Source organism: Melospiza georgiana, chromosome 2, assembly GCF_028018845.1.
Source record: "Melospiza georgiana isolate bMelGeo1 chromosome 2, bMelGeo1.pri, whole genome shotgun sequence".
Lineage (NCBI taxonomy): Eukaryota > Metazoa > Chordata > Aves > Passeriformes > Passerellidae > Melospiza > Melospiza georgiana.
In genome coordinates, this window is record NC_080431.1 from 15,230,242 (window position 1) to 15,302,330 (window position 72,089).

At 40.5% G+C, this 72,089-nt stretch overlaps 2 protein-coding genes across 7 annotated transcripts in view; one reads left to right on the plus strand and one right to left on the minus strand.

Annotated features, from left to right (window-relative positions):
* Positions 1–7,730, minus strand: part of THAP12 (THAP domain containing 12) — a 15,052-nt gene extending 7,322 nt beyond the window's left edge. Inside the window, exon 1 of the mRNA XM_058018825.1 lies at positions 7,599–7,730. Coding sequence (XP_057874808.1) covers positions 7,599–7,687 — 89 coding nt within the window. The 5' untranslated portion in view covers positions 7,688–7,730. The remainder of the gene's footprint in view (positions 1–7,598) is intronic.
* Positions 7,731–15,803: 8,073 nt separating this feature from the next.
* Positions 15,804–57,605, plus strand: EMSY (EMSY transcriptional repressor, BRCA2 interacting). Of its 6 annotated transcripts, none has more exons than XM_058045461.1 (21): positions 15,804–16,099; positions 17,062–17,170; positions 20,523–20,622; positions 21,265–21,339; positions 23,562–23,737; positions 24,951–25,103; positions 29,648–29,778; positions 34,352–34,619; positions 36,666–36,929; positions 39,056–39,205; positions 40,942–41,115; positions 43,254–43,390; positions 44,902–45,075; positions 45,978–46,176; positions 47,465–47,629; positions 47,886–48,044; positions 49,724–49,783; positions 50,848–50,999; positions 52,497–53,060; positions 54,045–54,413; positions 55,989–57,605. In XM_058045461.1, exons 2-21 carry the CDS (start codon positions 17,101–17,103, stop codon positions 56,181–56,183), a joined length of 3,735 nt encoding a protein of 1,244 aa, XP_057901444.1. In that variant the 5' UTR covers positions 15,804–16,099; positions 17,062–17,100; the 3' UTR covers positions 56,184–57,605. The 6 variants fall into 6 exon arrangements, with proteins under 6 accessions (XP_057901444.1, XP_057901445.1, XP_057901449.1 ...); XM_058045462.1 differs by having other exon boundaries at positions 47,889–48,044; XM_058045466.1 differs by lacking the exon at positions 54,045–54,413.
* The last annotated feature ends 14,484 nt before the right edge of the window (positions 57,606–72,089 follow it).

Sequence of the window (72,089 nt, forward strand, 5' to 3'; positions counted from 1 at the left end):
CAATCACCCCAAAAAGAGAACGGGGAGCTTTCTTCACTTAATCAAATTATATAAACAATCTCTTAAAGTGGGAGACCTGTAGCATGTAAATTACATTGCCTCTGGCTCTCAGACTTTCTCAGTGGGTGTTGACTACTAAACAACTCATTAAATGTGATCACAGAGGCTGATCAGCCTCCTCTATAGTTAGTGGGGAAGGTTTCAGTGCAGAGAAAGAGCCTGACCCCATGGTCTTACCTGCTTCTCTCAGTGATTCAGGGATGCTGACAAACACAGAGAGAGCAGAGCCAGAGCTCCTTACATCATGTTAATTCCCCTGAATCACCGTCTGGCAATCACAGGAACACAAACTGGGGGCAGGAATGGTGCATTCAGAACTGGCACACAGTTGTCAAGGCAGGCAAACATCAACCTGAATTCTTTGGCCAACCAAAGAACCTCAGTAGGTACTTAGTAAGTACTACCTAGTACTTAGTAATAGTCAAGGATCAGATCAATGAGTGACAACAAGAGATACCACCAGCTCTTCAGAGGGGGCTTACTCAAAAATGATTTTACAGATTTCATTAACCACCCAATACTCCTTTCCTGATGCCTTAAACTTTAGCTTTCATATTATCCAGATTTTGTACTGCATTAGTATATAACTGAACTTCATATAAATTGTTAGCAAGTCCTCCTCACAGTTTAGTTAGACAAAACAAGCTTTTCCAGCCTGAGAACCAAGGACACCATTGCAGCTTCAGGCCCAAAAAGTACAAACAACAGCAAATTGAGGAGAGCAATCTGGGAGGATGGGACTTCATAACCTGAAGCTGTAATTGGACAAGTAACCCTAATATGGAAATGGACCAAAACTTACAAAAGTGTGAAAATGTGTGAACTGTTGTCCAACATGGGTGTAGCCTCAGCCAGGCTCTTGTACTGCCCAAGGTGTATCCTTTGAAGGCCTTTTTAACAAATACCTGCTTTATTCCTTTTTCACTGTCTAGCCTCTGTTCTAGGTGGCCTCTCAAGGCATCATTTCCTTACAAAGTTCTTCAACAGTTGCACGAAAACTGGCTGTGGCTGCTGCCTTTTGTGCTGAAGTAAACACTGCCTGTGATGCCAAATTATTTTGCCTGTTTTCTTTTATATATTCTCTGTATTCTTACACATATATTTGTAACTTTGTAGCCTATTGTTCTATTTGTGGCTAGTTTTCCCCAGTACTTTACCCTACCTTTTTCCAAGCAGAAAAAACCCACATTCCAAGGCCCCCTAGCCTACTCCAAGCCTATCTTGGCTCTCTCTGGGAACCAAGGCCAGAAATCAGCTCTTCAAGACACATTTTCACAAACATTTAGTTCCCATCAAAGGAGGAAGGGGGGGAGGGCACAGGCAGGATTCAGAGAAGGTTGGACCAAGGGAAATGGCATCACCTCTTATGTCTCTAATTGGTGATTTTTTTTCAATTATGCTGATTTGCTAAACTTTTAAAACTGTATTCACCCCATGGAGGGTGGGCATTTTGTGGACATTTTTCCATGTCTGCCCCTGGAGGCCTCCAATGAAGACCAGCCTTTGTGTTACCTCCTGTACTAATATTATCTCAGGAGTATGTTGTTTTATTTCTAGGTCCTTTAAGGCATCACCTGAGCACATGAGCCCTTGGTGTTCAGAGCCCCATTTGAGGATCCTAACTACACAATCCTAGAGCAGTTTGGGTTGGAAAGGACCTTACAGCCCATCTTGTTCCAGGCCCTGCCATAGGCAGGGACACCTTCCACTAGAGCTGGCTGCTCCAAGCCCCATCCAGCCTGGCCTTGAGCACTCCCAGGGGTGGGACAGCCACATCTTCTCTGGGCAACCTGTGCCAGGGCCTCACCAACCTCACAGGGAGGAATTTCTTCCCAATACCTGATCTAAATTTCCCCTATTTCATATCATGGATCAGACATGGGCACCAAGCTTCTCAACCCCCTGGAGCAGCATATCAGCAACCAGAGTTCTATAAATTTAGGAAGCTCTAATGGCAAAGGCTGAAATGTTGACATTCTCTCAGGGAGCTACAGGACTAGAAGGAGATGACAGTTTATATGACTGAACTCAAACCTAAAAACTCCATCTGAGTCTGAATTCAGCCCTTCAGCCTCACTGTGAGTTTGGTTCCAAACAGAACACTCTCTGAGGAATGGAATAACAAAGAAAAACAAAGTCAGACCCCTGAGATGACCCACATAGCTCTGCATGGTATTATCCAAGAAGCAACTAGAAAGATCTCTGAATAAAATTATGTATTAACTTTTATCAAATCTTTCAGTATTCAACTATTTCTGCATGAGAAGACAGGCTTATGGAGCTTGTGAAGTCCTTATGCAAAATCTACATCCACAAGACTGCCCTGAGTCTTCCTACTCATCTCAACTGGGTGCTGTAGCAGCAGGGAATAATCCCTATGTTAAAAGCAATAGCAGAAACAGCAATTACCATGAAAAGGAGCAAACTTAAGTCCAAGTAACCCAACAAGCACATATACATGAAATGGACATGATTCTTAAACATGCTTCACAAGTATCATCCCCACGGAGAGCATATCGTTGTGAATAAATTATTTTAAATACACAGATTAGTTTGAGATTTTTTTTTTAATCCAGAACTTTATTTCCCATTCCCTTCCCAGTGAGCTGCACCATGATGTGCTCAGGTAGTGTTTCACTTCAGCCACCTACAGGGAGAGATATGCATGATCAGTCTCTAGAGAACTTGGATCTAATCCCATTCTCCAATGGATCCTCATACCCGAATGGCAAATGACACATAGGCTACACAGGAATGAGAAACCTGGAGTGCATAAAGCAGAACCTCTACAACCCTTGGTGAATGCCCAAGAGGCTGAGTTACCTTGCATTAGGAAGAGAGATGTAATTGGTGGAGATGTAATTAATGAGTGACTATACTAATTCTAAATAAGCTTTTGGAGAGCATCATACATCTACACTACTGAAGGAACCACAGTTCTTTACTTCAGCAGAAAAGAATGTATCTAATGGAACTGAAACACAAGTGCTGCTGGAAGCTACCAGGCTTACAAGAGAAATAACTTTAGTACACTGTCCAGCTCATACCAAAGGCTCCTATGAAACAAAGAAATAATAAAACTGCTTAAACTTTTAGTCAGGTAGATTTTAAAAGGCCTGGCGTTTAGGAGCAGTACTATGGGATAGCAAGATATTGGAAATAACTCTCACCAGCCTCTACAGTGGTCATCAACAGCAACAGTGTTTGGCAGAGAATTATATCCAGGACCAGCCTCTTAGAAAATAAATGGTTTAGACAATGTCACACAAAATAATAAATAAAACAAAATACAGCTACATGACATACATTAACTAAGGTATTTTCAGTAAATCCAAATTGGAAGTTAAATAGGAAGGACCATATACTGCCATATACTATTTGCTGTAAGTTTTAGGTAAGGAAACTGGATACACCATTCCCACATCAAACGAGTAGTGTATGACCAACCAGTTGATTGTGATTTTTTATTGGTAATAATTAAAGTATTTGTGCTCTGGAATCTATAATGTTGCACTCTATTCTATGGTATGTTGCACTCTACCCTACGGTAATGCTGTTGGCTTTGTTATATTTGTACTTGGAATAATGCTGTACATAAGGGCAGCACTCACAGAATGGGTGCAGAGACTGTAGGGATATAAAAGCCCAGGGATTTCTTGGTTCAGGGACAATCCCCACAGGCATCAGCTCAAGCTGTTACCACATTATGATTAAAGTGCTGAAAGGAACCAGACATCTGAGACTGCTAGAGAAAACCCAGAATGCAGGGTTGAGGCTGGAGCCACCTGGCCTGAATGGGGGCTTTGCTCATGGCAAGTAAAGTCTAGGGCTGTGCAAAGGGACTCCAGGGTGGCTCCTGAATGGTCAGGCAGGAAAGTTTCCTGCACACCTCTTTGGCATTGCTCATTTGCTTTTCAGAAGGTTTTCTTCAGTCACAAACTTTACATTTTCAGAGATCTGCTGACATCTCATGGAAGCTGAAATGGCCTTTTACTGAGTTGCAGCTAGAGTATCTATTACCTAACTACTGGTGAACTGCAGCAGAACAGCATCTCTTTGCTTAAGTATTTTGTTCTAAACAAACACTCATAGCTCAGCTCACTCATAGCTGTAACCTGAGCCACCATGATGAACAGAGTCACAATCACAGACGAGAGTTAAACAAACATACCTTACTGTGAGCATCACTGCCTAGACTGCATAAAACTGTAAACATTATGGAGGTAGCTGAGGCTGCTTACACTAGTTTGATATGAAAAGACAACATGCCACCCATCAAATACTGGTGGCTCTTCTCCAAAGGCTGATCTCTGAACCCTTTATCTTCTCAAGAAACCAAAATGAAAGCAGGTAGTCTTAACCACTGACTTCCTAACACCTGAAAGATCAGACTTGGAATGTCTAACTGGAACTGCTTAGCACTCAACTGGGAAAACATTAAAGGCAATTAGCCAGCTGTTATGGAAACACTGAAAACAGCAAGGGAGTAGAAACAATTTACCCAGACTACGCATTTACCATCAATGATTTTTAAAAATTAAAATTTATTTTAAGATGTATTACAACAACTTTACTTTTAGCTTTCCCATTGCAACCTGCCAAGTGCAAATAACATTTTGGGACAATGCACTTCGCTCACCATCCCAGTCTGACCTACAAAAGTGGGAGCAAGCACTACAAGGAACATATTTTCATTTCCATCTGCAGACTGCTGTAGACCAGCCCACAGAATAAAACACCCTCAAGTCTGTAAACCAAAAGGATGCACAGATTTATCAATCTCTAAATGCTCTTGGTAAAATAGAATATATATTCAACTTTGGACAGAAAGTTGCAAAATATTAAGGGGTGAACTTCTAGAGAACCTAGAACATCATCTTTGTCACTGACTGTGTTTTTAAGAGTACAAAGATGCTATAAACAGTTTATTGTTGGAGAATTTTGCTCAGACATGGCTTGCAGGAAAAAAGGCCATGAAAATATACAGCTAATGGAAAAGTAAAAGGCAGCTGTAAGCAGCTAATTCTCAAGCCTGTTTCCCAGGCACGTTTCTGTAAACAGCAAGAGTTCTCAAGCCTGTCTTCAATAACAAGTAAATACCTTGTCCTTGGATAAGGTATGGGAAAGCAAAAGTGACAAACATGGAGGCCTTGAGAGCCATTCATATCAGGGTGAGAAAACAAATCTTGGTTTCAATAACAAACCACAGGTATTGAAAACAAAAGGAGGGGTTAATGTGTAATCTGTGGCCAATGATGAGCTCGGGTTTTGTAATATGTATAAGCTTAATTAACACCACTATGAAAGTGTGTAAGTGGGATCAATAAATCAGAGTTCGATGCTGATCAAAGGATGGGTCGTCTCCCTTCGCTTTCCACAGTTTATGTAGAGTTTCTCCTTCCTCCTGCCCATCTTGTGAGACCCCATCTGAAATACTGTGTACAGTATACAATATAAAGACAGACATGGAAATGTTGGACCAAGTCCACAAAGCTGGCAAGAGGACTGGAGCATCTCCCATATGGAGACAGGATGAGGAAGTCAGGGCCGTTCAGCCTGGTTGTTTGGAGACCTCAGAGCATCTTCCAGTGTCTGAAGGGGCCTTACAGAGAAGGAGGAGAGGAGCTCTGCATCAGGAACTGTAGTGACAGGACATGGAGAAATGCCTTCAAACTGTAACAGGGGAAATTTAGGTTAGATACATGAATGAAATTTTCTACAGGGAGGGTTTGGAGGCCCTGGCATAGGTTGCCAAGAGAAGCTGAGGCTGTCCCATTCCTGGAAGTGTTCCAAGGGTTGGCTGGGAGAAAGGTGGTCTAATGGAAGGTGGACCTGCCCATGGCCTGGAATGAGATGAGCTTTAAGGTTCCTTCCAACCCAAACCATCCTAGAGTTTATAAAATAGAGCTTTAAAAAAATTAATCTTTAAATTTAATCATTTGGTAGCACACCTTTAACTACCTCTCCACATTGCCACCATGGGAAACACTCATTCAAAATGTCCTTCCATTAAAAAAAATTGTAAACTGCAGAGGGTATTTTCTTCATACAGCAAACTGTCATCTACTGAGGAGCTCTGTACAGCCTGATGTGACTCACATTTTACAGCATGGACCTCTTACAAATTAAGACTGAAGCTGAGGCATTGCCAATTTTCCTAAATTCCAAACAAACTGCAGACATTCCTTTGTGTGAGATCCTAAGGGTCTCACAGGACAGATGGTAGAAAGAGACAACAGTTAGAGCAAATAATGAAAATGAAAGAATAAGAGTACATAAGCAAGCAATTTTATTTCAGTTCTTATTAAAGCAAAATCATATAGAATATGGATTGTATTACATATCTTGCATGTACTAGACATCAAGAGGTCTGGACAACCTTTACAGCAAGGCCTTGCATTCACCCAGGAGAATTTCATAACATATCAAAAATCACAACTTTGGAGAGCAGCTACTACCTATATAAGCTTTTTGTATCTTCATTTGAAATTGCTTGGAGGGTCTGTTTCCTTAGGAAATACTACATATGCATAATTCCCACGGGGTTTCGATTTTTCCAAAAATCAGGCCAAGCATCTTCAAAGAAGGAAGTAAATATCATGTACAAATCATGAAAAGGCCAGCTTTAACTACCGACTGTTCAAAAAGAGGTAACTGGTATTGCTCTACGCCTATGTCCCCTTCAGTATTGTGAGTATCATGTTAAATCAAGTGATTTGAAGAGGGTCATCTCGATTTAAGGGTGAACCTTTACATGGGGGTTTCTATGTCTGAGTACATTATTTATTTTTCATGGCATTTTCCAGTGTCTCCCACTTACACACTTTTTGCTCTACCAATACACCACCTCTGCTTTTCCCCCACTGGGAATTTCTGCCATCACCTCTGCTGTCGGTCATGACGCTTTGCCACCATGCCAGCAATCCTGTGACAGTTCCTCCCGTCGCAGGAGTGTCCCATTTGCCACGCACACACCTCATCGCCAAACACACCGAGCAGGACTGATGGACCTTTCACTGCTTGAGCCAGCGCTCAGGGAGGGCTCCCCTACCTGAGCCCATGGCTCCGGCACCCCTCAGGCTGCCCCACATGTCTCAGCCGTACACCCCATTGCACACCCCACACACAGCCCCACCCCGGTCCGGGCCAGGGGCCCTCCTCCCTCCGCTTCCCGGAGCGGCGCCGCCGCCGTGCCCGGCACTCCCCCGAGGGGCGGCAGCCTCAGCCGCCGCGGCCCCGGCGCAGGCGCAGCCGCCCGCCCGCCTCCCGCCGCCACCGCCCGGAGGGTCCCCCGGCCCCGCCCCGCCGCAGCGAGCGCGGCCTCCGCAGGCACCATCGGCCGTCCGGGCGCCCGCCGGCCCCGCGGGTAAGGAGGCAGGCGCGGTCAGGGAGGCGCAGGAGAGGCAGAGCGGGCAGGGGGAAGGCAGCCGGCTCTCCGCACGGTGTCTCCTCAGACTGGCAGCGCTGTGCGCCGGCGGGGCCTGAGGGGGAGAGCCGGGCGCGCCTCCCCCAGCCCGCCCCTCCCGCGGTGGTCTCACCTGGCCGGATCGCGGGGGAAGCGGAAGAAGGCCAGGTCGGACTGGGTGCTCTTGCGGGTGCAGTTGGGCGCCGCGCAGAAGTTCGGCATGGTTCCCCCGGCCGGCGCCGCTGCCCCTTTAAATCGGCGGGCCGGCGGGAGGGGGGCGGGGGGGGGAGGGTGCGTGTGTGGGGTGGAGGAGGAGGAGGTGGCGGCGGCCGGAGGGGAGGCAGGGCGGGAAGCGGCTCCACAGTGCTGTGAGCGGCCGGGAGGATTCAGCGCCGCGCTCCGCCGGGCCGGGGCCACCTCCTTCCCACACTGCACCGCGCGCGCGCCCGCGGCGGGCACGGCCCTGCGCGTGCGCGCGAGGAGCGGGCACGGCGGGGGCGCGCATGCGCCGGGTGTCGGGCTCTGTGTGTGAATGGCGCCGTGCGTTAGCGGCTTGTGCGTGTCCGTCACACCGTGCGTGTGTTAAACCCAGCGTGTTAACGGCGCGTGCCCGTCATACACCGTGCGTGTGTTAAACCAAGTGTGTTAACGGCGCGTGCCCGTCATACACCGTGCGTGTGTTGACGGCGTGTGTGTCTTTCACACACCGTGCGTAGGTTAAGGGCGCGTGTGTCCGTCACACCGTGCGCGTGTTAATGGCGTGTGTCCATCACACACACTGTGCGTGTGTTAAACCAGGGGTGTCCGTCACACCGTGCGTGTGTTAACGGCACGTGTCCATCACACAACGTGCATGTTAACCGCATGTGTCTCTTACACCCTGCGTGTGTTAACCGTGCGTGTGTCCATCACACCAGGCGTGTGTTAACCGCGTGTTCATCACACTGTGCCTGTGTCCATCACACAACATGCGTATGTTAACGATGTGTGTCCGTCATGCTGTGCGTGTGTTAACCGCGTGTCCATCACACTGTGCATGTGTCACATGCCATGCGTGTGTTAACGGCATGTGTCCATCATGCTGTGCGTGTGTTAAACCAAGCGTGTCCATCACGCTGTGCATGTGTCACATGCCATGCGTGTGTTAACGGCATGTGTCCATCATGCTGTGCGTGTGTTAAACCAAGCGTGTCCGTCACACCATGTGTGTTAACCACGTGTGTCCCTTACACCGTGCATGTGTTAACGGCATGTGACCTTCACGCACCATGCGTGTGTTAACGGCGTGCGTCTGTCACACACCGGGCATGTGTCCATCCCACCATGCATGTGTTAACAGCGTGTGTCCCTTACACCATGCATGTGTTAACCACGTGTGTCTGTCACACACCATGCGTGTGTCCGTCACACCATGCATGTTCCCTTACACCGTGCATGTGTTCATCCCACCGTGTGTGGGTCCATCATGCTATGCATGTGTCCATCTCACCGTGTGTATGTATTACAGTGTGTGCATATTTGTCATACCATGTGTGTGTGTGTTACAGCGTGTGCATATTTGTTACACCATGTGTGCCACCCCGTATGTGTGGCTGTGTGGCACTGTGTAGGCATTATGCTATGTGTGTGTTTCACCGCATGTGTTACACACTCTGTGTGTGTGTTTGTGTTACACCGTGTGCATACTTGTGACACCGGGTGTGTAACGCCACATGTGTGTTGCAGCATGTGTGTGTGTTGCACTATACGTGTGATGCCGTGTGCTCATGTGTGACACCAAGTGTGCCCTGCACATGCTACAGCATGCGTGTGTTGCACCGTGGCCACTCTGAACCCAGTGTAGGAGGGGGATCATAACATTTTTTGTACAGACAAGCTCTTTTCTCTCCTCCACAGCTCTTTCTTCTCCAGTCCAGCTTATTCATGTCAGCCTGGTCTCCCTGCTCTCTCCTGCCACATCATCTCTTTTTCTTCATTCATGTATTTGCAGCCTACATAGCTCTCTTGTCTAACCCCCACTCTCCAAGCACAGTACCTCCCATTCCCCCATTAACTCCACGACTGGTTTCTCCCCTCTCTTTGCTCACAGCTCCTGGTCACCAGCCACAGGTCTCCAGCCAGCCAGCCAGCCAACCTCATTGTTACAGTTCTGATCATTTGGGGCTAAGTTTTCCTTAGTTTCCCTCCCTGAGGAAACTCACAGAGGGGTGAATGGAGCAGGGCAGGGCTGCTTCCCATCTGTATATGTGCTACACTGTGTCTGCTTTAAAGCCAGGCATAGGGTGGACATCAAGGTGGTAATGATGTTCTCTTGTCTTATTTTCTTCTGTTTGGTTCTAGGAGGATGTTGTTACTCTGCAGCCTGATGGATGGTGCCACACAGAATCACTGAATCAATTAGGTTGGAAAAGACTTCTGCAATCCCTGAGTCCAGCCTGTGATGGATCAGAACCTTGTCAACTGGACCAGAGCACATCCAGGCTTTCCTTCAACATCTCCAGGGATGGTGACTCTGCCACCTCCCTTGGCAGACCCTTCCAATATCTAATCACCCTTTCTGTGAAAAAAATTTCCTCCTGATGTACAACCTAAACCTTCCCTGGCACAGCTTAAGGCCCTGTCTTCTCATCCTGTCGCTGGTTGCCTGGAAGAAGAGGCTAAAACTCCTTTCAGGTAGTTAAAAGAAGTAATGGTAAAAGCCACAAGCTTTTCAGGTAATGAAATAATTATATAGAGGTTGTACTGTTCAGAAGACATTATTAGGTAAAAAAATAAATAAAGCTTAGAAAAAAAAACAGGGTACAGAAAACTGGATGGTAGGAAGTGGGTAAGGGCTCCCTCACCAAATATGTCCTGTTTAAAAGTAGGTAGAGCACCTGTGAAATTACAAATCCTGATGGCAAGTGATGATTGGTTCAGGTGTAATACTACTGTTGTTTTAAGAATTCAGCTGTGATACATCCTTTATGTATCTTCACATTAAAAGTCCTACTGTTCTGGGGGTGTGCTGGGCTCTGGGAACCGCAATCCGAAGACATAAAATGGTCAAAAGTATAAGTTTTCCAAGGAAAAATAACAAAAAAACCCTCCTTATTTGATTCCTTTTGAGCTTCAAATATTTTAAGCTTCCTTTGTTTACTATGAGCAGGATTAAAGGTGTCTTTTACATGAGGAAGTCTTGTCATCAAGTGCTCCTGACCAATCATAATAACATCTGTTTACTTGGCATTAATTGTTTGCCTGAATTCTACCTTGGGTATGTAGCTGAAGTAGTTTTGAGTGGTCATTTAAGTTAATGCTAAAGATAACTGCTGCACCCCATTGGTTTGACTTTACTTGGCAGCCACCAACATTCATGGACAGTGAACTGTATAAATGAGTTAATCAGATAAGTAAATTTTTTTAAAATAAACTCAGGTTAGATTTAGTCCAGATAGCTGCCATCTGATCTGTGGTGCAGGTTGCATAAATGTTCATGCTGATACAAGGAAATTTAAAAAAAAAAAGAGAGCAGGATCATTTTCAATTGTAGCAATAGTATAGGAGCACAATTACATAATGTTAGCATGAATTTTAAAACACTGAAAATCTGTTTCAGTAGGAAAAAAATTACTTCTTCTCATATAACTAATAAGAAAATTGTATGTTCTGCCCAATATTGAAAGACCTTTTCTCCTCCAAATTGCTTCACGAAACAGAAGTACTGGCATGCTAAACTCCTTTCTGGGGCTCTGAGCAAGTCAAATTAGAATGGCAGTATTAAAATTAAATTAGCCATATTTCTGAGCTGCCACTTCTGACCAAAGTCTCCATGATATTGGTTGTATCATTTGAAGCACTATAAAAGTGTGGTATGGCTGTTAAGTTCTAGATATGTGTATATTTGCATAGGAACTATCCTAATGAAATTTAATGAACACAAGGACTTGTTTATAAAGTGGACTTACTGAGGTTTGCTGGATAGTGGTTTTTATGTGGAGACTTATTCTTAAGTGCCTTCTACATAATGGGAAGAAAATAGACTTAATAGACTTTATAGTTTTCAAAACCAAGTAGTAATACTAGAAGCACTTTCTTTAAAAATAAAAATTAGTTTACATTACTACTTACTTAGAAATTTCAAAAATTATCTTCTGTTTAGAGTGCAGAAATCCCTGAAACAGTTTTTCCTGTACAGTAGCCTCTGAAGTGTACATATATATTTTAAATAATCCTCTTGATTATTCAAGTCTTATTCACAGTGTGTTTCCAAGTGTGCCTAAGGAACATTTAACAGGGATTATATACTGTATTAGTGTTGAACATATAAGCTGTATTCTAATAAACTATTCTTAAAGGAATTTTGTGTGTTAGTGTTGCTTTTCTCTGTGTTTTCAAAGGTTAGTTGTATCTTAAATACAGGATTTCCTTTCACATAATAGCGAGTATAAAACAACTTTTTCTGTTTGCTTCTGGAAGTGGACTGTATGTCTCTTTCCCAAGGTAAAAGTTGATATCCCTTAATTTTCTGAGAGTACTGTTAGTGTGACAGTGTACTCTTGCAGGTTTCCTGCTATGAAAAATTTATTTGCAAGAGAATATTTAAATGCTGAAATTCTTCCATGATTCTTTTTACTGCTACATTTCTTTTCCAAGCCTTATAGCCCTGTTGTTGGGATAACCCGAGTGTAAGACTTAAGTGGACCTCAGGTTAATCCTGCAGAGCTAGTTTTGTAGATTTGTATCCAGAAGTATCTATTTACAATGACTCTGTGAACCCCAAGATACTTCTGTCCACAGGGTTCACAGAATCACGAGGTTGGAAGAGACCTTCAAGATCATGGAGTCCAACCCAGCCCCAACACCTCAACTAAACCACGGCACTGAGTGCCACATCCAACCTTTTTATAAACACATCCAGGGATGGTGACTCCACCATCTCCCCAGGTAGGCCATTCCAGTACTTTATCACTCTTTCTGTAAAACACTTTTTCCTAATATCTAATCTATATTTCCCTTGGTACAGCTTGAGACTGTCCTCTCATTCTGTCAGTTGCTGCCTGGAGAGAGAAACCAGCCCCACCTGACTGCACCCACCTTTCAGGAAGTTGTAGAGAGCAATAAGGTCACCCCTGAGTCTCCTTTTCTCCAGGCTAAACACCCCCAGCTCCCTCAGTGGTTCCTCACAGGGTTTGTGTTCCCAACCCCTCTCCAGCAAGTAATTAATTTGTTGGTGAGTTGATTTGAACTTTAAAGCAATAGACGCTCTGTGGATGGGTTAAAAGTGCAACTTGAAAGAGAAAGTGCAAGCTTCCCTAAAATACAGTGCAAATTGGCTCCCAGTGTGACTGAATTCTGTTAATTGCTGATCTGGGATAGATGTTCTTTGAGTGGCATAGGCTTGTTAGAGATACCCAGCGTTTGTATAACACATATGTGGCCGTAGATAAGGACTCAAGTGGCTCAGTGGAGCAATAACTTCAATAACTTTGCTTCATTCCTTAGTCTCCTGTTCTGAGCAAGCAAGTTTATATGTTCTTTGCCAATACAGCAAGCCACAAAGAGGACTGAGGTTTTTTCATCTGCATCCCTAGATTGCTGAGGGTACCAGGTTTAATTCCTGCTTTGATATGTCACAAAATGTCACAAGTGATTTGTTTTCATTAGCTGGGCTTGTGTTGAGTTTTTGCCTCGATGTAGCAAAGTGTTTAAATAGATGCTTTACTCGATACACAGTGGCATTTTGAAGCATTTTAATACTTGCTGAATTAAGATACTTTCAGCTCAGAGGCTCTTAGGATTTTTAAAACAAAAAGCATTTGATGAAGAGAATATGCTTACTATAGGGGGGAATATCTATTGGTTGGCAACACAAAGCTATCTTTACTAAAAGTAGTTGAAATATCTTTGTGATTTTAAGTACAAATAGTCCTGGCTGACAATCTGTCTGACAAGGCTGTGAATAAAAATCTCCTCTGTAAGCTGCCAGCACCTAGATATTGTTGAGGCTTCTGCTTTTCTCTTAGCCAGGAGGAAAAATGTGGTGGGAAAGTGTTTGAGGAGGAAGAGAGATCAGCAGTGGTCTGAGGGAAGAAGAATGATATTAGATTAGGATGCTCATGTCAGGAACATGTATCGAGTCACTGAATAACCTGTTAGGATAAGTGGAAACTCCACTGGGAAACGAAAAATGGCCAAGAAATAATTTAACTTATATTAGAATCTAGTCTAGTTCTCTCTTATGCAATACACGGAAGATACATTAAACTATCCTTAAATTCTCTACAATGTGAAATTATCTACCACGTTACATTCATGTTAGTATCAAACGCATACTGGATTTTTTGTACTTCTTTCTCAGTTGCTGGCAGACTGAAACAAATACATTTTTTCCCTTGATTTTCCAATTATACTTTTAGAATTACTAGCATAAGTCTCTTGGAAGCTGGAAATTCAGTGTTTACCTGATAAAAGCAGCAGCTGTAGTAGCTGTGCCTGGTTCCCTTGTAGTACCAAGCTGAAGCACCTCTCTCCTACCCATGAGAAGCAGTTCTGAAGGAAAGGGATTATTGCAGAGCCTGTATCAATCAGGTTGCAGTGATGCAGGGGAGATGCAGTTAATAACCCAGTGAGAACTACAGCGAGGCTGCTGCACTCATTTCCTATGGGCCCCTAAAGAGCTGAGAAACACAGCTTTGTCCTGGTGACCTGAGCTGCATACAAATCACCTCTCTGGGAAAATCAGAGCTCTTCCTTAGGCCATCTCCGAGCTTACTTCCTTCTCTCTTCCATTGTCTTTGAGGACAAGAATAAGTGTGGTGAGACAGAATATTCTGTTAGCACCCAAAAAGTGTGATTAATTAGACCAGTTATTTATGAGATTCATATTACTTAAACCAATGGGGAATCTGAAATTGTTGGGTTGTAGAGAACATAACAAAAAGTAGTAGAGATTGATGGTCATTTCTTTCCTTTTCCGAAAGGAGGAACGGATTTTGTTAAATGTATATAATTGAGCAAATTCTTAACAAGAATACTCAGCAGCATCCTTTTATAAAATTAATCATGGAATCCTGGAGTGATTTTGGTTGGAAGGGGCCTAAAAGATGTCCTGGTTACAGCTCCTTGCCATGGGCAGGGACACCTCCCACTAGACCAGGTTGCTCCAAGCCCCATCCAACCTGGCCTTGAACACTTCCAGGGATGGGGCAGTCACAGATTCTCTGGGCAACCTGTGCCAGGGCCTCAACACCTACATAAAATGCCTAGCTGTTATATATCATTGTCTGTTGTTAGTTTTTAAAGTGCATTATAAAAGTGGGAAATGAAGGCACGGGAGAGAACACAACAACTTGAAGAGTGTTGCTCATCAGGTCACCATCAGATTTGATCATTTGAGTTATAAAAATTTTGATCATTTGGTTATAAAAATAGCAATATAATTAGAGTAATAAAAATTTGGACAATTTGGATTAGGACAATATGAAACAACAGAAACAAAGAGTTACGGACAGTCCGGATACCTTTTTCTGGGCAGCATAAGCCCAAAAAAGGACACCCGTTAACAGAGGATTAACCCTTAAAAACAACAGCCTGTTGTATATTCATACACCTCATACATGATGCATAAATTCCATTCAAATACAGGATTCTGTCTGGTCGGTGTCAACTTTTTCCTCTGAATCCTGATGGTGTCTTCATGGTGAGGCAGGAAGAAGTTCTTTTCTCCTGATAATGGAGCAATAAATTCTCTTTCTCTGAAAGATTTAGGTGTCCTGTGGCTGCTATCTCGCTGCGAGTCCTTTCTTTAGAAAAAAAGTATCTTACATGGCATAGTTTCTATTTTAACATTATGTTATAACCTAAAACTATATTTAACCCACTACTTAAGAAATTATTACAACATAACTTTCTAACATAATGCATATAATATTAATTTTAATATTTGCGAAAAGCCAATAATAAAATACGCATTTTTCTCAGGTAGCTGCTGTCCTCAGGAAACAGAGACACCCGGAGCGGCTGTGACGGGGCTGTAGGTGCGGAATTTATTCCCTTATTGTTCCCTGCAGGCGCTTCGCTGCAGCCCCGCGCGCCGCCTGCCTCCGTTTCAAGTTAGAAAACTGCAGATAGCCAAATGGCGTCGGGGTGATATTCTCCCCTGCCATATTTCGTTCCAGGAGTGGTGGCTGGCTGTCATTTCCTAGAGTTCTGCTGTACGCGGCTGCGTTCGAACCGCGCTAGCGCGCCCTAGCCCGGGCAGAGAACGCGCAACGTGTTTTGTCCCCTCCGGTAGCCCGTACCCGCCCGCCGAGCCGCGGCGGGACGGCGGGCGCCGCTTCCCACGCGTCAACACCGAGAGAACTATCGTTCCCAGCACGCTCCTCGTCACTGCGCATGCGCAGTGTCCATTCGAGCGTCCATCTTGGCACCAGTTTCTTCCAGCTCCTCACAGTACAAGGGAGGCAGAGACTACAATTCCTAGCGTACTTCGCGGTGCCCGCGCATGCGCAGCGCGCTCGTCCGCCATCTTGGCCCGAGTAAACGCCGTCGCCGCCGCCGCCACTAAACAAACCCGAGCCCGGCACTGGCGAGCGGCGGGGGGCAGGGTGCGGCTGCCGCGGAGTCTTCGATGTGCTGGGCACGGCCGGGCAGGTGGGTCCTGCTCCCCGCCCCACCCGGGGCCGTCCGCCTCAGGGAGAGGGGCAGCTCCGTTTCCGGGACGGCGGGGACCCGCCGCCCCCTTACGGGCCCAGGGCAGCGCCCCGGCCGATGCGGGGAAGCAGCGCCAGCCGCCGCCCGCTCCCTCCCTCTCTTTCCCCGATCCCGGCGGGAACGCAGCGCCGCTGGCTCCGGGCAGTGCCCGCGCCCAGGGCCGGGCAGGGCGGGCGGGGATGCCCGGGTGGCGGCTGCCTTCGGGCGTCCTTGCAGGAGACCCTCCCCCCTCCCGAGCCCACGCTGGAAGCCGCGGCGGCGTCGGGGCTTTTGTTCCCGGTGCCCAGCCCTCCCCAGCCCCGGCCCTTTCCCCGCTTGCCCAACTCGCCTCCGGCCGCTCTTTTCCCTTTATTATCCTCGTCGCATCGCGGAGATGCGCCCTCTCTGCCCGCCACCCACGGAATCTCGCTGCGTTGGGATGGAGGTGTTCCCGTGTTTGGCTGGATTTTTGGGGGAGGGGGCTGGTGTTGGTATGTGGAGAGCAAATTTTCACACACGGTGTTTTTGGCATCCTGTCATACAATATAGGCTGGCGCAAAACGCGTTCCCCGGGGGGAAGGGGAGCGTGCGGTTCGCTGAAAGAATTCTTTTAATAGGTACTCTGCATAAAGAGAGGGAGGAGACTTAAACATCAATTCGGAGAGCGTTTCAGGCTGAAAAAAATAGGCTTCGGAAGGAGACAGGACACTGTAAAAATGCTTGAGTGATGGGTTTGAGCTAGAGAGCATAGGAAGTCCATCACGCTCTTGTGAAACTGCCGAATTCCTTCATGCCACTACAAATGTTGGGGCGGGGATGGGAGCGAATGTGTCGGTGGAGTTGTGAGCAGGCTGAGGAGTTTACATTAATCTGTTTGGGAAATCAATAAATGATGGGCTTGAGCGTTTATATTCCTTTTGCAGCGAGGCTGAGCCCTGTGGGAGCACAGACACAAGGGAAGGATGCCTGTGGTGTGGCCTACTCTTCTGGACCTCAGCAGGGATGAGTGCAAGAGGATCCTTCGCAAACTGGGTACAGTAAGATACAGTTTGTGGGTCTGTATTTTGCCCTTTTAAGATTTGCCTTCATGCTGCTTGCATGAAATATTTTCATGTGTCTACAGGCAACTTGCAAGTAATTTCCTGCATTTTCCATGTGTCATTGGTTTGACAGCCCTGGCTTAAAGTTATGTTTGGCTGACACTCTCAGCCCTGGCAAAATGAGTAGAAAAGAATTGTTTTGATGTGGTTGAATCTCTCTTGGATGTCCTAATTGCTGTGTTGCAGGGCTGAGTTTTTCTGTCACTGTTAACATGCAGCAAAATTTTCAAAGAGAACCTTTGGGGTTGGTTTTTTTCCCCTGTTTTGTTGTGGTTTTTGTTGGTTTTTTTTTCCCCTAGTTCTGTATTAGTCACCTTTTTGTACCCCTAAAAAACATAGTGGAATCCTGGTTTAACTGTTCCTGTAGGAATGAATCAAATATTGAAATTATGATTGTGAAGACATAAAACAGGTTTTTTAAAAAAATGCTGTTTGTGATTTGCAGTTACACAGGTTGTCAGGGAATTGGGAAAATGATGTCCTCACTCAACAGCCATAACCACAGGAATCTTTTTCATTGTTTCAAGTGTAGCTCAGTACTTGAGGCTGCTGCCCAAGACAGTGGAAGATATTTTTGTGCTCTGTCTTTGTAGGTCTAAGTGTATGAGGAGAGATGCTTCTGTTTTGGAAAGTACTAAAAACCTTTGCTCTTTCCTCACTTACCTGCTTTTGGCTACTGCAGGGGAGAGAGTCCTTTGTTTGACATTTGATCTGATATAGTTGGTTTTGAGTTTTTATGGCTAAATTTGTGTAATTAAGGATTTGGGGTTTTGCCAGTTAAATGGTGCTAGATGGGAAATGAAAAAAACAGTCCTCAGTTTCTTCTGAGGACTATAATCTGGGAAGATGTCAAGGAGAAAGTTGAGGCTCCCTCTAACTTCCTGTGACTGTCAAGTGACAGCTTTTCTGTTCTCATTCTGTTTGACTGCTAAGAGATGGTGTGCTGTATTTCTTAACTGTGCCAAGGTTCTCACATGGTGAAGCCATCTACTTTATTTTTTGAGAGTTAAGAACTTATTTTCCCTCCCTTTGCCCTTTTTATTTGATTTGTTGGGAATACGGGATTTGCGTGCTGTTGGAACAGTGATGCAGATGTTGCACACAAGGTTGCAACAAGCTGTACTGTCTGTTAAAGTGACAACCCCAAGTCTTAAGCAAGGCTCGAGAAGTACAGAAACTAGGAGAAAGCTCAGGGTGCCAAAAGCTTTTGACCAGATTTTGCTACTAAGTTTCATTAACGTAGCTGTGCTGGCTGGAAGCCTGGAAAAGAAACTTCCCCCCGAGCTAGCAGCGGCGTGCTGGCAGAACCTTGCTGGTGCAGCTGAGCCGAACAGAACTGCAGCTACACCTCCTTCAGTGACATAACCTACTCTGACAGGAAGGAAAAAAAAATCAGAAATAAGAATTGTTGTTTTGCTGGCATGAGCTGTGTCCCCACAAGGGGGCCCTGGCTCTGTGAGCAGGGAGGAGGCACACGCGGGACTGGGGCGTGAAGGAGCGCGGGCAGTGGCAGCAGTGGCTGTGTGACAGTCACATGCAGAAATAGCCATCAACTTCAGAGGGTCCTGCTTTTCCAGCTCACAGCCCGACATCTAATCTGGCTAATGGCACAGCAGTGGTGGGAGTGCTCTGTAAGGAGTGAAGCAGGGATGTTGCTGAGGCTGAAATGCATCTTGAGGAATGCAGGACCTGGTGTTGGTTGTGATTTATTACTGAATGAGGTGATGATTGTAGCGCCTAACACTAACAATAATGATATTTACTTGCCAAACCCATTTTAGCTAGTTCATGTGTTTTGTGCTGTTGCATAAACACAAAGGGGAGGAAGTTAGAGCTGTTCTGTAATCCTTGCTAGCTTCCAAAAGACCAGAATGTGCATTTTTACAGCTATAGTGTAGAGGCTCTTTATTTATAATGCAAAAGGGAAAAAAAGTGTGCCTCAATAAATAATTATATGGTTGCATCTGAGAATTACTTTAAGTTGTTAACAGAGGAAAATAATTAGTATCATGAATATTGTAACATGATTGTCTAAATAAATGTTGATATTAGTAATAACGATTGCATTAATTAGTGAATGTTTTATAACTTAAGCTGTAAATGCTTCTGTAGGTCAGTCAGCATCCCTGTGCAGGCTGCTTAGTTAACCAAAATTACTCTGCTTTTTGTTTTATCTGCTTAATTGGGACAGGAGAGCAGAACTTATTTTCAGCACAATTCCTTGATTTCATTTGCAAATTAGCTCTTTGGAATCCTAAATGGAAATTTTTCAGAAAAGCATCAGTCTTTTCTTTTGCAGCAAACTTCAGAAATGTTAGGGTTTGACCTGCACCTTTTATTCTTGGTTTTGTGTAACTGGGATCTGTTGTGGGATTGTTTGGGTTGGCTGCTGAAATGGAAGTGTCTAATGAAAGGCACCTGTGTAAGGATCAAGAGAATTTTTGTTTTGGGTTTCCCTAAACAGTGTGAAGCTGAGAATAGCAAGTCATTCTTTGCCAAATTAGCAGGATTCATTATTTGCATTAGATGTATCTTCACCCTGTCTAGTAGGACAAAATTCAAAAATATCAGTAGCCTTTTACTTTTTGATTTTTTGAAAGCGCTGTTGGCATGACATCTGTCACTTGGAGTTACACATTTCTGGTAGATCAGACTTGTATTTTTGTGAGTTAGTCTTTGTGGTAGTTCTATATTTAAGAATAGCTAGATTGTTTATTTTGTGTTGAGCAGGTTTAATTCATTGTGCTGCATTTCTTTCAGATTCAAGCAGTTGTACCATATCAAGTAAATAGGCATAAAAGATTATGATAATCATATTTGACAAACTAGAACTGATGTTCTCCATGCTGCTTAGGGAAAGGCATTCCAAGAAAATTAGTTGCTGCTTTGATAGTGTATTTCTTTTTCCAATCTGAGCTTTTCTATAGAGCTTGTAATAATGATACATGTGAAGAGAATTCTGAACTACTCTAAACAGTTTCTTCAACAGTTTTTGCCTGAATTGTCAGGTCAGAGAGAGCTTGACACATTCATTTGGGTTTGTAAACTAGATAATCCTCTGTGATGAGTCAATTGTTTCATAGAAATGTTTTATGCTGCAGAGTAATTGACTGAGAGAGTTCCAAATCATCAATCTCTTTTGAAATAGCACTAAATAATTGAAAGACATGTTACTCTTAATGACTTTGAAAATTATTAGAATGCTGTCAGTAATATGAAAAACAACATTTTTTCCCCTTTACTGTGAGCATTAAATGGAAATATTATTCACTCTAATTCTTCAGAGCTGGAGGCCTATGCAGGTGTCATCAGTGCCTTACGTGCACAGGGAGACCTTACAAAAGAGAAGAAGGATCTTCTTGGAGAACTGTCTAAAGTGCTTAGGTAACCCTGATCTTTTCAAACTAAAACTATGACCTGTTTTCTTTTAAGGTGTTACATGCTTTTTCTTTCACCGAGATCACAACGTAAATCTGAATTTGGAGAAGTAATTCTCCATGTTGCTGAGGTTTCATTCCTGTTCTCCTTGGAGTTTTTAATAAGGAAAACAACCATCCTTCAGTGGTAGAAGCCTTACTGGTTTGTTGATATTTCTTGGGATACTGAGTGTTAAAAGGGTTACAGCCAGGTCATGAATGTACACTGGCTTGAGGTTTTGTCAAGGTAGAACTCCACGGTCTTTGAACACAAGGTACCTCAAGAAAGAATGCTGTATGTCCTGTGAACTTTTCTGCCTTATCCTTTAAATGTATTGATCTCATTAGGAGGTTGGATTCTAGCTGTTTTTGAAGGATATCCTTTGAACAGTAATGTTCCTTTCATTCTTCAGTAATGCTTCTGAGCAATAATATGATTCATTCTCTCTGTGACAGCAAGGGTTAAGTGACAGTCTCTTAAATGTAAAGTGCTGTCCCCTTTCTTCTCTTAGATAAATTATTCAAAAGTTTAATTTTAGCTGGAATTTTTAGATGAATGTTCTTATTTTCCTCTGATTAAAATATATTTGCTTTATTGTTTTTTGAATAGTATTTCAACAGAGCGACATCGCGCTGAAGTTCGGAGAGCAGTGAATGATGAACGACTAACAACGATTGCACACAAGTAAGTTCCAAGTAATTTTGTCACTGATTTGCAAAAGTACCTTTTGGGAAATCCATTATGCCTTAACTGAATGGTAGAATTTTGAGGATTGATGATGGTTTAAAGAACCAGTACTTAAAACACTGTATGGATGAAGGAGTTACTGTATTAGATGGACAGGGACCTAGAAACAATTATTTAGTGCCATTACATTTTGGGTCCAAGGTTATCCCATTCACTGTACAATTGCTATGTAAGAAACAGTTTTTTGGCATGGAGACCATTCTCTAAGATAGATCAGAATAAACAGAGAATGGAGAAAATAGAGATGCTCCTAAATAGGATGAAATGTTTGCTTTTCTTTGTTTCTTTGTTTTGCTTTTAGTTTTATTTTAATCAGTTTGAAAAGGCTGTATTAAGAGGAAAGAGAAAACTACATAGAAAAGACAAAGAGAGGTAAAGAGGTGGCAGATTAGTGGAAAACAGACTATCAGCATAGAAAGGAAAAAATGATCAGAGTAGAAAAAGCTGCAGCAAGCTGATGACATCAGTGTCCACCACTCTCAGCGATGCAGTTGCTGTGCTGGCATCAGCTGGGCTGGTTCCTCCTTGCATTTGCTTTCACAAGCTCCACATAATTTTGAGAGGTGGAGGAGCAGTAGACCAGGTGGTTATGTATTTTTGGTAATTACTTAATAGTTTTACTGTCAAGGACTGTCTTTAAAGAGAGCTGCTCTGTAAGTGTCTATTTTTTTCTTATTCTGTGTTACAGCTGTTGACTTTTTTATGTTTGACTGTTGTAGCTTTGGTGTTGTGAAGAGAAAAGAAAGGAAATAATATGGATAGCAGAACACTTGGAGTTAACAGTTGTTTGATCCATGTCTAGTCAAAATCAGCATACTGGTTTAGTGCTGTAGAAAGACTTCAAGTTTTAATTTTCAAGTTTAAAGATTTAGAAGTATGCTGTTCACCAAACAAAACCCACCAACGTCCTTACATCCCTTTAAATAAATGTGGGGGGAATAATGAAAAGTATGTAGTTGTCAAATCAGGATTCTTGTCCTGAATCAAGTTTTCCTTTTAAGTAGTACTTCTAGTCCTAGCATTTTGCAAAACATGAATACTTTGTCTTGAGGTATTGCCCTTCAAAGAAATACTATAGTCCAGACAAGGTGCAGTTTTGAAGTGCTGATTTTCTTTATTTTTCCTATGGTGATTCCTTATGAGTGATGGTTGGTAATATAGTATTTGACTTACATAATTCTCTTAACTCATTAGGAAAGCCTACTTTGCTAGCTTTTGTACCCTTTATTTTTTGTTTTTAAAATGTATCTTTCCTTAGCTTATGTAGCTCTCTTTATACAATATGCATATGTATGAGACATGCTGAAGCATACCAAGATTTAATAACAGAGCAGATACTCTGGATTTTACAAACTACTTTGTAGTAGCTCTTGCCGCAATTTGCTTGAAATATTTCATGTGAGAAGTTATTTTTTAGAATATATTAATACATTAAATGGGTTGATTTGCTTAAAAACATCACAGCATTGAAAAATAATTTGCCACTTTGGTTTTGCTGATTTGACAAATGACTCATGTAAAACAGTCAAAAATATTTCTCCATCTAGATAAGAATGGTGTTTTTATGAAACATTCTAGTGTGGGTGTAAGTACTGAGGGTAAGAGCAAACTAGAGCAGAAGACAGCTTTCTGTTTAGAAAGATGCTGAGGGTGCATTTAAATAATCTCATGTTCTGTCACCTTGCTTGGGACTACTTTAACAAGCATCAGAAACTCTTTTGTTGAGGTAAAATAAAGTTTGTCTTAGAAGCAGAGAATTTTTCCCTGTAACATAATCCATTTCAATAGTCTTTCATGATATCTGTTTGGTTTCTTGGTATTTTCAAAATCCAGAAGTAGAGAGCACAGCAACTGTACCTGAATAGTAGGTAACCTAATGTGGGGGGTTTGAGTATGGCATTCACACACCTCTGGCCCTTGAACAGCTGTGTAAAACAAAACAACAAAAGAAGAGTCAACTCTTCAATTTAAAATGTGAGGGTTTTTATATCAGGTGACCAAAATGCAAGGGCTTTCTTGAAATAAAGTTGAGTATTGGTGCTCTACTGTGTCCTAAACTTCCTTTTAGACTTGCACTATTGAAAAAAAATGTACTCAAATAGGATACTGAGTATTTGGAAACTTGTCAAAAAACTTACAGCATTTGCATTTCTGTTTAGTATGTCAGGGCCAAACAGCTCTTCTGAGTGGTCCATAGAAGGTCGTCGGCTGGTGCCGCTGATGCCGCGGCTCGTGCCACAAACAGCTTTCACTGTCACCGCCAACGCTGTTGCCAACGCAGCCATCCAGCACAATGCATCTCTGCCAGTTCCTGCAGAAACTGGAAACAAAGAAGGTGAGAGAAAGATGGAGTTCTGCTGCAATCTGTGGGAATGTGTAAACAACGTCACAGTAGGAACTGGTGTCTTAGATTTTAAGTGTTAAATATTAAAGATATTTTAACGGGCCTTGGAGCAGCCCAGTCTAGTGGAAGGTGTCACTGCTGATGGCAGGGGTTTGGAACTATGTGAGCTTTGAAGTTCCTTCCAACCCAAACCATTCTATGAACCTATAAAAAAATCCAAATCTTTCTTACCAAACATTATTCACAGAAATATAAAATACCCATTTTTTTTAAGATACCTTTGTGCTATCTGCAACATTAATCTGACTGCTTTGTGTTATTGATACTCTAGCAATTGAAATATAAACGAAACCCAGTCTGTCAGGAAATGACATTAGCTGATTAACTTCTTCAGCTCTGTAAACTTTAAAAACTTGGACTAATGGCTAGATTTTGTTAAGTTCTGTAAGTGATGAAAGCTGTTTCAGAATGTTTTGTTTTAAGAGTGGAAGTAGGTTTTGGTTAAAATCAAGAAAATACAACTTTGGGTTTTTTCCTTCAGATTAAATATACTATGGGAACAAGTAAAAAGATTGCTTTCTGCTTTTCCTATGCTTTCTAAATAATGGTAGTACACATTCCAACTAGCTTGGCTCAGCAGACTTGAATTAGGCTTCATACAACTGGAGAATGTGTAACACTTCTTGAAACAAGCTGTTTTATCCTGGTTTTGTGAGAAGTACTGTATCATTGTGTTATTACTTTAAAGCAATGGTTTAAAAAAACTGATTGGCACAATCACTTCTTGACTACTGAATGAATATTTTGGTTTTTTCAGTTGATGTACTATTGAGGCAATAACACTTTTCTGTCAGTTACTTGTCTAGATGTGATCACTTACAGAAAAGCAAAAAGATCAATATATTGAATTAATGCTAAAATTAAAAATAACAAATTATAAAGTAAAAAAAAAATTCACATTGGCAGCACAGATTTTTGGGGATGGGAGGACAGGAGTTTAGATTTTTGTGTTGTCTTTGAAGACCATTGATCTCACGGCCATGCTTAGCTCTGGGGAATATTCCACAGTAACAGGAATGCAGAGGCAAAGCCACAGATAGTAAACCCAGTAAGTCTTTGGCTTCCATTTCAGTTGTAAAAATAGTGATAGCATAATGGGATTCTGCACTTCAGTTATATGGAAGGTGTCTTTTCTCCTCTTCAGTGGTGGTTTGCTATTCCTACACAAGTACCACTTCAACCCCAACATCTACCCCTGTTCCAAGTGGCAGTGTAGCGACAGTGAAGTCCCCCAGACCTGCCAGTCCAGCCTCCAATGTAGTCGTCTTGCCAAGTGGAAGTACTGTTTACGTCAAAAGTAAGTGATACTAGCACCTGATTAACAAAAGGGAAAGAAAGGGAGAGCATGGCTGAGGCATAGACCAAATTATACACTCCAACACTGGGCAAGTCATTTCAGGCCTTTGTGCCTTCCTTTTGTCTAGAGAATTAATTTATTGCTTCCCTTTTTTCAGATAAATAGTGTTCAGGATAAATCCAGTCGCTGCAAAATGCTGCAAGGACAACAAGTGAAAAATATTTTGAAAAATATTTCTGTATATCAGTGAATTTCTGATCCATCTTGTTGAGCACTAATGCATAGTAGTCACTTAGTTGAATTAGAAAAGGTTCCTCTTTTCCACTTTCACAGTTGACATAGAATTTTTTAATTTTTAGATGCAGTTTGGCAGGGGTTTATGCTTCCATACTATGGAATTAGTCTGGCCATTTTGTGATTTACCTGGAAGTCAGTCTTAGTGAAGCTTGTGTTCCTTGGCAGCTGCGAAAACTTCGTACAAATTCCTACCAGAAACCCATCTTCATGTAATTAAATCTGGAAATCCAGGACATAGAATCTAGAAAAGGTCTGTTTTCTTCAGAGGGTGTATGTGTCACCATCTTGTTTGGCTAGTAAGTCAGCCAGTTCTAAAAGCAGATTTTATTCTCTCATATATGCCCTCATCATGGGTAGCTTTATTTTACTATTAAATGTTTCCTTCAGTTCTTATTTGGTTCTCTCAAAGCAACAAGTAAAGATTAATAGTAGATAAATGCTATTTAGAAGTAGATAAATGCTATTTTTATGCTTGCTCTGTATACCTTTAATATTTAAAAATATTTAATTGTTAAATATTATTATCTTTATGCTATATGTATACATCTGTATAAGTTTCTAGCTAATCAGAAATGCCACTTAGTACATAAATATAATGTTACTTCCAAAAAAAAAACATTGTTAATGGCTCTGTCGACTCATGAAACCCATTACATTTTTCATTTTTCTGATCTATGCACTAATCACTTGAGTTTAGTTTGAAGATTCAGGGGAAAACATTTTTAACATCTAAAAATTTTAGTGTAGGCTTTATTGAATTAATACATGATAATGAATATCAAATAAGTCTAGACACATGATACAGGGATGATAATTTTCATTGTCTTTCCCTAGATTTAATTTTTCCCCCTACTTCATGTGCTTTGTTTTGTTGTTATTGTTTTTATTCTTTTTTTTTTCCTAAGGAATTGTGTGTCTTTCAGAATATGTTACATCAGTCACATTGATTTTAACAAACCTGTGTAGGAGCAGATTTGGGAGATCTGAGTTGCAGTCAGGACTTTGCCACTGGTTTGTGGTGTAACCTCTTCCAAGTCACAGTCTGACTGAGCCATTAACCTTTCCATGACTCTGCTTCCTTACTTACCAAGTGTGAGTTACAGTCAAAGCTGTGTTACCTTTTAGCTAAATGTCTGTGGAAAGCTTTGTACAGCAATTTCTAACATGAAATGATGAGAATAATATTCTTGCAAAACCCCAGCAGTGAAAAGAGGAGGTGAAATGAGCTGTACTTAACATAAAATAATGGTCTGCTAGTTTAATGTTAATTTCTGATGTCTTCATGGGTTGGTTGATGTTTTTTTTTGTGGATGAGGACCACAAAGTTTTCTCTATTTCTTGGTGCCCCACCAAAATAACAACTGTGTCCTAGCATGCTAGCTGCATGTGGATTTTGGATTTAAATAGATTGAGATTTTTAAATGACTGCACACATTCAATGTGATTAGTGCACTCATAGTTACAAGTTTCTATAGTGCACTCACAGTAATACTTAGAAGCCTGTCCATAATAAACCTTAAAGCTATGTAATCAAACCTCTGCTTTATAGAGGGAGGTCACCACTAGGCTTATTCAGGGGCATAGGGTAAATTATTGATTAGAATATTTGATTGATTGAGAATAGGATAGAATATATTGATTTGAAATCTGGTTTTATAGATCCACACTTCACTTGTACTGCTACAGCCAGCTAAAGCTACATTTTTGAAGTTTGCTTCTCCTCCCCAGTTCAGTTTTCTGTCTCTGTAGATACAGTTGTCAGCCTTTGGACAGGTATCTGCAAATGAGCTGCTACTCCTGCTGAGAGAGAATACCATTTTTCCACAATTGCTGTTGTGGTCCTGGGCAGTTTCTTGTCCATGTTAGTTCTTGCATCTTCACTTTTTGAATGCCAGAATATTAATGTTAATTAGAGATTGGCCATAATTAAATCTTGGCCCTAACTAGAGATTGACTACCAATCAAGTTTGCTTTGATTACCAGCAAGACTGCTTTTTGCTGTGATGGTGTTCTTTGTCTTTAAGCTCCAGGCACATGGAACAAGATTTTCAGTCATCTTTTGCATAGGCAAGATTGTACCTGTTCAGCTTCTCTCTGATTGTTTTCCTTTTTAAATGGTTTGACACAGGTTATCATGGTAAACTTAAATAACAGGACTGCAGATTTGTCAAGATTGGAAGAGACCTTTAAGATCATCTAGTCCAACCATCAACCCAGCACCATCATAGTCACCCCTAAACTGCATCCCCAAGTGTCTCATTCAGATACCACCTGAACACTTCCAGACTGTTGTACCCCCAAGCAACTTATTCCAAGCCTGACCACTCTTCCAGTGAGGTTTTTTTTTCTAATACCTAATCTGGACCTCCCCTGGCACAATTTGATGCTATTTCCTCTTGTCCTCTCACTTGTTACCTGGGAGAAGAGTCCAGCGCCCACGTGGCTACACCCTCCTGTCAGGGAGTTGTTGAGAGCACGAATGTGCCCCCATAACCTCCTTTTCTCCAGTCTGAGTCCCCCCAGCTTCCTCAGCTACTCCTGCAGCTCCAGACCCTTCCCCAGCTCTGTTCCCTTCTCTGGAAGTGCTCCAGCACCCCAGTGTCTCTCTTGTCAGGAGGTGCCCAGAAGTGACCCCAGGACTGGAGGTACTTCAGCAATTCCCCGCATAGGGAATGGTCACTGCCCTGGTCCTGCTGCCACACCAGTGCTGATACAGGCCAGGTGCCATTGTCCTTGCCCACCTGGGCACACCTGGCTCATATCCAGGCAGCTTTGGCCAGCATCCCCACATCCCTTCCTGCCTGGCCACCCTTAAGCCACTCTGCCCCCAGCCTGTAGCTCTGCATGAGATGGTTGTGATCCAAGGGCAGGACCTGGCACTTGGCCTTGTTGAACCTCAGCCCATGGATCCAGCTTGTTCAGATCCTTCTATAGAGCCTTTCTGCCTTCAGTGCTACCAAGCAGCTGTGAGAAGTTTGCAAAGTCACTAACCTGTGTGTGGTGGTGTTTGCAGGGGTCCCAGGATGAGGGAAGAGACAAGAATCTTGACTCCATCTTTCAGAACACTGATTTATTATTTTATATTAATATATTATATTTAAACTATACTAAAAGAATAGAAGAAACTATTTCATCAGAAGGCTAGCTAAGAATAGGAAAGAATGGAATGATAATAAAATCTTGTGACTGACCAGAGAGTCTGAGACAGCCAGACTGTGATTGGCCATTAATTAAAAACAACCATGAGACCAATCAAAGATGCACCTGTTGCATTCCACAGCAGCAGATAATTATTGTTTTTTCTTTTCCTCTGAGGCTTCTTAGCTTCTCAGGAGAGAAGATCCTAGCAAAAGAATTTTTCATAAAATATGTCCGTGACACCTGTGCCTTTCCATAGTTTATGAATATGTTGCCTACTTTAGCAAGTTTCATTTGGATTTGAGATCCATTAATCATGCTGTTATCCTTTCCTGAACTGAATATTGCAGCAGATTTTTTTTTCCTATGTGTGCAGTATATGATTGTGAAGAAGAAAGAACTCTTAGGAGCTTGGATTTCTTTTGTTTTTCGTTATTGTGTGCTAGGTGCCCTTTTATATCTGTTGCACAAAATGCACCAAAAAAGGCAAAAGCTGATGAACTGAGGATTGACCTTCACAGTTAAACCAGATAATAAAAAAAAAGAATTATATCTCAAGATGCTGTATTAAGGTGGAAGGCAGAAGGGTACTGTAAGGGTAAACATGACACGGAGGTGGGTGCAAAGGCTGAAGTCTAAGGAAACTATAGGGGGATAAATTCAATAGTCCAGTTGCTGTAAACAAAACCACCACCAAAAAAACCCCAAAGTAGTGTAAAACTTTAAACTAAAATGTGCGTGACATGATCCCAATCCCCTCATGTGTGTAGCTTCCCTGATCAAACTTCTGTAGGCAGAATGAAAGCCCTGTACTGGCTCTTATGTTCTTTTAATCTCTCAAACTGAATGATGTAACCCAGTAACTGAGTAGCTTGGGGGTTTGGGTGATTTGTCCCCAATTCATGGCACTGAGTGTGACCCATATCAAGGACTAAGAGCATCTGAGGTGTGATACAGCTTGGTTGTGACCATAAGATGTAATTTATCCTTTATTTCTTTTTATCTTACTTGAAAGAGGATGTGAGACTCAAAAAGGATGTAGAGTTTCAGAGAGCACTGAAATCTGCAGACAGGGGAAACACAATTTAGAGAAAGTGTTTCTTTTCCAGGTGTCAGCTGCTCAGATGACGATGAAAAGCCCCGCAAAAGACGGCGAACGAATTCCTCTAGTTCTTCCCCTGTTCTCCTGAAAGAAGTCCCGAAGGCAGTGACTCCTGTCACTAAAACTATCACAGTGCCTGTAAGTGGGAGCCCCAAAATGAGTAATATAATGCAGAGCATTGCCAACTCCTTACCACCACACATGTCGCCTGTGAAAATAACCTTCACTAAGCCCTCAACACAGACAACAAACACCACAACACAGAAGGTATGTGGGGGAAGGTGCCAAATGTTCCTTTATTCTGGTTTTATCAATGAATAAGATGTGATGTTTGACTCTTCCTTTCTGTGATCTGACTAGCTGTTTTTTAAGGATTGCACTTGGGATAAGGTAATCCCTCTTTAAAATGAGCAAAGGGAAAACCAAACTCTTGTATGAATTTAGTTCACCTGTGTGTGAAAGGACCTGGATTGACAGCCTTGGAGACTGAAGCCCTCTTTTTATCCACAGAACAGGTACAGCACAGGCAGCGGGAGTGCAAGCTTCCCCCAGACTGCCCCACCAATGTGCCTCAACCCTGACCTGAAGGGACCACTTCTAGGGATGAGAGGGGATTCAGTCTCCATGCTCATTCAATTCTTGGCCTGTCTGGTGAGACTGCCAACAAGGTTACCAGTTAGTACCATTTGTGGTGTTGGGTTTTGTGATATGGACACTAGTCCACTGAGAACTGGATCACATAGGCCACTGAACAGCCTTCAGATGGTAACAACTGTTGGTCAAAGGTAATCTTTCTTATTTCTATTTTCCTTATTCATAATTACTTTTTGCAGTAGTAGAATTCCAGGAGAGGTGGCATGGGCTTTGCCAAGCCTTTTATCTAGAGACTAGTGTTTTGGGCTCTATAATGCTTATTCTTGGAGCTGGTCAAAGTCCAGGGGCTTTATTTTCCTTTCAGTACTAGTTGCCATTTCTCATTCTACATTAACAGTGTTACAGTGGTCAAAATCAGTTGCATTATTTCAGCTGAGTGTGCCTAGCTTTCACCACAATGCAAAGTGCAGAAAAGGCTTTCCTTGTTTAAATTTTGTACTGGACTTAGATTTTAAAGTACCTAATCTATGGCATGACTGTATTACCATTCTTTAGGAAGCATTTCAGTTGTGTCTATTTTTCTGTTTTTAAGATTTAAAAAAAATGAATGGTTCAGACCAAGTTCATTCTTGGTACAGTTATTTGGTACAGCAGACTTCAGGAAGATGTAGGGTCTCTGTGGAATTAATTTTGCCACAATACCAGCAGACTTATGCTAGCCTGGCCACTAACAAGCATTTTTTCCAATGGTGAGAGTTTGACTGTTGAGCTCAAACCTTTGCATGGTATTTGTCCTACTAGTATTCTTAATTGCTTTATGACTCTTTTCAGATCAGCAGTGTTCCCATGTCTTGATTTTTGGAAACTTTAAAACCAAGTAATGTGCAATAAAGATATTGGCTTTCTGACCTCTTCCCACTCCAGGGAAGATGCTTTCATTTGATTCATTGTTCTTTAACAGTGTCCTTAATCAAATTTCATCCCTGAATACATGAGTGTTTCAGGGAAATCCATGTGTGAGCATAAACCATCAAATTAAAATTCAGTGCAGTAAGTCCACAGCTACTAGAGGGCTTAACCTATCCTTCCTGTTGCACATATACATTAGTGCAGGAATAATTTTTTGCCTTAAACATCTGTAGGGTTGTATTAAGCATGGGTGTGTTATATCATGGAAGTTAAAGATGGACTGTACTGAGAAGAGTGGACTGTTGGTAGGACCTTTACTACAGTTATGCCTCTCCACTTGTTCTGACTTGGAAATTTTAGAGTTCACTTTGCATTCTGTTATTTGACTGACTTACTAATCTGCAGTGACAGGAAAATCAGTGCTTGTTTTGTTAGCCAGAGTAGCATTTGTATCTGAACTTGTCACAGTGCCCTCTTTTGTTGGATTTAGATATGCCAAAATACATAACTGCATGATTTTGGTGGGAGAAATCCTCTTTAGCAGTTTTAAATTAAAAGTCAGTTCAGTTGATTCATATCCAACAGGCTATTTCCTATTTGGGTGTAAGTTGTTAGATATGAATGAAATTCTTTGTTTCTGCATGCCACCTCTTTGAATTGTTTTGACATTTTAGTAGGTTGGAGGAAGATCTGTCATAACAACTAATAATGTCACAGCTCCAGTTTCTGGATTCTCTTGTAATAAAGTCACCTGTGTAGGACATGGAGGGAATCTAGCCAGTGAAGTTTCTGGCAGTTATATTAACCTTATTTTTTCAGGGACTAAGTTTTGACATATCTCAAAATAGAGCTGACAGGACTAAATTCAGTATATGTTGGAAATTAGATTTTACTGTAACAACTAGAACCATCAACAGCAAAATTAACACCTTGATTTCTCTGTGTGTGTGTGTGTGTATGTTTAAAGTCAGGCAGTTTCTCTGCTGTAAAACATGGGATGCAGTTTTGGTACCCATGATGAGATTCTTTTGATCCTTTCAACATATATGACAGAATAATATTTCAGAAATACAGTGGTTGTGATTTGAACTTTAATACTTACATTTTAACCTGAATTTTGTTTTCTGGATATACTTCATGCATGTGAAAATAACCTTCACTAAGCCCTCAACACAGACAACAAACACCACAACACAGAAGGTACTGAACTTTGCTCTGCTCTGTTAATTTTGAAAGATGAGGTAGAATAGACAGACACAAACCTGCTTAGTCACAGTATAGCAGTCACTGTTGAACTGTAATGCTTTGGAGGCTTTATTCCTTCTTTGATTGAATTTTTGAGTGGTAATCATGGACTTAAAGAAATGCAATTGTCTACAGGAGTTGTGATTATGCCCAGTTTCATTCTACATATCTGTATTAGTTTTGATGCTGAACTTGCCCTGTTGTAGTGTAGTTCATATTCACTCTAACCTATAATCTACCTTTTTAAACTGCAAGCTGTCCTTTGACTGTGTTCCTAACTGGTTCCTAAACCAGTTACTCTGGGTGGAATGGAGCTGACCCTAAATTTCAGACAGTTGCAAGTATTCCTAGTGTAAACTGAGAGTTTAAGAAACAGGATAAAACTCCAGAGGCATATCATAGAATCCTTTCGCTTCCAATTCTCACACTAGAACAAGCTGTGTCATGTTCAGCTCATCTGCATGTTTGTAGCCTAAGAGCAATTTGAGAAAGGTGTTTTGATTAAATCAAAATTAGGCAGAATGCAAAAATAGGACTGATGCAGAGAAAGTGTTCTCACTGGAGAATGCAATCAAGTAGAAAAGCAGCAGAATGTAGAAACCTTGTCCTTCAGACACACGTTAGTTTTGGTCAACCTGCTATTGCTTGCAGGGTAGTAAGGTTTTGATTTTCCTCAGATCAAGATATTAAAGATTTATCTGAGCAGCAGAGACCATCAAACTTTGAGCTGGGGCAAAAGGAGAGGCTGAACCAGCCATATTGGTGAAATTTGCTGCTTTTATTCCATCCATGTGGCTATTTCCCTTTTATTTATCTTTTCTTTTCTTATTTTTCTTTAAGCAAATTATAAACTTGCAATCTCTTGATGCTTGATTTGTTGCTTAAGTCTGTTTCTGGTGCCATTATCATATTATTTCTTTATCAGGCAAGGTTTCAGTGATGCTTGGCTATCAATGTAAGACTTTGTGTGAGCTGACACAGGTTTTCTTTGCCCCTTTTATGCCTTCTTTTTCCATCGGCTTTTGTTACATTGAATCATTAATAAGTTGAAATTTTCAAGGTTTTAATAAACAATTATTTTCTTGGGACAACAGCATTATTAAAGTAATCGCTCAATATTCTTGCATGATAAATTGAAAATGTTGTATTTTTGTGCTTCTTTTTCTGTTTTAACTATGTAAATACAAGGAGGGACATATAAGTTGAATAATACGATTTTTAAAATGTAAACAGTCCCCATATTCAATACTTAATAAATGTTTAGTTTCCTAGGTGAGTTGCACAAGGACAGACTTCTTCCAATGCTGTCATGAATTCTGTGTTTTTCTATGTCAGATCAGATTAATGGAGTTGTAGTTGTAACTTTGCACTGGGGTGGTGTTTATGCTCCTCAAACAAATCTGAATAATTTCTTGCTATTGAGAGCACTAAGTAAAGCAGAAATTGCTTCAAAACTACAGCATTTTTCTTTCACTGATGAAATATTATTTACAGCCTTGTAGATCAAAAGCATTTCCCATTACTGACTCAGCAAGTGCTTGTAATTGTTAAAGAAAAAAACTATTATTTTCTCTCATTGCTGTTTCTTGATATTTTTGCAAGGTTTGGAAGAGTGACACTTAAAACTTGCTGGAAATCCATTCAGTTTCTCTTAAAATGGGTTTCAAGCTTCCTGGCCCAGTTTAATGAAGTCAAGTTCATTCCTGTCTGCCTTCAGACATGAGATAATTTTGCTTTATTCAATAGTAATTGTTTTCCTTAAAAATCCTAATTTTAAGGAAATGTTTATCACCACTTCTTCAAAATAGTTGAAATATTTCTTGTGAGCAAATGTGATTGACGATTTTAAAAGCTCTTAATAAATATGTATCCCTAAAACTAAATAGACAGACATGTTACTGAAATAGAGATGCAAGGAACAAATGAATTTCTTCTTGTTTTTTTTTTTTTTTTCTTTTTTTAGGTCATAATAGTAACCACCTCTCCAAGCTCAACTTTTGTACCCAACATCCTTTCCAAGTCCCACAACTATGCAGCAGTTACAAAACTTGTCCCAACATCAGTCATTGCCTCAACTACTCAAAAGCAGCCCGTGGTCATCACTGCTTCCCAGTCCTCTGTGGGCAGCAGCAGCAGCAGCTGCTCCACTCCCTCCTGCACTGCAAATACCATTGCTGTGACTGCTGTAGTGTCATCCACACCATCAGTGGTTATGTCAACAGTAGCACAAGGTATGGCACTTCTCTAATCAAGGCTCTTTCACTGAGGAGTTGGACTTTGCATTGAGAATAGCACTGGGGAGATGCACTTTTTGTTTATGTGTGAATAAAGCACAGGACATGTGAAAGAAATCTGCTGATGAAACCAATGCAAGAGGCTCCACAAAAGTTCTTGTTGAACTGTTTTCCTCTGTACTTCAACAGTTAATGTGCAGATCCTCCTCCTAAAGAGGGTGTGATGTGGTGGTGTGACCTAGCTCTAAAACAATATAACCTCAAAATGGCTGGCTTAAAGAACTTTGCCTGGTGCATATAAAAATATATATTTTCAATATTTGAAGGTGTTTGCATCTTTAAAAGCCCAGTTTACAAAAACATGCAAAGTTAACATCAAGTAAATACAACTTATTAACATGCCCAGATGACAATTCTGAAAGGTAGAGAAATATTTGCACCTTTTTATCGGTGCAAATATTTCACTTTTTATTGGTGTCTTTTATCAGCATGCCAGTTTTAAAGTCCTTTACAATTAAGACCTGAGTGGGCCTGATTAAAATTCTTAGGTTTCTGATTTCAAATTTCAACTGTGTATGCTAGCTTGACTGTTTCAGCTTCATAGCCACCAGCTAGCATTTGAAAGGGAAGCTATGAATGAATGAATGAATGAGCCTTAGTGAGCAGCACTTGAAAGGAAAACTGGTTGACAATTACAAGTGTCACATCACAATTTTTCCTGGTCTGTATTTTCCATTCTTGCTCCATTCCACAAAACATTGGGTTGCCATATCAAGGCTGAGGAGGTATTTTCCTTCCCTATTGCTTGTATTAATATAATCAGATATTAATCTGTGGAGCAGAAGGGCTCATAGCAGGCTTTCATATTGTTTGAACTGTTGATTCTTAGTTGGGTTTGATCATGGAGGAGGCTTTAATTCTAAAGTACATTAGGTGGAGTATCTCTCCAACCATTTTTTCCAAGACTGTCAGTGGCATTGCAGAAGATGCTGGTGAAAAGTTTTGTGACATGAACTGGTAATATCTTCAAATGTAAAGTTAAACTCATGAATGAAAAGAGCTGCCCAAGGAAGTGGTGTAAGTCACCTTAAATGATGCTGTGAGAAAAGGGTTGCTTATTTAGATTGCCAGAATTGTACTTTTACTATGATTTCTGTCATTATCACTGCCATCTGTTTGTTTTCCACTGCAACTGGGATTTAGTTAAAAAATTACTTCATAAAATATGGACTTAGTTTCTCTGTTTTGGTGTTTATGGATATGTTGTTTAGAATTATATACAAAGTCAGATTTTGCTGTAAATGTTGTGACAACTATGTAAGGGAATGACAGAAATAAGTAATAAGATTTATTTGGGAACTTTGTCTTTCCATCTTACTGCAAACATCTTTTAATGTTTTTAACCTAATCTAACAGCACAAAACAGGTGGCCCACAGTTTTATAAATTACATACAATCACTTGATTTTTTTTTTAAATTCCAAACAACTCTTTTGCTAGCAGATACTCCCTTCCAATGTTGATGTGTTTGATGTTTGACATTGTCTTAATGCCAGCTTCTTGCAATTGTGATTTTGGAATCATTGAATCACGGAATGTTTTGTATTGATAGGGACCTTAAAGATCTATTTCCCTTAAAGCCCCCCTGCCAGGGGCCAAAACACCTTCCACTAAACTAGATTGTTATAAATATTTATAAATACAAATATATCTCTATTTAAAATATTTTCAGTGTAAGTATTTTGCTGTCTTGAAGCTTAAACTTTGAAAATTTTATTGAATGAAGTGTGTTACAAAAAGTGCAGAAGTAAACTGCATTTGTGGTCTTTCCATTAGCTGCTGTTCTGCTGCCACATTGCAAATCTGTATGAAGCTCCATTGCCTCCTAACAGAGCACTTCTGCTACACAGGAGCTCTATTTCCTCACATATATCAATGTATTTTTCAGTAGTAAAGATAATTGTAATGTATGATTATTTTAGAAATTATAGTATTTTTCTTTCTCGTTGCACTGGTGAATCTTAAACCCTTTACTCTTTCACAGGTGTATCTACATCAGCAGTTAAAGTTGCCTCGACCAGACTACCTTCCCCAAAAGGTTTGGTTGGGAATCCAACTCAGATCTTAGCACAGTTTCCCAAACAGCATCAGCAATCTCCCAAACAGCAGCTGCACCAAGTCCAGCAGGCCCAGCAGCAGCAGCAGCCACAGCAGCAGCTGGTGCCGTGTTCTGCAGCCCAGCAGCAGCCACAGCAGTCTCAGCTGCCAGCTGGCATCAAGCCCACCATTCAGATCAAGCAGGAATCAGGTAGCTGGAGTTGATCTTGGGTCACATTGGTGAGGTCTGGCTGCAGCTCAGGGAAGTAGGGCAGAATTCTGCCCCAAAATGTTTATGGGGGAGTGGTCGTGAAGGTGTGATCTCTTGAGTACAGGATTTGGCTTCAAACATGAATATAAGTACATAGTGAAGGATGTTTTCATGTTTTCAAGTAACACTATTTAAAGAATTTGGTTCTTTTACTCTTCTTGTTTGGTTCAGGTATTACAGACCATGCTTTAGGTGTATGTGTTTTTATCTTAGAGGTTGAGAGGTTTGTAAATAACTTCTAAAATAATGTGATTGGCAACCTGAAACACACCAGTTTTCTGAAGATCCAAGAGTTGTTCAACTGTATCACCCGGAAAAAGAAGTTACTTCATGTTTTAATTATTTCCTTTGGTCCAGAAATCAAAATGTGCTTTTGAGGTACTTGTCAAAGCAAACACAGTTAGATCTGGAAGTTAGACTGGATTCTTTTTGTGATAATGATTCATTCAGCTGACTTTGGGCAAGTCATATTATCTTTCTTTTTTGGCTTTTCTCTGCTTTAGCACACAGTTTTTATCTCAGCAAGAAGTAGTAAGAAATAAAGTTTGCAAAGTTAACCAGTTCTCAAATAAGTGCTATAAAAGTGCAAAGTATTTTAATGTCTATTAATATAAAATCAGTATTTTATTTTAATCCTGTCAGTAAAATTCTTATTTTATATCATACTATTTAGATCAAACAATTAGATTAGACCATGAAATGAAAAAATAAACAGCCCTACTCCTTTGATAAAACCCTTTGATAAAACTACCTACTCCTGCCCTTTGATAAAAGTACCTTTTGGATTATAGAACCATTGCTTAAGAAAAGTAATAGCTACTAATTACGAGATAAAAAAGGCTTCCAGCCACTGAACAATATCAAGTTTCATTTTCTTCATCTTCTACAATGAATTTAGGCTCATTGTGCTTTGTAGTTGAAAGTTTCTTTGAAAATACCATCTGATACTAATTCTTTCTGGAAGATGTGACTCAGTTTTCATGGAGACTTTTACTCTTTGGATGATACAGAGACTTCAAATTCTCTTTCAGTTTGGAGCTGACTTGCTCTGTACTGCTTTTATAGTCAAGTGTAGAGAGAAGAAAACCTCTCTGGAGGATGTTCCACATCTCAAATGGACAAGACTTTTCACCCTAGGAATACTTGTGTATAAACCTGAATGCTTCATCTAGATGGGATTCATTCAGGCTCTATGTTCCATGGCATTTGGCCACCACAATGCCATGCATTTACCTCATCATGGAACACATCATAAGATGCACATCTCCTGCATGTACTTTTGAACAGATGTTGTCAATCCACTGGTTTGCAACTGAGAAGTGAATCTCACAGAGGTACCATTCCCCAAAATAAAATGAAGAGAAAGGGAGCAGAATCCTGGAGGCATTAAGGTGCCCTCATCCTTCAGTCTTTTCAGTCTTACTGATCCACTCGTAGCTTAAGCCAAATTTCTTTGTGGCTTTAAGATGACCAGTAAATCAAGGGGAAAGTGAGCATTTACTAAAAGTAACCTTCCCTAGCCAGTGTCATAGTTGCTGCCTTATAGTCTCTAATACTGCTTGTGCAGAAATGTTTTTTAATTTATTCAGGATGGTAAAGTTTGTGTAGGCTTATGACACATTAGGATTTATAGACTGAATTGATGAAGAATTACTTTGCTTCTAGATGGTTCATTGTATATGAACCTATTCAGTCTTGGTTGTAACCTGTTGGCTCCTGGGAAAGTTATGTTTTTTTGGTATCATGTACCAGGAAAAATAAAAAATAACATCAACAAATCAGTGATGGAATGGACAGTGGAAATAGCTAAGAACTGAAACAGGCACATGAAAGGCAAAGATGATGACTTTCTTGGTGTTGCAAAACAACCAAAACCCAACCAAAACTAAGCAAAAAAAAAAAAAAAAGCCAAACTCAAAAGTTAAATAATTTTATTATCAAGAATATATGGGCTCAGAATTGAAGCCTTGTGGGGCTACTTGCCCACTAGGCCTTGGTCTGAGAAAGCATTTCAGAAAGTAACTTATCGTGCCTGTATTTTAACAGTGACCTTTCTCCTTTCCTAGGTGTTAAAATAATCACTCAACAGGTGCAGCCCAGTAAAATCCTTCCCAAACCAGTTACAGCGACCTTGCCCAGCAGTAGCAATTCACCCATTATGGTGGTTAGCAGTAATGGGACTATCATGACAACTAAACTGGTCACTACTCCCACTGGTAAGTTATGGCTCTGAGAAGGGAAGGGAGGGTAAATCCAGACATACAGGTGATCAAGCATGGTTTCCTAGGGTTAAAAAAAAAGGCACTTACCTCTTCTGAACAGTGGGCACAACAGCACATTCACAATCCTGTTGTTATTTATTCTAGATCAGGATTTTTCCACTGAGTGCTCTTTTATTCCACTGTTGGAATTGGTACCCAAAAATACCATTGTGTCTTCCCCACTGGGTTTATTTTAAAGGAAGTTTTAATGAAATCTATACAGATACTTTGCACTTCTGTAGTACCTTATATGACATGATTTATACTGATTTAACTCAAGCAGACAGGTCAGCACTATTCCTGTTTTGCATGGATGGACTTCAAAAGAAATGTGACTTGCTCATAGTCCTGCAGTGAATTTATAAAAAGACCAGTAAATTAAAATTTAAGCTCCCAGTGTTTTCCTGAGTATCTGGTTGTATTTGTGTTTCTAATAGATAATAATGCAGACTGTTCTGATTGTAAACTTGCATGAGGAAAACTTAAAAGGTAGCTTTATCCTGGTTTTCAGAAAACTCTTCATTTCCTTATTTTTTTTAGCATGTTGGCATGTAATCTGGGCTGGGAATATTAGAACCATGAAATCATTATGGTTGGAAAAGCCCTCTAAGATCATGAAATCTGATCATTAGCCCAGCACCACCATGTTCACCACTAAAAACCTTGTTCCAGGTGCCACATCTATGTGGCTTTTGAATGCTTCCAGGGATGTTGATACCACCACTTTCCTGGGCAGCTTGTTCCAATGTCTGACCACCCTGCCCATGAGCAATTTTTTCATAATATCCTACCTGAACCTTTCCTGGTGCAACTTGAGGCCATCTCCTCATGTCCTTAGCATAAACTAATGGTTAATACTCTGTTTATAACTTTCAAAGTACTCCACAGATATATTTTTAAGTGCATTACAAATATTTTGCTGTTCATGTAGTTGGTAAAATCTGTACTGTGCTCTCTTGGATGTGAACACATCCTTCTGGATGAAACAAACTGCTTTCCTCTTTGATTTTCTGCAATTAAGGGCACTATCTGCAGCATTACAAGCAAAATGGAATTTCAGTGTTTGTGTTATTTTTGAACAAGGTTCTTTTGTGGACTCAGTTGGCTGTATTCAGAAAAGAACTAGTTCTAAAAACCAGCATTTATACTATGTTGAGAGGTTTCTTTTGTGCTGCTGTATGCTAAGCCCATAAAATAGCATCATCATTGTAAATAATATTTTTTCTAAGAGTGTTACTTAAACTAATCATTGATGGTTCTCTTTATAAGCAATCTATCATATAGGAGAAGTGTCCTTCCTGAGAGGAAGGGATGTGTTCTGGTCATGTCATCAGACGCCTGACTCCTGGGCATCTAAGGGAGCAACAGGCAAACCTACAGGCAGAGTCTGCATATCTACTAAAAATTACAGTCTTACACACAAGGACATGAATTAAAATAAGGCAGTCATGGAACATTTGTTAAAATACACAGAAGACTGTTATATTCAATTTAAATTTAGTATATACTTGAATATTGCTCTGTGGATTTAGAAATTACTAGAAGAGTTTTAAAAGGTGGTAGTAGATTGCAGGCTGGGATATCTTCAAATAAATCTGACACTTTTCTCCTAAACTAACATATTTTTCCACAAACATTAGTAGAGGATTGTGTTGTAATAGTGAACTTTTTTTTCTCTCTCTTTAAAACAGGAACTCAAGCAACTTATACACGGCCAACAGTGAGCCCCTCTCTGGGAGCTCGGATGGCTGGAACTCCAGGGGCTGCTACTTATGTGAAAACTACAAGTGGCAGCATCATTACTGTAGTACCAAAATCCCTGGCTACTCTAGGAGGAAAGATCATCAGCAGTAATATTGTTTCTGGTAGGCATATGAGTACTGTTGTTACTTGTAAGACTTTTATTTCAAAAGTAACTTTGGGCTTGATCAAATTGTTCAGGGCTTTTCTGTGGGTTACGTGCTTGAATAGTTATTAGAACCTTTATTGGAGAATTCAGAAGGAAAATAGCTGAGCATGAAGAAGGTAATAGGTAGAAGTTTGAAGGTGCAGTGTTCTTAAGAATTGTGATAGTTCTTGTGTTTAAGAAGGAAACAGCAAATGTGAAGGAAAACTGGGAAGAAAGAGAAATGTGGGGTGAGTACTAGTATGTTGTACAGAGGACAGAAATATCAGAAAACACTATTGGCCCAAATTCAAAACATTTTATAATCTCAGTGCTGCCTTTCTCTGTTCCACTGCATATCCAAAGGACCAGAATAAAAATGGACTGTGTATGTTAAATTCAGCCATGCAGTCTCCACCTTATTTTGATATTTTACCAGTGGCAGCCTGTCTTTCCTTTAGGCCATGTTCTGCCTTAAGCTTTCCCTCCCAGCTTTATGCAGACAGTGCTGGTTGTCTTTGTTAGTCTGCTGGTTAGCCATTGGTCTCCCTGCTGGTTATGTGCTGGCACAGGTTTCCCAGAGCAGCTGTGGCTGCCCCAACCCTGGAAGTGTTCAAGGCCAGGTTGGATGGGGCCTGGAGCACTGGTGTAGTGGAAGATGTCCCTGCCCTCTGCAGGGGTGGAACTGGATGAGCTTCTAGGTCCCTTCCAACCCAAAACATTTGGTGGTTCCATCATCTCTGAAGATAAGGTTTCTTTAGGACCAGGACCAAGCACACTGATACCAGAGACAATTTCTTGTGTATGTTTAGGACTTTGTTTAGCAAAGACCTGACATGGCACCAGCCGGCTCCAGTCACTGCAAGGTGCTGCACAAGCCATCCAGTAAATGCACTCTTGGCCTGTAATCTGGTAGAGCAGTTTTACAGGTTGTGATTTCCACAGAATTATATTTAGTGATGATACAGCATCTTCTTTGACGACAACTAACTTTTTTTAGCCTGTTGTGGGTATGGTGAATTATTAAGACAATGTCTTGTAATATACACTTGTAATAAATTATACACAAGTGGAAGTATTCTCCTCAGCAGCAGCTAATGTGGAGAAACCTGTGAGTGATCCTGATGAGGATAATAATGGTTGTCCTGAAAGAGCACAAGTTTGGAAATCATGCCTGCTTTTGTTTTTTTGTTTACTTGTTTCGGCTAAGGGAGCAGTCTTTAGATGCCTCTGAAGTCAGTAGGATTAAATAAATCATAATCTTGTCTCAGCATGTCTTCCCTTTCCCACAATTGGTAGAATTGTTAATCTGAAATAGGTTGTGAAGAATCTACAGGCATGACTAGTGAGTAAAGGGAATCCTTGGGTTTGCCACTCTGTTGTGACTGAATGGTGCTTTCCTCTGGAGAAAGGAGAAATTGTTGATAAAAAGCTGTCTGAGTAGCTACTGCAATGGCAGTCTGATAGCACTGATGACTGATTCCAGTGTAGGGACTTTTGTGGACTGTGGAAAGCTGACCAGAATTACCTGTTAGTGAGTGCAGGTAACTAAAAACCTGATAAAGGGAATGGAACTAAATAAATACTAACATAGGAGCAGCTATAGTCAGGTCACCTCTTCAAAAAACAAAGAAACAAACAAAACACAAAAAAACCCCAAAACAACTAACTGGAGATACATCCTTGGTACATAGATTCTTCTACAGAGGTCATCTGTAGAGGAGTATGTTTGTGCAAATAGGAGCTTGACCTGAGTGTTAATGATGTCCTTATCCCACCCTAACTCCAGCCTTTGAGAAGTTCTACATGTTTGCCTGAGAAAGGTGTGTTAGTCTGCTCTGTAACTTGTGAGAAGGGGTTGCCTGTCCTAATGTAGAATGCATTCTATTCCCCTGGCACACCTGTTTTTACTGTAGGTGAAAGATTTCTTGAGTTGGCATGTAATCTTTCCATGTTGAGTTGGGTGACATGAATTCCCTTTCCAGATGCTGCAGGTTTCTTGATATGCTGCCAGATTTAAATACAATGATTCCTCTATAGCTCACAAACTTCTATGGTGAAAGGAAATATACAAAATGTGATAAACTGCACATTATTTTTTTTCCCACAAAAATTTAGGAACTACGACCAAAATTACGACAATTCCAATGACATCGAAACCCAATGTGATTGTTGTGCAAAAAACTACTGGGAAAGGAACTACAATTCAAGGGCTTCCGGGCAAAAATGTGGTCACAACACTGCTGAATGCTGGGGTAAGTAATTGTTTCAAGTCTCAGATTGAGAGCCTGGTGACAAGCTGTGTGGTGGCTGCTGCTTGTCCTCCATTCTGCTAAAGGCTCAATTAAAAGCAAACTGTGCATGAGCTCCTTAACAGATCTGGCATGCCTTGATGTCAGGGATCTTTAAAAACTGACTGTGGTTTGCAGAACATGCTTAAAGCAAACTGGGGATGTTTTCAAAGATAAAGGAAAATATAAATTTTAGAACTTTTTTTCCTATGGATAATGATTTTGTATTGCTGAAGCAATTAAGTAAATGAAAATTACTAGAATAATTTAGCCTGTTTGCTCCAGTGAGAACCGGGATCCTGTGTTAATAACTTGCATCTCCAGCCATTTTTCATTTGGGTATAAAGGGCAGAAATAAACTGTATCCTCACAGTAGGGGAACCACTGTCAATTAATTTGGTTTGTAACATTGTGGCATCCTGTGCTCTGGGTACTGCCTAGTGGTGATTTATTTTTTAGTAACCTGAGGTAAACCTAAGAATAAAATCAAGTTTCTGGCATCTACTGAGCTTATCTTTAAGTACTAGTAAATAAAAATGATCAATGTTCCTAGGTAAAACTGAGAGATTTAATGTCTTATTCCTGTAAAATTTAAAAGGCTGCTTGAGTAGCAGAACTACTGAAAGGTTTTTTTTTTTAATCTTTTATGGTTTGTTTTTTTGAAGTTTTGAACTTCCCTAGTTTTAGAATTAAAGGTATATTTGCAGACAAGTGGAAAGATTATGATGTTACACAATAGTAGCTACCAAAATGGGATGGTATTTTTGAAACAAGTATGGTTTGGGAGATTTCCAGCTATTTCATGCATATTGATAGGACCTGGCTACTGCTGTGCTACTCACTTGGTTTGCTACTGTGCAGAGCTTAAAAAAATCATGCTCAATGTCTTTGCTCTTCTTAAGGTATTAGGAGTCTAGTCAGATGTAAACACTATTCTGTAGTCAAATGATTCCTGTGAAAGTGCTGTGAACTGGATTTTTTGATGAAGTGAACTTTTAATTAAAAAAAAGTCCATACGTAATTGATGTCTTGGTCGTGAAGACAATGCAAAAAATCTATATTTAAATTATTTTTTTAGAATCTCAATTTAAATAATATTTTAGAATCCCAGTTCAAGTTTTGTAGACGTCTTGCCAAAGTTAGTGTTAACAGAAATTGGTGGTCTTAAAAAAACATTTGTGAAGGATTTGAAGAAAATTTTAAAAACTTCCATGTCTTTTAGTTACTTCTTTTTATTCATCCCTTCAGAGCTGCTTGAAAGATAAGATAATGGAAAAGTGGATTTTGGTAGCTTTTTCCATTCAAAACCATAGGTTTTTTTGTTCTTGGTCATCTAATGTATTTTCTATCAAATAAATGTAGTTGTAGCAGCAGATTTATTTCATGGTACACACACTCACATATATATTTTTTGAAAATTGGGTCTCATTGAACAAGTCCATTAAGTTAATCTGTAAACTTTGACTTCTCTACAGGGGGAGAAAACTATTCAGGCAGTGCCAGCAGGAGCAAAACCTGCTATCATCACTGCCACAAGACCCATCACAAAAATGATTGTTACACAGCCAAAAGGAATAGGGTCCACGGTCCAGCCAGCCACCAAAATCATCCCAACTAAAATTGTTTATGGTCAACAAGGGAAAACACAGGTACAGTGAGGACCCCTTTCTGTTTTGGAATGTACCCCTAAATTTTAATGGGAAGTAAATAATTTTTCAATGTGTTTCCTCATTTGTTCCAGGTTTAATATATATCTGTGGGGAATGAGACTTAGTGGCGTAATGAGGTGCCTCGATCCTGATTTCTCAAGCACAGTATCTGCATTTGTTAGCTTTTTGTGAAGGCCTAGAGCAAGCCAAAAGGATTTACTAAGCCTTTTCTGGAGCTGAAATTGTCTGTCCATGGCTCCAGATACTTGTTTACATCTTACAGCTGATGGTTAGACCATTAGAAATAAAGATGCAGAATCTGGACATAGGTCATTCATCAAATCTGAGGTTTTATTGAAGTTTATTTTCTGCTTAATACCTGTTCTGGCTGTCCCTGCAACCTGGTGTAGTTGGTGGGGCTGTATACAGAGAATCTGGCTTATTTCTGGATGCTTTCAGTTTCAGCTTTTTCTCTGGCTGCACTTAGTATTTGGAAGAACTAAGCTTTTATGAGATGTAACATTTTGTGTGTTTTGGTTGTTCAAGACTGTATTTATTGTGGAAGTGCTTGTCCTTATCAGTGCAGTGCATGTTCCAGCTCACTTGCATAGCTTTTTCTTAGCACAATAGTTTTATCTAGTCCTGAAAAATAACTGTTTAGTGGTTTATTGTGTTAAACACTTCAAATTACTGAGTGAGAAGTACATTCTTGTGCATTGCCATTTAGTTGGACTTTTTGGTTTAATAATCAAAGTTGCTGAACTTAGAGGTAGGCTTTCTTAGTAAAATATTAATATTATGTAGTTGGTGTACATAGATCTGAGTGGCACCCTGTACTCTGATTGCTCAGATCTGTTTTCTTGAGTGCTTTTACTATAAACAAAATTTACCTTTCTAATTAGGTCCTCATAAAACCAAAGCCAGTGACATTTCAAGCAACAGTTGTGAGTGAACAAACCAGACAGCTGGTGACTGAAACGTTACAGCAGGCTTCAAGGGTAGCAGAGACAGGAAACTCATCTCTCCCAGAAGTGAAAGAAGAACCACAAACCTACACTGACAGTAGTTCTTCTTCTACAGAGTCTTCCCAGAGCTCTCAAGGTCTGTGTTGGTGTCACATAATGTATGAGTGGACTGTCTTCCAAGCATGCCAGCTTGCTCCAGAGAGCTCCATGTGTCTCCTTTTAGCACAGGTTTCACCCCATGTGTTTGCAGTGAAGCACCCTTGTTCCCATACTTTTATATTTTTCTTTCTTTTGAGCTGCTTACTATGCTTTCATTAATCCTGAAAAGTGGTGATAAAGGTGTCTTGCTTGGCTCCAACTTGCTGTTGTTCCCTCTTCCTGCAGAGTCTGCCAGAGATAGGCAGGGTAGCAAGTTATGGAGGTTATTTTGGCAGTCCATGCTCTGCCACTGCCTTTGCAGATTGTATTGAAGCAATACAATCTCTCTGCTGCATGTCTGAAAGCTACCATGGGACCAGCACAGATCTTGGTCCTTTTATAGATGTGTACATGCATCAGGACATACATCAGACATGCAGTCCTGATGGGAATTCTGCCCTGGCTTCAAGCCATGACACAGATCCAGCTCTCTGTGTGTAAGAGGAGCAGTAAATAACAGGGCATAAACAAAATCCAACCTGTGTTTGGGAGTGACCATGATATGTATCAGTACAGCAAATTAAAGCAAGTTTCTCAGTGAAACCTTTGTACCTTTTCTATATAATTTTGTAACTGTTGGTCTATATGGCCATCTAAGTAAGTTTTAAAAAAGTTCTGAAGATTCAACCAACTTACCAAAACTTAGGTGCTGTTAGTTCAGAATGCTGAATACATGCTGATCACCTGAACTGCTAAAACCTGGAAAAAAAGTTCAGTCCAAGGCAAATTCAACATACAAAGAAACCTGCTTGATTTTCCAAACAAAATCTTTTACAAAAAACTAAGATACAGAACTTTTGGGTTTTTGCTGGAAAACTGTTCATAACATCAACAGTGTTTTACTTCAAGAATCAGTTGAAATAGAAGCTGAAGTGTTGCAGAATGAGAGTATGCATCCTTGGCAATGTTCAAAACTAATAAGTAATGAGAAATTCGGTATAATTTTGAATTATCACCTTGCTTTAAAGCAAGAAGTTGGATGAGAGCCCTCCAACCCAAAATTGTTTTATGATGACTTGAACTGGCACAGGTTGCCCAGAGAAGCTGTGGCTGCCTCATCCCTGAAAGTGTCCAAGGCCAGGTCAGACATGGCTTGGAGCAACCTGGTCTAGTGAAAGGTGTCCCTGCCTTTGGCAGGGGGTTGGAATGAGATGAGCTTTCAGGTTTCTTCCAACCCAACCCATTCCATGATTTTATGATGTGCCTTTGGTTTTTTTTGCAAACAGATTCTCAGCCTGTAGTCCATGTGATTGCTTCAAGAAGTCAAGATTGGTCAGAACATGAAATTCCTGTGGACACAAACCCTACAATAATTTACCAGGATGTATCCAGTGAATCTCAGTCAGCTACTTCCACAATAAAAGCTTTGCTGGAACTTCAGCAGACAACAGGTCTGAAAACCCATGAGATTGTTTAGGATAACTTCAGAGATGATTTTTTGCTTAAGCAGGCTTTTGTAGTAAGTTTTGTAATTGAAAAGCACTTATCTTGAATCAACTTGATTCCTTGTTTTTTATCCTGCATCAGTTTGTTTGTATCTATAGTGTTCACTATATTTAATTAAACTAGTACATTTATATTGTAGGTTTATTTTATTATGAAGGTTTATATATTAGAGGTTGATTTTATGCTTTGCCTTTCTTAAAGCAGTGAAGGAAAAGTTGGAATCAAAGCCAAGGCAGCCTACCATTGACTTGAGCCAAATGGCTGTTCCAATCCAGATGACTCAAGAAAAGAGGCATTCTCCAGAAAGTCCTTCAATTGCTGTTGTAGAGTCAGAACTAGTGGCTGAATATATCACAACTGGTAAGTGTCTAAGGTTAGTGTGAGGGTGGCTTTGCAGTTGAAGTCTGAGGACTTTATTTTAGAGTTTTCTTACAATAGGTTTTACTTTTGTGTTTTTGCTGTAATTTTCTGTAGAGGAAATGAGTATTTTCTTCCACTCCTGAGACCCTATGCAGGAGACAGAGATTGTATCTGCTTTGCTGGGACATAAGGGAAAATGTTTCTAACTGAAACAGAGTGGTTGCTTCAGGATAGCCCACTTGAGTAGATTTTGCATTCCTTGGATGTAGAAGACAGACTGTCCCAGCACCCTTAAATGAAAATGTGCAGTAAGAAGAAAGTAGAAAATGAAGCTAGAGGAACCATAGCCTAGCTTTTGTACCTACAGAAAGGAGTCAGACATTGAGTTTGTTAAAATCCATTTAGTCCTGAGTTTAAGCCAGGTGTGCATTCAGCATGGTAATGTAGCCCCAGTTTCATTTTCTAGAAAGCCTTGAACTAATAAATATGCCCTTCTAAATATATAAATTACTTAAATTCATCTCTTTAAATTCTTGACTCCTATTTGGACATCCATTTTGTGTAAGTCCTTTCTCTTGTCTCTCTGATGTTCCCTACAACCCCAGAACACTAGCTATGAGACACTTACATGAAAGGATCAGATTACCTGTTTTCCATTTTCATTTCTTAAACCCGTATTGTTGGTATGTATATTATTTGGAAAATGCAAGCAAAAACATGTTGGAAGTCTACATTGGAAAAGAGAAAAAAAACTTAATTGTATTAAACTGTATTACTACATACCTGTAGATCCATGATTTTAGTGCTAAATGTCTAATCTGATATTTTCATTTTGTTCTGTACCTCCTTTCCTTGCTCCCATCCCTTGAATGGCCTGAATTTAAGTTGTGTGAAATTTGGGCTGAGGGGATATTACTGTTTTTCTTTTAAATAGCACTTACTGTATCTGGCTTCAATTTCAAATATTTGAATCATGCTCCCTTGGATCTCCTTTAGAACAAACTCCAAAGTATAATAAATGGTGTTAAAGTGCTTTCCAGTTAGCAGTCAGATATCTTCACTGACACAGATATTGTGCATTGAGCTTCTATTCAAGGTTCCAGTTTTTGATGGATCTTGCTGTGAAAGTTGATATACAAGAGGGCCTTTTGCAGGGAGGATGGAAAATTACAGTCTGTGTCTTTGTAGACTTCAGTACTTTTCTTTTTTCTTAGAAACCATACAAAGTGCAATGGCTAAAAATTTCCTGGAGATACGGAGATACTATTTTAAATATTAGGATTTCTGTAAACATTGATTTGAAATGTGGGAATCTTCCAGAGAAGTGCAGACTCCTATGGGCTGGCAGCAGCATGTTCTGCTGCAGCACTAAACTGGTTATTTTGCACTTAGATTTTTGTCTCTTCCCCCAATTTCTCTGAACATTGCCAAGAAATGCAAGTAACTGAGTTTCTTTTTGGTTTGAGTTGTGATTCTCTGAATTTATCAGTAACCCACATAGCTATATTTTCTGCTAAAAATTCTGTAGTAAGTTTGTAAAGAATCTATAGTCTGCTGTGAAATGTCCTGCATGTGCCTAGACCAAAGGATTTGGGAGCTGGGATTCAGAGTGTGCTTCCTCATGAGATGAAGGGAGCAATTCACACATCTTAGTGTCACCGTTTTTTGTCTGTCTACAGACTCAGGAAGACAACACTGTATTGGTTCACATTCGGAAGAATATCTACACAACCATATAGGTTAGAAACTTTATTTCTAAATTAAGTTTTCAATTGTGTGTAGGAATTGTTGGGAGATATCCAGGCTAAATCTGGCACAGCATGCAGGCCAGTATTGATGTAAACAAACTTTCTTGGAGCGAGAAAGTAAAATTATCATATTAATTCAAAATTTGACCTTTCTTTAAAACAGAAAGAAGACATTTCAAGAAGGTCACTAGAAACTTTTTAAGTTATGTTACAACTAAGTTTAAACTTTTCTTGTTCTCCTTCAGTGATTAAATACTTTGTAACTAAGAAATTAGGTTACACAAATATTTGCATGTTAGTATGGACAGACATAAAGAGATTTAGATTCATATCTTATCTGTGACTGGAATATAGAATTTTTTGGTTTGTTTTTTTTTTCCCTCAGCAGCACATGATTTTTCTATCAATCCATTGTTTAATTAAAGGCCTATCACTATAACTCTGTAACTCAAGCTAGATCTGTTCTCCAAAGTGACAGACCCATAACAAGGTCTATATTTTTTTATCTATCATTTCTGATCAGCCTCATTTGCTTTAATAAAGCACAAACATTTTCTAATCTATCTTATTTTGCTAATCTTCCAAATTTAGTTTATGCTCTGGGGAGTATTATGTGCAGTTCATCAGTGGTAGAAACCTGGTGAGCAAGGCTTGCTGTTCTTAATTGCAGTCAGTTGTGGCTGTGCTTTTAACAGTGTAAAAACCACATAATAACTTGTGTTCTACAGCAATATTCTAGTGCTGTATAAAGAACCCAGCTGAACATCAAGTATAAACTCTGCTTGCAAAATTGATGTATTGGGAAAGGGTGGCCAGAGGAGGTTTGGACCAAGTGTAGTTAGGAAACAGACAAAAGCAAAACCTCAGAGTTGCTACTTTAAGAGGTTTCTCAGAATAGATCATGAAGGTTGACACTAGCACACAGTGAAAGACATTTTCCATGCTTAGATCTTTTTCACTCATGTATGCTTTCAGTTGAAGCTTAACTGCAAAGCAGACAGTTGAAGTTCCTGCAGTTAGTTCTGGAGAAGTGCCACTGACCTCTTTACTTGCAGTCAGTCATCGGTCCCAGCCCCACCAGTCATCTCAGCCCCAGAGGACTCTGGTGCAGCACGTGGCTCAGTCCCAGACAGCAACGCAGACTTCTGTTGTGGTGAAATCTATTCCTGCATCCTCCACTGGCGCCATTACCCATATCATGCAGCAGGTTGGATCCTTTCTTTTCCCAGAAGGCTATAAACAGCAGTAGGTCATATAAATTGCATAGGACCAGGGCTTAGTCTGAATGTATGTATCATGGTGCTGCCACCTAAGTTGTTCAGCATACAGGAAAAGAAATTCTTTTAATAGCACTTCAGTAGCCAAAGGAGAGGAGGTTTAGATTAAATATTAGAAATAAATTCTTTAAATTCTTTCCTAGGGTTAGTGAGGCACTGGTATGGGCTGCTTAGGGAAGTTGTGGATGTGGCATCCCTGGAAGTGTTCAGGGCCAGGTTGGACAGGACGTGGAGCAACCTGGTCTAGTGGAAGGTGTCCCTGCCCATGGCAGGGATATTGGACTAGACAGTCATTAAGGTCTTCTCCAAGCCAAGCCATTCTGTGATTGTGTTTTCATGGTGAGGGTGGTTGCAGTATTGCAGTGGCCTGACCTCATTAGGTTATATTGATTGTAGTGCAGGGGGAAGAGGGCTGAAATGGAATCTGGTCAGTACACAGAGCACACAGTAGCTTTTCCATTTGATGTCTTTAGTTTGTGAACAGGGAAACTTCTCTGAATCAAAAATCAGACCATATTTAGATTAGGACTGTGGGGATTCCAAACTATTCAAACAAGAAGTGCAGCTTGTGGTGAAGTCTTGAAGCTGAAGCCACTTGAATGAATTTGATCAGGACTTCCTCAACTCTGTAGTGCTTTAACTTGTGGCAGCTTCAGCTGCAGTCCAGAACAGTTCTGCATTAGAGTTATAAACTCATGCCAGGTAGTATATTTTTACAAGTACATTAGGCTGTTTGATCTTGCTAACACCATTTTTCAGTGCATTTATACATTTTGGTTTACAAAGCATAGGTTGCTTGTTCCCTCAGAAAGACAAATGTTTGTGTAATGCCCAAGAAAAATTGCAATGCAGTTTTGAGAAAGGAAGTAAAAGAGAGGATCTCTGCTAAAATAGGACAGCCTGTAGTTAAATATGGCCCTGCAGAAGAAACCTTAGAGAAGATGATTAGGCTTTCAAGAGGCATAATAAAAATTATTGTGCAGAGAGACTCTGGCTTGAATGAGGAGCTACTGGCTCAGACTCCTGCTACTCCCTGCTGCTTCATATCCAACTGCTAGGCAACCTTAGGGAGCTTTGAGCCTTGGTCTGACACAAGCAAGATCACCATAATCCCTTGGAGGGTTAGTTGTGAAGTTGTTCTCACATAGAGATGTACCGCAGTCTAACATGATAATAATAGATCTTGATTGCTTATATATTGTGAAATACCTGTGTAAGTGTATCTTTTTATACATGCATTGGGATGTATAAAAAGATATAATTGGGAGTCTGTAATGGTAAAAAAAGTTGAAGCAGTCAATTTGAAACATTAAAAATTATTTCTATAAAAATTATTCTATAAAATTTCAATTAAAATTATTTCTATTATTTCTATTTCTGTTCTTATATTTCTCTTTACTAACTTGCTCTAAATTCTTCTTCTCAAGGCCTTAAGCAGTCACACTGCATTTACCAAACACAGTGAACAACTTGGAACTGAGGAGGGAGAAGTGGAAGAGATGGACACCTTAGATCCTCAGACTGGCCTGTTTTACAGATCTGCCCTGACACAATCGCAGGCACAAAAGCAGCAAAAACTGAGTCAGCCACAGCTGGAACAGACTCAACTGCAAGTGAAAACTCTGCAGTGTTTCCAGACTAAGCAGAAGCAGACAATCCACCTGCAGGCTGATCAAATCCAGCACAAACTCCCACAAATGCCCCAACTTTCCATAAGGCATCAAAAGCTAACCCCCCTGCAGCAAGAGCAAGCACAGACCAAACCAGATGCACAGCACCCCCCACATCATATGATGGCCAAAGAAAGGCAACTCCCTACCTTAGTGGCACAGCCACAGCAAACTGTAGTACAGGTGCTTGCAGTAAAAACCACGCAGCAGCTGCCCAAACTGCAACAGGCACCAACGGCACAAAAAATCTACGTGCAACCCCAGCCCCCCCAGAGTCAAATGCCGCTACCTGCCTCTTCAGAGAAACAGCCAGCAAGCCAGGTAACGGAATATTGATAGCATGCAAAATACACGTCGCTGTTCAAGGAAAAAAAAAATATAAAACACCGACCCTGTCGCTGTAGCAGTGTTTTGTCCTGGCAAGAGAGAATCCCTCATTCCGCTGGTAGTAACTAGCCCAGCAGAAGGTTGACACTAGGAGAGAGAAGCACGTTATAGGGGAAAAATCCATAGATCTCACAAACTTATTTTGTTGGACAGTTTTTCTTAATTTCAGCCATCACTGGTGCATGGAATTTGTCCCTAGTTATTTTCTTTTAATTTTTAGATAATGACACATTCGTAATTTCCGTTCCCGTAGCACTTTTTATTTCTGTAGAAATAAAGGTGAATACACTGCAGTCTCCTAAGGCTCTCCATTGTTCCTCTTCCTTTGTAGTTTACATCTTTCTGAACTTATATGGCTTTCACATACAGGAGTATTTTGATTTTCCTTGGGAGGGAAAAAGGCAGAGACTGAGGAACATGGGAAAAAAAAGTATTTTAACTAAGTCCAGAAAAGTACAATTTTTTTGGCCCTTTCAGGAATAGATGTGAAAACTAGCAAACATACCAGGGGGCTGTAAATCCCAAAGGAAAATTACGCTGCTGTGGTATTATACTGCTACAATCCTTATCCTAGCAGCCTAAAAAGCTGCTTTTCCCCAGGCTTCAATTAACTGTTGCCCTATCATTGCTAATTCCTTTGTTAAAACACTGAGTTTCAATTGTCTTCCTAATAGCAAGTATGTTGTTTGTGCCCTTCTTTCCTTGGAAATATTGATGAGGATTTCAATAAAAATATATTAACTGTAATATGCACAACAAAAATTTGATTTTCAGGTGCAACATCTAAGTGTAATGCAAGGATCCACTGTTACAGAGCTAACTTTAGAGGGGCACGAGCCTCCTTTTGTTTCAAAGGTAGCAGGTGGCAGTTCTGTGCCCAAACTGGCATTGCTGGTTACCAGCCTATTTCCCATGCAGGCATCCACGGAGACATCAGTAGCAGATATATTGAGAGTGTCTATGGTGGAAGCTCAGATTGATGCAAACATAGAGCACACGGTAGTGGATCCCCCAAACAAGGCCACGTCCACTAGTGCAGCTGCTAGTGAAGCAGAGTCGTCACCTTGTACCCAGGGCCCGAGGGTGGCTGCAGTAGGGATGACGGCACCTTCCATCCCCCAGCAACAGACACATACAGAATCCAGCTCAAGTCCTCCTGCTGTTGGTCCTACTTTAACAGAGAGGAAGCTCGAGGCACGAGGAATACCTACAACAAACCAGTTTATACACATTCAGAATATATCACAAAAGAAAGCTGAAGAGAGCTCTTCGGAAATTGTTGTCCAGGTAAGAGAAGACTGAGCGAATAAGGCAAAGATTGAGCACAGCAGACACTTGTCTGATGCAATGATAGTCACTGAATGATGTTTGAGGACTCCTGGGTTTATTCCCCAGGTTTTGGTTCTGTTTCTACTCTTAGCTTGTAATCATTGCAACATTGAAGTGTAATTCTTCTTAATTGGGCTCAGGTTTCTCTAGTACTGTGTATCATTTACTGTCCTCAGTGTCTTCCTTCTTCTAAGAAAACAAGCAAACTCATCCCATTTTACAAAGTACTTTCATTTGCAATGCTTAAAACTACTTCAACACTTAGTATGGAGTTATGTTCTAGAATCCTTTATACTATCTATTAAAGTTGCTTCTGAGTGTAAAATTAATGACATTGTAGGGTTTGCTTACTGGAAATGTTCAGCAAATAAGGTCTGAAATCAGAAGAAAACTTTTTAACTTCGCTTAGGGTAAGAGCACTTCTGAGACAAAATTACTATTGATCTTCAGCCTAAATGCTTTGAATCATTTCCTAACTGCTATGCTTGAAATTTTCATTGATTCTGCTGCCTTAAATATGATGGTTTATGTAATAAGTTGTCACAATGTCAACTGAGAAGGGGTATATAAGTCTTCCAAGTGGTGTAATGTCAATTTTTGTAGACAAGTTGGTATGGCATATGTTCACACAAATAGTAGTGTGGATTGAAAGTATTTTAATGTGTATCATGCTTGTGTTACAGTGAAAATACTTCTGATGTGGGAAACAATTTATGTACAAAGATTTCACATTTTTCGTGACACTTTGTGAAGTCTTTACTGGGGCTGACTTCTCTTTGGTAGCAATTACGAGTTCTGTATTCATTTTTAGTCCTCTTTATATATACAAAGATAGATTTCTGTTTTACTTCAAACCTGTATCTTTTGAGAATCGGTGCTATTTATCGTTGTGGCATGCTATGAGCTCTTTCAAAAGTCAAATAATGCCCAGAATTTCAGTTGTATAAAGTCACAGATTTAGCTTTTCAACTTATGAAAGTACAAGTAAAAATAAATAACATAATAACAAAAATCTTAGAAATAAATAGCAACTGTGTTTCCTCAGCCTCTGAGCTGCAGCTCTGAGCAGGGCCAGAGCTTGAACTCTGTTGTACACAAGAAACATAATCCTCCTGGAGTGCTTGGGCAATGCACTGCCTGGTGCGATTCTTGGTGTTGTCCCCTGCAGGGCCAGGAGTTGGACTCGATGGTCCTTGTGAGTCATTTTAACTCAGGTTATTCTTTTATCACTATGTCCTGTCTAAAGAAGATCAGGCTGAAGAAAAAATTATTTCTGCTTTGGGTTTGCAGAATGGTGGATGATGGGCATTGGTTATGCTGTCACAGACCTTTAGGGAAGATCAAAGGCCTGGAGAGCAAGATTATTCAAATTTTACCTTTCAAAACCCAATCCAGTGAAAGGTTGCTTTGAAGCCTCAGTTAGAGAAAATTCCCCTTGGAAACCAAATAATCCCTTTTCCACAAATCTGTGCTTGCACAGATGCCTTTACCTTCAGTATTGTTCATTAAACTTAAATATTTTCTTTCTTTCAGACTATCCCTCACTATCCCATCCCTTGTCACTCCAGCTCCAATGTGGTGGTGGAACCGAGTGGGCTCCTGGAGCTCAACAACTTCACCAGTCAGCGCCTTGATGATGAGGAGACAGCAATGGAGCAAGATGTGGACAGCAGCACTGAGGATGGCACTGAGCCCAGCCCCTCTCAAAGTTCTCTTGAGCAATCCTAAGGAATAGAGACACTGGAGTGTACTTTAAAATATCTTGGGATTTTTGAGCATCCAAGATGCCCTTCTATTGTGATGTCTTAGAGCACTTTGCCTATTAGAATTGTTCATTGGACTCTTGAAGCATCAGTAGGTTTTAACAAGACAGTATTGCAAAAGCTGAATCTTAAAAATTGTTTTGGGAAAAAAAAGAAGAGAAGATGTAGGTACCAAGATTTAGTAACCTGTGACAGTGGAATGTACTCCTGTTCAGAAACAAATCTGTAATGAATCCTACAGCTTGTGCTATTGAAGCCCTTGCCCAGATACTGAAACAGCTTTAAGTGAAAAGGGATCATTATTTTGCTGTGTCTTTTTAGTTGTTGAACAAAACACCATTAAAAAAAAAAATTAATAAATATTTTTATTTTCAAATAGCATGTGAGAGAAAAAATGTCTCTGACAGTGCTGGAAAAGCCCCAGGAATTTTGGAATTGGTTGGCTTTCTTGCACTCATGCTCACTTAAAAATTTTTTTCAGAAGCTTAAAATATTTTTTTTAAATTCTTGTTGATGAATGTTTGGAAATAAACAAAACTGCTGACTGGTAGCAAAGTGGATTTGCTAGTGGAATTTTGTTTTCATGCTTTACAAGAAGTAAGGTAATAGTAGATGAGGCATTTCTGCCATAAGCGTACAAAATGCTCATCTACTCTAGTTAACCTTTGATTATTTATTTAAACATGAAATTTAAAGTGAGACAAGTTGTTGAAAAAGTTCCTGTGAAACAGGCAGTTGTATTAATTCTAGTACAAACCAGGGAGAAGGAGGTGCATTTTGCTATAATCAGTTTTTCAAAATTGGGGATAAATAGTTCAACATCTTTCCAAGTTGAACTTGGGAATTTAGAAGTGAGCCAAGACTTCTAAAAATCTATATTTTACTCTTACATGCTGTTTTTAAAATTGACCATTTGGGGAGTTGAAAAGCTTAAATGGGTGTACAATGGTGGGTTTCCAAAATTAGCCTTATGCCTTGGCTTGTTGAAGCAATACATTGGGGTTTTGTGGTAGTTACAAGTCACAGAGAGCGGTTTGGGTTCAGATGGGACAAGAGAACCAGTTTTAATACATTCTGGTAATTGAGACAATACTTTTTTTTGTTTTCGAAATGTATATAAAACCATGTTTTTAACTGTTTTGTATAGATTTCATTATAAATAACTAAGCATTTTATGACTTTGACATCATTTAATTGTATATAAATGTATAAGCCTAACTGCCCACGTTTTGGTGCTGAAGTACTGTAAGTAGATTTCATCCAAAATCTAATACAGCTTTTTGCGTCAGTCTTTTCTTTTTAAATTGTCATTTAATGTTGATATTGTAGTGTAGGTTGAATTCCAGTTGAAGTAACTCAAACTGAAAAATACAGACCCTAAAAACCATTATCTAACCTGTTCTGAATCCACCTAGGTTAGAACTTGCAGTAACCCCTAGAGGGGGCTCTTGGTTTTCTCTAACGTCAGCTGTCTTATAAACTAAGTTACTGGGATCTTCATTAACTTCCTTTTTCCTTCTGTCTTCTTTTTCCATCAACGTTAGTTCTGAAATAGTGTAGAATATAATTGTGGAGAAATGTCCTGATAAATTTGACATGCGAATACTGGAATAGTGGGTTATGAAACTAATGATTTTTGTGTTACCTTTGTATTGAAATAAGTTTGGATTCTGATGTCCATAGTGCTCAGGATGGAAGAGAATAGTATGTTTAAATGAAATATTCCACATTCCTTTCTTTAGTTAAGTAATAACCCTGCCAGTCATTGTAGGTAGCTAAGGTTTTGATAACTATTCAGGGGATTTTACTCTTGTTTTAATGAGACCACAGCAATCAACAAAAGTGAAGAAGTGATGCTCTAAGTTGTGAAAGTTCCCCATTGCTACAGGATGACAAAAAGAGGCTTAATACTGATGTTATTGGCAGTGGACAGTCTGTGGTGCTTTGCATAAGTCAGCATAAGGAGTGGTCTGTTTTTCCATGCTCAGTTGCAAAGGGTCCAAAGCAGGTGACACACACAGTGTTTCTGGCTTGTATCAAATTTTCATTGTCACCTGGGCTCTTGCAGTGCTTTGAGTGTCCCTGGTAAATGTAGGACTGGAAGGCCATGAGAATATAAGAGAGAGCAAGACTTGTCTTAAACACTTATGACTAGGAACATTGCCCTAAGTTACAGTTTCAGTTTTAGGTGAAGGTATATGCTCTCCCCAGCCAAAAATAGATACCAAGAAGTAATGTGAGGTGAATTCAACACCTAGTGGATTCACTATATTGTTGAGTTCTGGTCCAGTTTATTCTGATGTTTTATGTAAGACTTTTGTTTGCCTCTTTAGTAATGACTGGAGCAAAGGTATGAACAACTACAGTGGACTAATTGACCGTTCTTTGAAGACAGCAAATTGTTTAATATCTGAAAGCTTTTCATGTTTCTATGAGCAGGGATTGATTAAGGTTGGCAAGTTGAAGCACATGGTGGGGATATCTAGGGGTGGTGTGAGAAATTTAGAAGGAAGAAATTTGGTAATCAGTGTGCTCATTCCTGAATTCTTCTCTTGGTGCTTTCCCAAATTTTAACTTGTTTTTCTTCAGATTCTTTTATTGAATTTGTATATTTCAGCACTTCATCATATGAATACCTTTACAAATAAGAAATAGACAAGATAAGCTAAAATGTAGGGTAGATACAGTTGGGTTTTTTTAACATTATTTTTTATAATGACAGTAAGATAAGGTGCTTGGAGCATTTGGCCTTCTCTCCTTTGCATGAACTCCAGGCATCACTGCCTGTCCTTTTGTCTGCCTGCCAGATGTGCAGCTTTTTTCCTACCTGCCCTTGGGATACTTCATCCCCCTGCAGCCACGTATCCACTTCACACAGCCCTATCAATATCATCAAACTGCTAAAAATAAACCATTAGTATGTGAAACAACATTTGCATATCCCATGTCCCTCAAGCTGCATCTTCATTCCTGAAATTAATTTGATGTCCTTTCTTGGAATGGAAGAAGGAGTAGGTATGATGGTGATAATTTTTGGTTCTGGGAACTAGCAGGCAATAGGCTTGTATCTTATCAGAAAACTGTGGATAAATTGTAGAGCAAGTGAAATTGCATTAATGAGTTGCTTTGAATTCAGCAGTTAAATGAACGTGCTCTAGTGCTGCAGCAATACACATGAATTTTCAAAAAAGGATGCTGAAAAAGTGAACTAAAGTTAGAGGAAGTACTGAAACTAGGGGGAATTTATGTGTCCTTTAAAAATGCAGGGAATCACAGAAGATGCATCTTTTCTGGGAAGGTTAAACCATTGTGGTGAGTGTATTTTCAGTCTCAGTATTTCTCCAATTTACAAAACAAAGCCCTGAGCTTTTGAAATTTCAGGGCAAAATAGAAGAAGGGCCCTTTGAACAGCATAAATGATTAAATCAATGGGATTAAAAAAAAAATAAACCAAACCAACAAACAAACAAAACCACCTCTCTAAAACCTTCTGAAAAAATCAAAAATTTTGAATTAAGACTATATGCTTTTGTTTCTAATGCAGAAATAGTTCCTGAAGTCTAATGATTTCACAGGTGAATGTGATTGTGCATCCCCACAAAGGCAGATGATTTCAGCTTGGCAACATTGAATCCAGAGAAAACAGATCATAATTTAGAATAATGAACTAGAAAAAATACTGCTTTGGGGTTTGCCTGTATTGGAAAAAAGTATGTTTAGCACCTGTGTGTCTATGGCTGACTCCTTTCCCTAAGTTTTGAAGTAAACCATGAAGAATGTTTACATGTGCATGGTTTCCATCCAAACTGTGGGACTGAGTTTTTTCCCCTACTCAAAGTCTGTCCTGAGAATCTTTGAATCTGTTTTCTTCCAGCAGAAAAGAAACCCTTACCTTGTGATAAATTTAGAGCTTAACATAGCTTATCAAAGAGAAAGTTAGGGAAGAGGTACCTACAGGTGTATTTGTGGGTTCCTTTGCAAGAAGAAATTGTTGTTGGGGCATTTCAGTCTGGTATAGAGGCAGAGTATCATCATCATCAAATGATTTGGATTGGAATGGAACTTAGAACTCCTCTGGTTCAACCCTCCAGCCATGGGCAGAGGGTTGCTCCAAGTCCTGTCCAGCTTAGCCTTGAACACTTCCAGGGATGGAGCAGCCACAGCTTCTCTGGGCAGCCTGTGCCAGGACCTTGACCTGCCTGGTGGAGGTCAAGGACAAGGTCAAGGACACTGACAGGAAAAAAAAAAAAAGCTTGAAAAAAAAAATTAAAATCAGTTGTAAGATTGAGGATAATTAACTGGGATTGACAAGGGGTATAGTATTTTATATCATTTGCAGTCTTTTCTCTGAAATTAGCACAGATGGTGCAGTTTGAAATCTACTCGTCTTGTATCTCCAATACTGGCAATTGAAATTTCCAATAGTGTGCTAAGGATTAAAACTGAGACAAAAAAAAAAGACAACTTGATGGTACCTTGAGGCATGTAGAGCTATGACTGGCATGCAGAGATAGTTCATCATCTTGGATGGATTTGGGGGGTGGTGTTTTCACTGTACTTTGGTGAAAAGTTGCTGAAGTGCTAAAATAGGAAAATCAGTACCTGGGAACTTGCTCTTTAGTTCTATAGAAAAGGGCCTTTGAATTATTTGGTACAGAAAAGACATTAAGAAGTTTTCAAGCACTGTGGACTGAAGACTAATCAAATGGTCTTGCACCATCTTCGAAGCCCAGGACTGCCCCCACTGCAATTAATTGAAACAGGATGCTGTATGAGATCCTTTCCCACTCAAACCATTCTGTGATAGCTTTGAAACGTCCAATACTCCAGACCTGGTCCTACTTAAAATTTCCTATGATTTCAGTTTTGCTCAATATTTGACCTCTTCAAAAAAACCCAGGAGATTTTAGTGTTTTGTTTTGGTTGTTTGGGTTTTTTTTGTTGGTTGGTTTTTTAGTTGGGATTTTTTTAGGTTTCACAGTGTTTCCATTAGCTTTCCAGCTCAGTAAGGATTTTAGCAGTTTTGAAATTTTCTGTGATCCTGTTTCCTGTAGCCATTATTAAATGGATTTAGAAAAGCTACTCTTGTCACCCAACTGAGAGTGGATGATCAGGACCATGGGCTTTTTGGGCGGTTAATGAACCCTTCGGAGAGTGGTAGGTATGTCAGCCAATCTCATACGGATTGCATATGGATTTTTGACTCCATGGAATGGCTTGGCTTGGAAAGAAGGAACCAAGATTATCCAATTCTGTCACCTGAATGCCAAACCAAGAATCCTTTTTGATGACACTTTTACTAAGACTGCGATAATCCTTACTTGTGAGAGCCTAATATACTACTCATTAGAGCAAATATTGTTCAGAAATTGAACAATGGTAAAAAAAAAAATCAGCTTGTCACAGCTCTTAGCCAGAACTGTCCCAGAGGATTATAGATCTCCAGTACTTTGTACTTCCTTCATGTCAGGCTCTACCAGAAGCCAGCTAAAGGCTGAAAGTCTCTTTGCACAGGTTTTTTTACTGTTGAGGATGCTGCCTGAGCCCTGCATACAACAAAGAGCTGGGAACAGTTCTTTGTGCCCACACATCTCTGAGGTTGGCAGGAAGCTCTGGAGATTATCTGGTCCAACCTTCTTGCTCAAAGCAGAGTCAGACTGCTCAGGACCATGACCTGTGAGCTTTTTGGAAACCTAGCAGGATGGAAACTCAACAACCTTTTCCAGTGACCACCTGTGCATTGCTTTTTTCTTCTTTCCTAGTATGTGCTGTGTTTTCTGGGTTTTCTCTTGGTTTGTTTTGGATGTGAAATAAAAATACTATATTGAGAAGAGGTTCACAACAGCATGAGAACAAACCACAGGGAAGAAGCACAAATTTAGTGAGAACAAAGTGTTGTAGCTGCAGTGTTCCCAGAAACAGGGATATTTGTTTTCCCCTCCAGAATTAAACTCGTTCAATTCTCCCTGCAGCCAGGACTGCAGAGACACAGGTTACTAACAAAACACTGTCATCAGATGTCACTTTCCAGTATTTCTTAATATTTAAAAGGTGTCCAGAGAAAGATTTGAATGCTTGGAAATGTTTTCCAACCACATCAATCTACAAGTGGATGCAATGGCTGTTACTGACCATTGTGCAGCCTTGGCTTTTGCATGAAAATATATAATATAGATCTATAAGTGACCACAGCACAGTTTTAGCTCTTGAATTACATCTTTTATTCAAATATACCATGTGAATGTGACACCTCCAAGCCCAGAATTACTAATTTAAGATCTGGAGGGCTGCCTTCCATGTGAAGCAGAGACTTTGGTCAGGGTGGGGCCTTGCTAGAGCCATTCCTTGAGGATGCACATACTCACTTGGTTGCAGATTGTGTTCCCCTCTGAGTTTGTCCTGAGGCAAGTATGAGTTCTCCTGTAATAAATAGAATTGAGGAGACCAAAATCATGACAAAAATCTGCCAAAGCATCTTAACCCAGGAAGATGCTGCAAAGCAGAGCTTGCTAAGTACAAAGAACCCAGGATAAGGCTTTACTACAAATAATTGTTATAAAATGGCTGTATTTTAAATAATTGCTATGAAGTTTAACTGATAGTAGGGTGTGGATTCAGCAACTACCTCATCTGATCAGCCACTGTGAAAGTACTGCAGGGCTTGAGATTACTTTTGGTTAGGGTTAGCACAGGTGCTTTATGGAAAGATATTGTTTAGAAATAAAATAAGAACCTCAAGCTGAAAGAAACAGGTTGAGGAACTGGGGTTGCAAACTTTAAACTTGAGGGTAAATGTAACCTGGATCCTTTGAATTCTTTCAATCAAGGTGCAGATAGCACAAGAACAACTCTGACCCCAGAGTTTCAGTCCCATCGCAAAAGTTGGGTGGAAGAGTTGATCTGGTAAATTGTTTTATTTGGATGTACATGGTATGTACAGATGGAATGTGGGAAATGGTTTACAGGAGCCAGCAGGACAACTGGAGGGGAACTACCAAAATCCCCTACAGAGAGCTGCAGCTCCTGTTATGGTGAGACACAGCCATGGTTTGCACCTAGATGGTTGATTTGGTAGCGGTACCTTTGTTTGCAAATCTTAAAAGAGCTCAAAAAATTACCAAATTCCTGACTGAGGTGGGCTATGCCCCCCATTACCTCTTTTCTCCTTACCTTCCACACCTAGAGAAAAAAGTTTAAATTACTTCAAACAACTTCATTGTTAAAGCTACTGGAAATCACTTTTCCTGTCCAACCACTTCTTTAGGAGAGTGAGGTTCACTTCCATTACAAATCACATTTGTGATCTTGGTTGAGGCAGGAAGGGTGCCTGTTACCATCTTATTGCAAAAGTTCCATACCTTCTTGGTGATTTCTCATGTGCAGATTCTCACAGCACTGACTCCTTCTTCACAGTACAGCCAACAAACTCCAACTCTCTCCTCACCTAGCTAACCCACTCTTTTGTAGCACTCCTCTTCTTATTGGAGACACCTGTGGCCTATTAAGGGCAGCCTGTTCCTAATCTTAGATAATTAGTACAGCTGCAGCTCCTCAGGTGTGAGATTACCTTCTGCACTATCTTTATTTTCTTACATTCTATCCCTCCACAGGTGTCCTTTGTGTGATTTCCAAAGGACTTCATGATTTCCCTTTCCCTTTCTTTCTGTCCTTTCTGGACTTTGTGGTCACATTGCAGTAATCTACAGCCTAGAGATTAGCAGGAGAGCAGTAATGTAAGGAATGGAGGTTCTTAGGTCAAATCTAAATTAAGTTCCCCTTGGAAATTGCCAAGAAATTCTTTAGTTAGTTAGGATGACTGTGGAAAAGTCATCCTAATTTTTAGGATATTATATTAGATTATATTATATTAAAAATGCTATACTAAATGTATACTAAAGAAAGAGAAAGGATACATCAGGAGGCTTTTTCAAGAATGATAATGAAATCTCGTGACTGACTCAGAGCGTCCGACACAGCTGGCCATGATTGTCCATTAATTAAAAGCAATTCACATGTTTGGATAAACAATCTCCAGACCACATTCCAGAGCAGCAAAACATGGAGAAGCTGAGGCTTCTCATCTTGCCAGGAGAAGAAATCCTGGCAAAGGGATTTTTCAGAAAATATCATGGTGACAGACATAAACTGGCAAACTTCAGGTAGTCAATCACACTCTTGAGAGATGTGGTGACATCAACCCTGCAATCATTACAACTCTCCCGTGGGATTGGTAGAGTCCTGGATGTGATGAAATTAAGCAGTACAAAAGCAAAATGACCCCCAAGGACCTGTGGAGTCTCCTGTGAGGAAGCTAACACATTTTCACCCTTCACCTTTTTCTTTTGGCAGGATGCTACACAGTCCTCCACAAATAAATGAGCCACACTACAAAAACATTCCCCATTGCCAGGCAACCCATTTGCTGCTGCATCCTATGACAATGCAGAGCAATGACAGCTCCTGCATTGTTTTTTGAGCTCCCTCATGAACCCAGGTGTATAATAGGTAATGGAAACACCAGGATGCACTTGGAGAGCTTGGATTTTATTCCTATGGAAAATGGTGATTGTTTCTCTTACAGACTTGAGAATATGTTTCTAACTTATGCTTCAATTTTTTGGCTTGATGTTTTATGAAAATTCGAAGTCTTGTGATTTGAACCCTCTTTTTGTAATATTCCACCCATCCTGTTGATCATAATATTTTTTGTAGAGTCACAAGTTTCCACCAAATCAGTGCAAGAAGCTCAGTGAAACAGAATAGTCTCTGTTTTCACTCCTGAAATTCTGGTGTGTCCTTCTGGTGTGACTTGTCCATCAGACTTGTCTTGTGCTTCCCTTGGCCAGATGTGTTTCGTAATGGCAACTTCAAATGACACTCACTATTGCTGCTGTTGAAGTACCACCAGAAATGTTGTTTGGTATTTAATTTCTGCATTTAATTTCTTGATACCAAAATATATTTTCCAACTTGGGAGAGCTTAGTGTAGATATCTTCTGGTTTGGCCTGGCAGGAACCCAGCCTACAGAGGTCCATAACATGTTCCATGCTGTGCAAGGTGTCTTGGCTACAGCCTTGTTCCTCTTAGTTTGTGGCTGTAATGCCCCCATTTTGCTATTGTGTGCTGTTCAAATTTGTCCTGTTCTTTCACAAACATTTTGGAAAATATCCTCTTAATGCTAGTGCCTTGTGTTGGTCCATTTTCTCCTCACCAGAGAGGAGTCACCAGGGGGACTGCTCAACCTCACTCCTGCTTCCTTTCCCTTGTAGTCTTATATTAGCACACAGATTTAGTTTTCTGTTACTATCATTTACTATTGCTATTTTATTGCTATTTTATTGCTATTCACCATTCCCTTCTGTAAACAAGCAGTAGGATACTGCTTGTTTATGTAATAGAAAAGCAAGGAGTCTCTGCAATTTCTAATGCACTAAGGATGGAGTAGCTCAGGGCCATGAGTAGTGTGGATAGGGTAAACAACAAAACTAAAGGCCAATTATACTCTGGATTTCACAGAACCATAGAAAAGCTTGGGGTGGGAGGGAGCTTTGAAATAATCTCATTCCAATCTCCCTGCCATGGGAACACATTCCACTAGACCAGGTTGCTCCAAGCCCCATCCAGCCTGGCCTTGAACACTTCCAGGGATGGGGCAGCCACAGCTGCTCTGCACAACCTGTGCCAGGCCCTCACCACTCTCTGGGTTTCTCATCTAAAATTTTCCTCTTTTAGTCTAAAACCGCCATCCCTGATCACCCCTGGATTTCCATGGGTTTCTCTGCCACAGCTTCAATTTCTGCTTGCTTTCAGGTACAGCTACTCAGAACTCATTGTTTCATATGGAAAAAAGTAAATAGTTTTGCCAAAATAATATAACTTGATTATAATGGAAGTGAAGCAAGACTGCTGTTTGGAAAAGACTGTTTCTTTTATTTGGATGCTTCATTTTTGAAACATGAGCTCATGATGTCGTATGTTTCTGTTTTTCTTTTACGAATGATGAAGGGTTTTGCTGGAAGGAAAACGTAGGTGAGTTTTAAATTCAACATATGATTTCACTCTGTCCCCTTCAAAAACATACAATTATTGACGTAAAAGACAAATCAAAGGGTCAGGTGCCTTTATTGGATGCCACCTGCATGAAGCTCTCTAGGAATGTAGCCAGGCTTCTCCAGCCATGCTGTAAGCTCTCTCCTGTTTTCCAGGAGTGTAAACAATCCCATGCAGATGTGTCACAGCAAAGCCAAGCCAGAACAGCCCAAACTGCATTGTGCTGTAAATGGTTTCCTGTGAAGAACAATACCTAATCAGTTTTTATGTTGCAGCTTGAGTGTGGTGGCAGGCTGGTCTTCTTCCTGATATTTTGCCAAAAAAAAATAGCTCAAAAAAATCAAGTTAATAGCAGAAAATCCCCAAATTACTTAATTTGGTTATGCCATGTACCATGACATCATAAATATGAATTCTTCACTATGAGAATGAATTCTTCACTATGAGTTTGGAAGTAGATGATCTTAAAGGTCCCTTCAACCCCAAATTGTTCTATGACTCTATGTGTCAAATGGAATAAAAATAATTATGCTTCTGCATTTAATTTCTTATTCTGCTGTTCATGCATCTCCCATATTCTGCTTTTACAGGTGAACTTCTGTAATAGAACTTCTAAGCACAAAAGGCTCGTGCTGAAGCAAGGAAGCCTCTGCTGTATCTGAATGATGGGAACATTGCCTAGCAATGGCCAGTTTTATATCAGTACTGAACTGCCAGTCTAAAGGCCACAATTAGTGTTGTTATTTTGGGGAAAATGTGTTAACTTCACCAAACTGTTCAGATGGTGGGAAATACAGGTGGACCAGCGGTGGCTTCCAAGTTGAGAAGTATGCAGGAGTCCTTTGCATGTAGCCTATGGAAAAAAGCCCACATGAATGGCTGTAGTGGAGCAATATCTTGCCTCTCATCAGGACCCATCCCACTGCTGTCTCTCATGAGCAAACCCAACAGTATGAGCAATGTGAGCTCTGCCTCAGCTTGGCACATTTATAACAATGGATTTCTTTTTCCAGTGGAGAAATGTTATAATAACCATGTGGTCGTGGTTTTGTATGTGTGACACTTCTCCATTATATGGCAGCTGGGGACATGGTTTAGCGGTGATCACAGTGATGCTGGTTTAATGAGTACTCGACAAACGTAGAGGGTTTTTCCCAACCTTAATAACTCTATGGTTAGTGTTTTCCTTATCCTCAGGCCTTTTCTCAAATAAACACCAGGAGGTTGCTGATCAGTTCCCTCCTTTGGGGAAAGCATGCTTTTGTGGTGAAGAGGCTTAACAAGGGCTCTCATCCCCAGAATTTCTGTGACCCCAGCTAATACCTCGCTTGCTTTGCTCTTTGCCTTGGCTCCCCAGGCCTTTGGCCATCTCCCTTCTCCATGGGGTAGTGTAAAGATAAAATCCATTTATGGTGGAGTCGCTTGGATACTACTGTTGGCACTTGGGGCAAAATTAATAGTACAGAAATAGAAAAATGCATCTTCTAGAGTCTTTTCTCTGGTCTCCAACCCTCCTCATGTAATTAACCAACCACTGTGTCTTTCCTTGGGCCAATTCAACATCCCAAGCTGCTGCTCATCCTCACTCAGCAGTTCTCTACAGGGCTCTGCAACTTCTCTCTCCAGCTAGCAGCTTTTAATTGGGAAATCTCTCTCTTCTAGCACAATTCCTCCCTTCCCTGCAATGTTCCTGGTGATTCCTGAAGAATAAGACCCAACTAACATCCTCTTCCAGGGCCTTCCCCATACTATCTGCTTCTCAGAGGAAGCTGTACTCAATTTAGCCTTCTTTTGCTATTAGATTATTTTATTTATATAGAGATTCTCTGATTATGTGTCTATAACCTCTATTACTTAATTCAAATCCAAGTTTATGAGTTAGACTAAAAATCCACAGAAGTCATAGCTATGACTGCACAGATACAACCATGCAGTCATGTCCAACCCTGTGTTTATAGTTCTGATACAAGATAAAGTGTTTTACAGGGTTAGGTTAAAATTAATTAGCTGGGTCCAAAGGGACTGTACATCAACCAGTCCATGCTCATGGTAGTAGAGCTACACTGGTCAAAACTGCTTATGAGCTTCAATTCCATTAATTTTTTAATATTTTAAACTGCCTTTTGCTCTGTTCCTAATTGGGCACAGGATCTGAGAAATCTCCTGGTTTAGCAATATAAATGCAGAGAGAATGAGCTGTCTCCAGCAGCACCAACGTAACACAAGAGAGCTACCAGCAACTGATGAACAGGGAGGTGGGGGGATTGAAGACAAAAATAAAGAAACCCATTAAAAAATTTGGGAAGACAGGTTTTTTTTTTTCTCTTGGTTTTTTTGGTTTTTTTAATGCCTGCGCTTGGTGCAACAATTCCCAGGAAAAAAAAAATGAGGGTAAAAAATCAATACCCTTTCACAAGCCAAAATTTGATTATTAGTAGAAAAGCAAACTCCTCTAACTGCAGCTGCTGTTTTATGTTTGCCTTAAAGCACACAGTATTATGAAACTTGGAATAATATTTACCAACTGCAGTGTGAGAAACAACACTCACTTTTAAAATTTAAAAGGTTTATTAAGCCTTAATGCAACAAAAGACTGAATAAGGAAAAATACAGCTCTGGGATCATTGAACTAAACCGCCATGGGCTCATCCACTGAATGGATGCTCTAACTTTTATACCTTTGGTGTTGCATCAGGTAAACCCAGCCCCTCCCAAAGTCTACCAGTTAACTCTTCTTCACTATCCATTGGTGGAGACTCCTTTCTTGCAATTTGATTGAAGATCAGATGTGGAGGCTGGAAAATCAGCCAAGAAAAAGCTTGCTGCACTCCCCTGGAGAACCAGCCCGTAAGCCATAACCTCCCTAGTTATGGTGAGCAAAAGGATTTCCCCCAGAATGTTTTGTTACCCTATGCTGACTCTTTGTACCCCATTGTTCCTTCTCTGTTCCACCCTCTTGCCTTCATCCCATTCATTCCAGTGTTCTGCCCTGCCCCTCACTACTCCTATATAAACCCCTGTTCTCCCTGCAGGACTATAACATAACTATACATCAATAAAACTTCTCTTAACATAACTTCTCATAACATAATTATGTCCTAACTGCAAGAGCCAACCATCTCCTTACCTATCTGTAATAGCAGTAACCCAGTTAATTGTTTTAATAGATATGCACTTACTTCTTGTTTATAAGATGTCCCTGAGCATCTGCAATGTTACAAAAATGTATTGTCATGACAAGGAGATTAGAGGAGACTGTTTGCTTGGAGTGGTGGTGATTAATTGAAGTTTAGATTAATTACAGTCTAGAAAGTAAGTTAAGCATGTTAACACTTTGGTTGAGAGGTCTTCAGCTAGTCCAAGATGACCTCAGCCATTTGAAGACTAAACTCTGGTCTGCCTTTTTATTCTTGGTTTTAATCAAAATCAAGTAATTAAAAAAAACCCCTTGTAATTTGTTTACCAATTTGAACTATGGTTTTTGATCTTATTTATACTGTGTTTTATTTGATGATGCTACCCAAACCATGTAAATTGTCTGGATTTGAACTTGAGTCTTTATAAAAAATCAAGTATTCACCTAAAGAGCTTTTAACTCAGGAAGTCAGAATGAAATAGGGAATCAGGAGAAGGCTGTGTAAAGATTCCAAGTTCAGTGCAAATTTGCCGGGTTATAAAGTTTTCTTTGACAAATGTTCCTGTGCAAGGGTGTCCTAGAAGATATGTGTGCATGACTGAGGAATCTCATAGTGCTGGTGGAACTGGGGCCAAGTGCTTGCACAACTACCTGAGTGACTGCAGACCGCAGGACAGGCAGCAGGTGAAAGGACTGTTCCTTACCAGCCTGAGCCCTGAGCACCTTCACCGACAGGTTGGAGGCAGCAAGATCTAAGTCAAGTAATTTAGCAAGATGGGTGAAGTTCACAACCAGTTTCTGTGCTGGTGTAGCTGATTTCATCACTTCCTGCAAAAGCAGAGCAACAGCAGAGCCTGTATCTCAATTTGACCATCTTTGTGGCTGCCTTTTGCCAGTGTAGTGTAGGGGCCACCTGTGTGATAGATGAGCAATGTGATGGTTGACTCTCACCATTAAAAGGCAAATATTATCTATATATGTTAAGAGAAGTTTTATAGATTTATAGGTATGTTTTCCCTCCCCCTGTATTATTATCAGGGGGTGGCCTGGGTTTGGGACATTTGGGATGGTCAGCTTGTCACTATGGCAGCACCTGACCTCCAATCCAGACTTGAGGAAGTGAACTCCAGCACTGGATGGTGAAGAAGGAGTCCATGGACAGTACTTTGGGAGGGGGTAAAGAGTTAAAAGGTGAAACCTCCATTGTGTGGATGAGCTCATGGTGGGAAAAATCCTTTGCTCCTAGCGTCATAACATTTTCTCTATTCAGTCTTCTGCTGTATTTTGGATAAGATTTTAATAAACCTTTTAAAAATTTTAGATGTATCATTTCTCACAACCTGCATGGCCATAGTCTCTCCTCCACTCATCCTGCAGGCAAACAAGAGAATTCTCTCTGAAGACCTATATGGTAGCTTCCAATGGCTCCAACTTTTTTAGCGGAGATCAGGAGGGGGATGTGGGATGTGTGGAAACCCTGCCCTGAGCAGTTTGCACAGTAGTAGCAGGGAGTGTTTGTGATTGTAGCCAAACAACCTATTCACCTGGAGTGTGGAAGTGTGTGGGAGCAAGTCCAAAGTCAATAATACCCAGAAACATAACAACAACTAGCACACTAATACAATTAAGCCTCTCTGCCTAAAATATCAGCTCAGAGCACTATCAGCTCAGAGTATTTACTGACTTACACTTCCTACTAAAAATAAACAGATTAAAGTCACAAACCTACTGTGTGAGTAGGTGGGGGAAAAAACATCACATGTGAAGCGTAGTCTGTGATATAAATTCTTCTGTGACGTGTGTTCAGGCTTCCTTCCCATCTCATCCTCCCTGCAGCAGTTTAGATTGGGTTCCTAGACAATTCTTGCCAACTAATACCAGGACAATGAGTCTGCTTTTTGTCTTTGTTATTATCAATTGTCCATTGCTACTTCAGCCACATTTCCAGGCAAAAGTTACCAGAAATTCTTACCTTATTTTGGGGTGGGAAAGTCTGTAACCTTATTTTGGGGTGGGAAAGTCTGTATTGTGCTGTGACTGCTGAAGGGAATACCGACAAAACACCGTGAGAAAATACAGAAGATTTGTGAAGAGATCAGGAATCTGGAACTCTTCCCTTCCTCCCAACTGAATCTTCTATACCAGAGAATCAGATCCTTCCTCAGCTCTCCTTTTGACCTTGTTAATTCTAGGATTGACCTTGTTAATTCCAGGATGTGTCAGAGTTCTCTGCTGGGGAGGGCTCTGTGCTTGGGCAGGCGGGCAGGGTGTGGGCAGAAGCCCTGAGCCCGACCTTGCTATGCACTGTGAGCACACTCATCTCTTGGGAAGCTGCTGCTTCTGCCTCCTGTGCCATGGCAGAGGTGGGAGCAGTGTGTGCCCTCTCAGGCACTGCTGGTTCAATGCATGGATAGCTTGAGCACTCAGCTGGGCACTCCAAGATCCTCCCAGACTGTCTTCCCAAGGACCAAGCGCTCCCAACATCCCTGGTGTCACCCCAGCAGCCCTCTGGTAGAACAGTGGTCATTGGTCTTGTAGAAACAGGACAAAAAAGCTGATTAAGACACAGACATGTTGGGTACAAACCAGATGGAAGATGGCTACCCAAGTTCAAGGAAGAAAGAAAAAACCTCTTGCCAATTAATCTCATCTTCTTGAAAAGCTGAGGGTATACATTTATTTCA

Coding starts and splice junctions, on each gene's coding strand:
- EMSY (XM_058045461.1), top strand. CDS start 17,101: ATGCCTGTGGTGTGGCCTACTCTTCTGGACCTCAGCAGGGATGAGTGC. Junction 25,104..29,647: donor AAGTACTGTTTACGTCAAAA/GTAAGTGATACT, acceptor TTTCTTTTCCAG/GTGTCAGCTGCTCAGATGAC. Junction 41,116..43,253: donor CAGCAGTAATATTGTTTCTG/GTAGGCATATGA, acceptor ACAAAAATTTAG/GAACTACGACCAAAATTACG.